Raw genomic sequence first — 72089 nt, 5'->3', positions numbered from 1 at the left:
CATAAGACTCCCTGAGCTCCGGCCAGTGTTTGCATAAGTGACTCACACAAGGAAACAAAGCTGAAAGAGGAAGGGATGAGGCTCACACCTAATCTCTGATTACAAATTTAGTCCCTTTCCCAGTCTAATATATTGACCTGTTGGTATGTCAGGAAGGACTACAATAGGGGAAGGAATTACATAACAGAGATTAAATGACTATAGTTTCTTCAATATAATATGTTAATCATACTGGAAAAATACACCTTATAAAAACAATACATGTTCTCATCACTATGCTAATCTACTTAGTAATTACCAATAAGCTAAGTCTCTGTAAGTCATGACTTTATTAAAGCCCTTCTTTAAGAACACAGATATATTCAAGGCATTACAACGCTTAAGGTGTACCTGTAGGCCACTGAGTGCATTTCAAACTTCTAACTTGAGTCAATTTTTATACAGCTTGCTTAAGTTTCAGCTCCCTTTTTACTAATGTAAATTGCTGTGGGCATAGGAAGAGTCTTGTTTCTTCTTAAAACTCCCATGTTGATCTGTGCCCCTGTTCTTCTTGCTGAGAACATCCTCCACTGTGCTTTCAATCACTACCCCCTTTCCCTAGGCCCCATCATCTGTTCTTAATTTAAAGATGTTCGAATGTCATTTTAGCTGGGTAACCTTCTACATCCATGTGAACGCAATTTCCCAAACCTCAATTCTCTGATGGTATCATGTTTTTACTTCAATTAACCTCCAGCTCACTGACTGAAATTATTTTTTTACATGTTTATATTCCCTACTGGATGATAGATCTTGACACCAAGAGGCTTTTTAATTCTTGCATTCTCAGGGCCTAGTAATGTCTAAAAATGCCCAAGTTTATTAGCTAAAAATACCAGACTTGCACCCAGGAGCCACTCCTGATTTGTGATTACAGATTTTAAGAGACTGAATGTCTTCTATCTATGTTCCTCCCAAGTCTCCCACCCTTCACGCCACCTTTGGAGACGGAGGGAAGAGAGAGGTCCTATCTAATTATCAGCAGATGTGTAGAAAGTCTTCAGAGATGCTATTTACTTTTTCCTTTTCTTACTTTCTTTTTTTAAGTTTAGAGCAATATTCTATTTCTTTCTATTTTTTTATTGGATATTTCTTTATTTACATTTCAAATGTTATTCCCTTTCCCGGTATCCTGTTCATAAGCCTCCTATACCCTCCCCTGCCCTTCTTCTATAAGGGTGTTCTCCTCCCCATTCAACCCCCCTCTTTACCACGCCCCCCCTGACAATCCTCTATACTAGGAGCCTAACCTTGGCAGGACCAAGGATTTCTTTCATTGGTGCCCAGCAAGGCCATCCTCTGCTACATATGCAGCTGGAGCCATGGGTCAGTCCATGTATAGTCTTTGGGTAGTGGTTTAGTCCCTGGAAGCTCTGGTTGGTTGGCATTGTTGTTCTTATGGGGTTGTAAGCCCCTTCAGCTCTTTCAATCCTTCCTCTAATTCCTCCAACAAGGGTCCTGTTCTCAGATCAGTGGTTTGCTGCTAACATTTGCCTGTGTATTTGACATGTTCTGGCTGTGTTTCTCAGGAGAGATCTAATTTGGTTCCTGTCAATATGTACTTTTTAGCTTCATCAATCTTATCTAGTTTTTGTGGAGATATATATATATATATATATATATATATATATATATGCCACATGTGGGTCAGGCTCTGAATGGCCGTTCCTTCAGTCTCTGCACCAAACTTCGCCTGCATATTCCTTCCTATGGATATTTTTGTTTTTGTTTCCCTTTTTAAGAAGGAGTGGAAACATCCTCATTTTGGTAATCTTTGTTGAGCTTCCTGTGGTCTGTGGATTGCATCTAGGGTAATTGGAGCTTTTGGGCTAATAGCCACTTATCAATGAGTGCATATCATGTGTGTTTTTCTGTGATTGGGTTACCTCTTCAGGATGATATTTTCTAGTTCATTCCATTTGCCTGTGAATTTCATGAAGTAATTGTTTATGATAGCTGAGTAGTACTCCATTGTGTAGATATACCACATTTTCTGTATGCATTCCTCTGTTGAAGGGCATCTGGGTTCTTTCCCATTTCTAACTATTATAAATAAGGCTGTTATGAACATAGTGGAAAATGTGTCTTTGTTGTATGTTAGAGCATCTTTTGGGTATATGCACAGGAGTGGTAAAGCTGGGTCCTCAGGTAGTTCAATGTCCAATTTTCTGAGGAACCTCCAGACTGATTTCCAGAATGGTTGTACCAGTCTGCAATCCCACCAACAATGGAGGAGTATTCCTCTTTCTCCACATCCTCGCCAGCATCTGCTGTCACCTCAGTTTTTTATCTTAGCCATCCTGACTGGTGTGAGGTGGAATCTCAGGGTTGTTTTGATTTGCATTTCCGTGATGACTAAGGATTTTGAGCATTTCTTTAGGTACTTCTCAGCCATTTGATATTCCTCAGCTGCGAGTTCTTTGTTTATCTCTGTGCCCCATTTTTAATAGGGTTATTTGATTCTTTGGAGTCTAACTTCTTGAGTTCTTTGTATATTTTGGATATAAGGCCTCTATCTGTTGTAGGATTGGTAAAGATCTTTTCCCAATCTGTTGGTTGCCGTTTTGTCCTAAGGACAGTGTCCTTTGCCTTACATAAGCTTTGCAGTTTTATGAGGTTCCATTTCTTGATTCTTGATCTTAGAGCAAAAACCATTGGTGTTTTGTTCAGGAAAATTTCCCCAGTGCCCATGTGTTCAAGAATCTTCCCTACTTTTTCTTCTATTAGTTTCAATCTATCTGGTTTGATGTGGGGGTCCTTGATCCATTTGATCTTAAGCTTTGTAAGGGTGATAAGAATGGGTTGATTTGCATTGAATTGTGGAGTCTGCTGTTGGGGTAAGTGATGGAAATCACTTTCTAAAAATGCTTTGCATCTACTAAGATGCAAATCGATGGAAGAGATTCCACTGTGATCAAGGAAAGCATCCTATGTCTAGATCCCTTGTACAGACACAGTCAAATTCTGAGTAAGGAAGCAAGAAGTTGCTGGGGAGTATCAATTGCCAGCATGTAAGACTAGAAATAGTGGAAGACTGGTCCATAAAGATCAAGTACTGCCTCTGGGGAAGAGGCTGGCTGTCTTTGCTGAAAGGTACCATGAACAAGTATATGTAAACAGCAAAGAAGACCATTGCTTTTTTAATAAATGATGATGATAACGATGATGATCATGATGATGATGATGCTGGTGGTGATGGTGATGATATTTGTGGTAGTGATGGTGGTAATTGTGGCGGTGGTGGTACTGGTAGTGGTGGTGTTGGTGGTCTGTGTATAGTGGTGCATATGTGTCAGCAAATATTTATGAAGACCAAATGACAGCTTAGAGCTGGTTCTCTCCCATCTATGGTTTCTAGAGCTAGAACTCAGTTTATCAGGCCTTTACCTGCTGAGCCATCTTGTCCTCTGAAAAGCATTTTTAAATTTCAACATAATTTCTACTTAGCATCTTATTTTCTGTGTTAAGATTTGGAGTGTCTAGAAAGCTTTCCAGAGCTTTCTCCTTGTCTTAAGTAGACTATTTCAAGAGATATACAATAACCATTGACAGAGGATAAAATGACATCACTGGTAGGAAAGCCTCAAGCTCAAGGTGTGATACTATAGCTCATTCAAAACAAATGGATACTGATTCTGAGTCCTGTAAATTTGTCAAGAGATTCCTGTCTTTTCAAAGAAGCCCAGATAGATCCTAAGCATGACTTCTGAGGGGCAATCTGCAAGGATTAAAAAAGAAGACATGAGACCACAAAGTCCACGGAGGAAATGCTTCAGTTGGCACTGCACAGCTTAACCTGGCAATGCTGGCATCATGCCTTAACAAGTATAGTGCCAAGGTCTGAATACTGCCTTATTCATAGATAGACCTCAAAAAGAAATTTGTAAAGAAGGGAAAAAACATTACCTTCCTACCTTCCAATCACAATCTTCATTTTCTTATTTATAAATCAAAATTATGAACATGTATTCTGATGAGAAGTTTGGGGGTCATGGATAGAAATGGTCGATGAATAACATGGTCAAATTACAGCAGCTCAGAAGACTTAAAAGACTGAATCACCCAGGCTAATTCTCAAACGACACTCGTGATTTGTTAAATTTGAAGACTGCCTATTGGTAAATGCAAATTCGTGCTGGAACTGAGGGGCGAGTTCTGCAGAGGTGGCCTTGTTCATGACAAGAAAACAGAGGCATCCATGGGCGTGGGCTTCTCAAGACTCCACGTATGTTTCCCAAGATAATGGAAAGGGGTGAGGGGAGGGCTCTATGACGACCGACAGAGTAGCCATATCATATAAGTGCAAGTTCTTAATTTGTCTCTCTCTCCTATTGCAGAACTAAGGGGAGAAACAAAGGCGGAGTAGAGAATAGGAAGTAAAGAGAGAGCCAAGTTCAGAGCCTGCCTGAGCTTCCTTTCTCTGATGCATATACCCAAGCCTAAAGCTAGACCAAAATGTGAGCTGACAGTAAAATAGATTGATTTCTCCAAGTAAATAATAGTGCTCATAGCCTGGACTAAGGCATTCTGTTTCAGAAGAGATTGTTCACTTATATTTGAGAATGATAAGTAAAGATGTTATGTGCTTTTGAGATTTCCCTGGGGAAAGGGGGACAGATAAAAATAATTGATAATAGCATAAATCAGACAATATTAATTTATATTTTCATCTCATTAAATGCAGACCATTTGATAGAGTAGTTGCTTTGTATTTCTGCTTATTTCTTTTTTCTTACTCTCTCTAACTCACTGTAAAAGTGCATGACACATGCATACGCTTACTCACATGCTTACATACATGCACGGACACACTTCTGCTATATTTCTGTGCAAGCACACTTAGAGTTCTTTGTTTTAGCTTCTTTCTTCTTGACAAACAACATAAAATCTACATATTTTCTGTTTACTTCTGCCCTTAAATACAAAAGAACATTTTTCTTCTTATGTGTTGTCTAAATTTTGTCTTATGATCTGCTACAATGCATACTCCTCCCTCACAGACTCTGTCTTTTGTCCCTTTCTATTAAGTAGCTTACAAAAACTGTATGTATAGATATAGACACTGTATTTTCAGAAAAATTTCTTCACAGGTTTTAATATAAATTTTCATGAAACAGTGTTAAATGTTCTGTGTTATTAGTATCAGAGTATGTCTGTTTACCTGGGACTCTATAAGCAACAATAAGTTGAGTTCTCAATGTGCCACACAGACTGTACATACTCAAGGTATATTTTAATCCTTTCTCTCACACAATACACATTAAACCTCAGAGATTGTCAGAAGACTTCTAGGAAAGCATTCAGAACAAGTAGGATATTGACACTGTCTTTGTTGCACTATTGAATAGTTGTGCTGAATGCCACAGATCCTGCATCCAAAATTATGGCTCCTCAGTCCTTGAAATCTATTAGACAGATGTCATCTGCCTCTAACTCAGAGAACAATTTCTGAGCTGCTGGGAACAGAGTTACTATATTTTAAAAATGTAGTCTGTATTTCCTGCAATAGTCAACTTCCTTTCTGGCCAATTTCTTCCAATTAGTCCTCAGCAGATCTCCCAGTTAACACAGACTTCTATCTATCATTCTTACTGCGTTCTTGAACTTTACCCTTTAGAATATTTATGCCAGTGTAATTGGTTACAACGTGTATGTAGCTATTTGAGCAGGAAGTTGTTCCATTTATTAAGACAGAAGAGGGGGAGATTTATTTAAAACAAAGGCTGTAAATGGACAGGCACGAGCTAGAAGCATCTTTTGTTTCTTCCACACAGTAGTTGCATATGGTTTTCAAAATCAGCAATGTCTGAGCAATGTCTGAGGAATTTGCCTTCCTTCCACTCTTTCCAATATATGGTCTATTTTACTCACTTACATTACCTTCCCATCTTCTTCTGTAAACTGTAAACTCTAAAGTCTTCATTAGCATTATGTCTGTGATTTGGGACAGACATAATATCTCCCCAAGTTGTCCACATTCTAATCCCCGTAACTTGTAAACATGTCACCTCATCTGGTATAAAGGTCCCAACAGATGTGATTATGCAAAGGATTTTAAGACAGAACCTTATCCTGTATTACCCAAGCAGCTCAACATAATCTCTGGGTCCTTACAAGAAGGATGTGAGAGGGTCTAAGTCAGAGAAAAACAATGCAACAGCAAAGCAGAGGTTTCTGTGATTAGTTGTAAGGCTGGAGGACAGAGGCAAACATGACGGGTGGCCTGCAGGAAGTGAAAAGGATCCAGAAGCAGACCCTCTCTTAAATCCTTCAGATTCAACACATCCTGGACAGCCAGCACTGGGTTATTAGCATTTGAGTTACCTCAGAGTACTGAGTCTACTACTAGAACACCATAACATTTCATCAAGTCAATAATTTTTTGATTATATAATATCATTATATATCACATTGCCTAATAGCATTAGGCAATATAAACATTAGCCAAAAGATTTGTTACGAAGGCAAATTAACCTTTGATAACCCAGGATCTTTTCCATTTGGTCTTAGTGGCTTTATTAATGTAGGTTTAGTCAACAGATATGATTCTTAAAGGTGAGATTCAATATGGGAATTTGTATCTCTTTCATTAACAATGTATTACAATGTATTAATTAATAATATTAATTAATATATATAAATATATAATAGTTCACAAGCTAAAGCTCAGTAAACTAATAGTTTCCACGTGCTTCAGATTGTTATACATCAAGCATTCTTCCACACATACTTGCCAGGCAGAAACACACTGTATTAGTTAGGGCTTCTAATGCTGTGAATAGATACCTTGATCACAGCAGCTCTTATAAAGCAAAATGTTTCTTTTCTTACAAGGATCAGTCCATCATCATCTTGGTGAGAAGCATGGTGGCACACAGGCAAACATGGCGCTGGAGAAAGAGCTGAGAGTCCTACAGGTGGGTCATCAGGTAGCAGGAAGAGTGAGTGCCACTGGGCTTTACTTGAACCTCTGAAACCTCAGAGCCCACCCCCAGTAACGTACTTTCTGCAACAAGGCCACAGCACTCCAACAAGGCCACTAATAATGCCACTCCTGAGTACTTTTCTGGAACTAATTTTTTTTCAAACTACCACATTCATCAAGGTAAACTATTTTATTTTTTTCCCTCTGTTTAGGCTTTTGCAATTACCCCCTGGCTAGTGTCCTCTGTACCTGCCCTCTCAGACCTATAGGTACACAAGCACTTGATTGTATTTTTCTCTCTTCCTTTTCTTGTTTGTATAGCTTGCTCTCCCTTACCTCACTGTCCGCCACAAGGCTGCCCTCTTGACTGACGTGTTTCTCACTCACTGTTGCTTATAGTGAGCACACAGATCTTGGTCGTAGTGACTGAGAGGTGGGATCAGGAGCACACAGGGGATACTTGTAAAAGTTCCCCTTTGCACTTGCAGCATGGTCATCACAATAAACAAAACTGACACATCTTACTTTCCAGGTACTACAAAAGAAGGACTCTTTGCGTTAACCGTGTTTAATTCCTTTGAACTGTCATCTGTGGAACGGAACTTGATTTGACATAGGACAGTGAAGCTATGAGACAACAGAGACATATATGAGGTAGATTTTCTTCCATATTTGCAGATCAGCAGCAGTTGGCCTGGATTTCAAGAGAGAATACTAACAGATGCCATTCCTAGAGTGTCTGCAAGTCAACCAGAGGTGAAGGCTGAAAAGAAGGCATGGAGTAGGAATGTAGGATGAAGCACCTGTTGGTGTGACTCCTGGCGTTATTGGCTGCTATAGAGTTCAATTGGAAACAGTCAACAGGGAGATGAAAATTGGGTCATTGCCCACAGCCAGGTATTTAAAGCATGCAGGAAACCACCTGCATCAATTCCAATGAACATTTATCATTTTGTTTCACTGTAAGAAATTGTATCAAATTGTCTTGTATTCTTACAAAGTAAGGATCCAAACAGGTGTGCTGTTCATCTTTGTAGTACGGTCCTACATACCTAGTCTAAGCAAACACTGGAATGTTATAGAGTATCTGAATCCAATATCTCAACCAAGGTAGATTCCTATGCTTTATTTTAGCTAGCCTAGTATCTTTAGAGTTGATTGCCTTTAGATAATTTATATAAAAGATATAAAATTTCTACTCTTCCAGATAACTTTTTTTAAACCCCCGCCCCTCCTTCCAGATAACTTTTATGCTGTTTTTTTCATCTATTACATGCAGAATGTTTTTTCCAAATATTTTTCTTCTCTCTCTCCTCTTCTCTCTCTCTCTCCCTCTCTCTCTCTCTGTCATTGTGTGTACATGTGTGTCTATGTGTCTACATCAGCTTATGTGTCAAAAGAGCCTTTCCTAATGTCATAGAGTTGGCAATCTTGACATAGATTATCATAAACTATGTGGATGTGTGCATGGTAATTATGAGAGTTGTTAGAGGTGAAAGAGGTTAAAATATACTAGGTACAGTAAAATAGTGAAGGCAACGACTAAAAGAGTAAAGAGGCAAATTTACTCTTTTGAAAGCTAATATTTGAAAGCCATATTGTTGTTCTGGTCTGGTTATGAAGTGCTACCCACAAAGGACTGTGTGTTGGAGGCATAGATCCCAGTGAGTGGTCCAGCTTTATTTCAAATAGTTGATATGAAATTAATTTAGATGTCTATCAATGAATTACTAACAAAAATATGATACATAATACAATAAAATACTACAGACTCTTACAAAGGAAGAGGTGTTATTACTAACAGGAATTGAAATGCAGAACATGCTGTCATAAAAGCACTATGTCAGAAGCATTGACAGACATGTTGTGTCTTTCCACAATATCATAATTGATTTAATAACAATAAACTCACAACTCATATCAGTTTTGTTGACTTTGGATTGCCAAGTACTCCTGATTTCCCCTAATAGCATACCAAATATAGTTTTGTTATTCTGATCTTGACTATAAATATCAATTCTCAGAAAACACATTATTTATTGGAAAATAAATATATCTGTATATAGGTCATAGAATGCCTGTAAAAGAGTTCAAGAAGCCACAGAAGCATTCATAGAATTACAAAGAGGAGTAGGACCAGGCTGGTTGCTAAAAGAGACACAAAGAGAATGTCTGTGGAAGGCACTGGTTTAGAGCTCAACTGGAGGGGTAGAGCTGTGCCAAGACTGGTCAAAATAAACTCCCATGGAGCTGTGGGACTAGCAGTAACAAGGAAGTGCAGAACCAGGGTTGATAACAAAGAAAAATGGATGGATGGAATTCAACTAGGACACCCTGGCCCTAGGGATCAATGTAAAGCTGGAACCCATGGGACCATTGGGAAATCTCTGCCTGTCAGGTCCTTAATAAACTGTGAGTGGCCAAGTCCCAGATCGGTGGTGGTGGCTATTGCCATCACAGTGTTGGGTATCCTCCCCTTCATGGGGTTCAGGTGAGAATGCAGCACCCTTTCTCTTCTGGGATACTTGATACATTCTCTGGCTTGTTACTGATATAATTTTAGTGTGACCACTCATAGGTGTGCATTTTACTTTGATGGATTCATAAGGTGGTAGGCTCTCAACTTCGTATAAGTTATTTATAAATCTGGGTGGTTTCAGAAAGATGGTGCTGGTTACACGCACAGCCAGATGCAAAGTCATCTGCCTCTGTATTTTCACGAAAATGAGTAGCGCGATGCTTGTACCGTGGAGCTATGAGAACAAGGCCCAGTCTGAAAAGGCAGTTTTACACAGTACAAAGCAACTTAGAGATAGATGTGGATAGATGATCGCTGATCTTAACATATGTTAATGGGACTAACCTTAACATGGCAAGACAAATACCACATGTTTTAACACGTGGAATGGAAAACAATTGAACTCACACAAGAAAAGTGCTACCCACAAAGGACTGTGTGTTGGAGGCATAGATCCCAGTGGTTCTGAGTAGGTAGGAAGTGGAGGGAATGTGTGGATAGATGATTGTCAAAATGTACCAAATCTGGGAAAGGGGAAATGCAGTGGATTGCTGTGAGAATGTGTCTTCTAAAAGCATCAGAAGATAAACCCCTAAAGTCTCACCAACATGTTTGCTCAAATGTGAGTCTAACAAGAATGGTAACAATGGATGTGCCAAAGTGGATGGAGAAAAGCCCACAAGGCCTCAACCCTACATGACAAACTACGATCTTCTGAAGAATGCTGGGAGTGGGAGAAATAGTCTTCCTCAGGGAAGAGAACACCAACTTGTTACCCAATACTAAGTGGTCAGCCTTGAAAATGAACAAAAATGTAATAGTATCCAGACTGATCAGGAATTAACACATCTGCTGACAATTATTGAAGTAAGAGACCATAAATCTCAAAGGAAAACAGGGAGAGGATTTAGAGGGAGGAAAAAGAAGGGAAGGATAATATCTTAAAATTTCAAAAATAGAATTAATTGTTAAACTTAAAAATAAAAATATCGGGGGCTGGGGATTTAGCTCAGTGGTAGAGCGCTTACCTAGGAAGCGCAAGGCCCTGGGTTCGGTCCCCAGCTCCGAAAAAAAAGAACCAAAAAAAAAAAAAAATATCAAGTGCATGATAAATGCATATAGGTAATAATTCAATACCACATTTTCTTATACAATTCAATATATTTCAAATATTCTTATCAAAATACTAAATATTTGAGATGATAGATATGTTATCTTTGTTTATTTTTCATTTTACTAATGTCATAATATTACTTTAGATTCTATAAACTTACAGTTTAGTATATAACACTATTTTCTAAATTTATGAATAAACTGAACTAGAGAATGCTCAAAAGCAAAAACCTGAAACCAACAATTAAAATACATCGTATCCTGATTAAAATAATATGTATTATACAAGACTTCTTATTTTCAAAATTCATTGATCGATGTTCTATTATAATTGTATGATATGTTACGCCTCAATGAAACAGAATTTTATATTAAAAAAGAAAGCAGGAAGAGAGGAATAGTAAGCCCAATGCACCATTAATTTGTGAGGGATAGGTTTAAAATTCAAGTAATTAGACTACAAATTTATTTCAGGTATTCTGTCTCCACCTGAGTGAACATTAGAATACAAGGTCAAGTTCTTATGATCTGACCGATGTTAGATTGATAGATTGTCTTAGCTTTCCTGAGCCTTAGATTCCTCATTTGTTAATCAAAGTAATACTAATAAAGTATCTTAAACTTTTTAAACGAACCATATTATCTCCATTGAAAAAGATTTACATGAAACTCCAACAATAAAGAAACATTGGAAAATATTTTTAAAGGATTGCTTCCTTAGTTGACATTGCAGAAAGTGGATTTTGCTCTCTCAAGTTGAATCCCTTAGGCATCGCTTTAGACAAGGCCAGAAGGATTCACTCTAAGAAGCTTGAGTCTATATGCTTCCAATGTCTCTATAGTAACGTGAGCAGAGCATATACATGGTGTTTCGAATACTACAAATTGAAAAGATGAACACTCTAAGAAGCTTGAGTCTATATGCTTCCAATGTCTCTATAGTAACGTGAGCAGAGCATATACATGGTGTTTCAAATACTACAAATTGAAAAGATGAACACAGTTGCAATTTAAATAGTAAGGACCCGATAAGACAAATGGTATAGGACCCATTTTCTTTATTTTCTTTGTACTTCCAATGTTCACTTTCAGGAACCCAGGTAGGCTTGATACCTATTCCCAGACAATCTGCACTTCAGTGTATCTCAGAACTGAACTGGTATATGTCAGGGGCAAATCTCCAGCAGAAAGATTGTAAAAGGAGACTCCAAAACAGAATCTGATGCATGGTCAACCATGGGCCAGTTCTTACTGACGCAAGAAAATCCAGATTTCCTTAATGTCATTTTCCTTATTTAACTCAAGTTTTCTTCTTAATGTGTATAAAATCTGGACAATTGATCTACCTAAAAACTGACCAAAAATAACTCAGTGATACTAACATGGATTTGTTTGGTCTCTTGGCAGAGAAACCCAATTGAAACTGAAAGTTACTTGGGAAGCAATCACAGCCAGACTATCTGTCCTGCATCCATCCTTCCCATTTAGCCCCAACTTGTTTCTAAAGGAAATGTCACAAAGCTACCCTTGAGGAATCTAACAGAAAAGCAGAATTTAAACACCAAGTTTCCAAGGCAACTTTGGTTTCTGGAATAATGAATAGTAGTTTTAGGAATCTGTTGAAGTAAAAATAATCCTCTATGTTTTTCAAATACTTCTCACACATATTTTCATTTTATTATTCATGTATGAGTCTGAGAGATGAACTGAAAGACCCCCAGAGAGGACCTTTCCCTCAGGAGGAGTCCCAAGCGCCCAATGACCGAGCCGAGTCCACTCGGATGCAATCAGCAAGAGGGTTTATTGGAAAACACAGGTACCTGCGGGCACACAGTCTCTTCGGAGGACTTGCGCGCCCAGCAGCTCCAGCATGGGGCTTTTATAGGGATTGGGGACGCAGAAGCGGGCGTACAGAAGCAGATGCATAGTTACGGGGATTGGTGGATTCAAACGAGGCACATAGACATGTTCACATATGATTGGCTATTTCACATGATGAGGTAATAAGGTATAGCTACACACATTGGCAGGTTTGGGGCGTCCTGGATGTCGGGGGCTGGGGGCTTATCTCTTCCTGCCAGGTGGCCTGTGAGTCAGATCTGGTACTCCTGGTCTGTTCTGCATTCCTTTCCTTATCTTTATGGCTTGCCAGTCCTGCCTAGACAGTGTTTCCTGTGCTCCTTTATCTTTATGGCCTGCTAGTCCTGGCTGTAGGGCTTAGCCCTCGGTCTGTGGCCTTTTGGGGTTTATTCTTTTAATTTTGTATCTGTGGCCTTTTGGGGTTTATTCTTTTAATTTTGTATCTCCAAACCTAGAATTCGTATAATTCTCCTTTCATTCCCTTCTCCTTCTACTAAATAATTCTAATCTTAGAATTTTGATATCAAGTCTCGTATTTGGTCTCACCAGTTGTCCTAACTGACTGGTACTGTTCTCTCAGAACCATCAACCACACAGCACCCACTCAATTTTTAACAAAAGCAATTAACCTGTTTGTCACGCAGGGTCCAAAAACTAAAACCAAGAAAATTATTAGTAATGGCCCAGCCATATAGCAGAGAGTAGGGTAGTCATTCAGGGAGACCGAGTTAACCAAGACTCAAACCAACCTTGTTGAGCGTCTCTATCTTTTTGTAGGAGTCAAACCTATTAACTAGTTTCTCTAACACACATGGACGTATAATCAGAAGCAGAAGCAAAACTAAGAAGGGTCCCATAAGGGAAAATACCAGAGTAGTCATCCAAGGAGATCTACTAAACCAGCTCTCGAACCATCCCTGATGCGCTTCTCTGTCTGCCTTTTGTCTAACCTTTCTCTAAGTTTATTCATGGAGTCTTTAATTACTCCTGAATGGCAGTTCTGAATTCTCTATAAGCCTTGCATTGCAACAGCAGATGTCCTTGTGCTGCCCTTGCAGCACCTAGATAGCCTTAGCCCTAAGTAATTCTCAACTCCTTTTTTGTGTCTTACTAAGTCTTTAGCATCAGGATTCCAATCTGGACACTATCTAAACCTACACACGAAGGTCATGACTAGCTTTTAGAACTTCTAAACTTATACAGATTGTGATCCCTGAGGCACAGTCCCAAGAAGTGTTAGGAGTACTAACATATGCAATGTTATATCATTTGTAATGGAAATCAAGCCTATCCCACACCTATCTTGATAGAACCCAGGACAAACATGACTGAATCTCCCTCTGGGTCCCAGCTCTCAGCCCCAACAGCTAGTACACGGCTGGTGAGGGCTGAGAATTGACAGCTGTCAGGGTGGTCAGCAGCACCAGGTACGGTCCTTTCCAGCGAGGCTCGAATGTCTGGGCTCAGTGTAGCTGCAGTCTCCGACCTGGAACTCAGGGGTCTCCGGGGCATAGGCTGCTGTCAGCTGTGAGCAGATTTCTTTCTGTATCACCTGTAGGTCTTTTAGCCTGGCACACAAATCATTATTACTATGGCACTATGACATGTTGGTTCAGTAACATCATCTAATACAGTCAGGGGGGCTGAGACCCCATTTAAGATCTCAAAGGGGTAAGGCTGAATCTGGAAGGGGTATTTCTTGCTCTGAAGAGAGCAAGAGGGAAGGAGTGTCACCCAGTCTGCGCCAGTCTCCATGGTTAATTTGGTCAGGGTCTCTTTTAGAGTTCTATTTATTTACTCTACCTGTCCTGAACTTTGAGGTCTGTAAATACAATGTAATTTCCAATCGCCCTCTAAATACTTGGCCACACCCTGGCTTACCTTGGCAACGAAAGTAGGGCCGTTGTCTGACCAGATTACCTTGGGCATTCCAAATCGGGGGAAGATTTCTTCCAGTATCTTCTTGATGATTGCAGAGGCCGTCTCTCGTTTGGTGAGGAAAGCTTCTATCTATTCCTGAAAAAGTATCTACAAGCACTAGGAGATACTTGTGATTATATTTTTCTGGTTTTATCTCAGTGAAGTTCACTTCGACTTTTCACTAAATTCTCTAGGTCTCTTTGCCCTGTTTGCTTGGTAAGCATTCACTTATTGACATACCTTATACTTTCTACTGCCTCTCTGGCTAAAATCTTAAAGTCTATTACATACACTTAATTACTTGGACAAACTTTTTATCTCCTAAATGAGTCCATTTCTGTATTTGGCAAAGTGAGTCTTTTCTTTGTTCTCTGGGGAGTATAGCTTTCCCCTCAAGTGCGTCATTGTCTTTTTTTTTTTTTTTTTTTTTTCGTTTAAGCAATTTGGGCCTTTTCTTCTGTTTTACATTCTAAGTGAGGCCATCCCTTAGTCCGATCCTAGTTCTCAGTGGCTGTCTCTTGCAGGCCTGCAACCAGGATAGGCTCCTGCATAGCCATTTCCCGAGCCACTTTATCTGCTTTGTTACTGCCCAATGCCACTGAATCTCTTCCCTCCTGATATCCTGAGCAATGAATAGTACTCACAGTTGTTGGCTTCACCAGGGCATCCAAGAGATGGCAAAGGCATCTGCGGCACTGATGTACTGGGGGGGTTGAGGTTCAGCCATCCTAGATGACATTGTGTTGTCCACCATGGCAGCACCCACTTATCTCTGACCTTCATGAAGAGAACTGTTCCCGTCTGTGGACAAGGTAGCCTCGGCTTTCAGCAGGGGTCAGTCAGCCAGTTGCAGAGGTCTTTCCTCCACCCATGGGCTTCTGCCAGTGCTTGACACTCGTGCTGTGGTGGCTCCAGGTCAGGATTGGGCAGCAAGGTGACCAGATTGCCCCCAACAGGTGGAGAATCTAGTCCATGGCAGCTGACCAGTGGTCCCATCTTTTGGGACACTCTATTCAAAGGCAAACATCAGCCACTCTATCACAGTTTAAGTCCTGGATTGGGTGATAATTGTTAGTGCCCGGCTGGCAGGAGTGATATGTTCCAAGTAGAACAGCGCTAAGCCATTCATCTCCCAGCATCAGGTACTGGTGCACTGAGACAGGTCTTAAGCTCTGCATACACAGTCTGTAGATATGCATACACATGGCCTCACCCAGCCGTTTCAGCCCACGCAAGCCATTTTGGGGAGCAATTTTCTCATGAGCAAGGGATGGGGGCAGTCAGGGATGACTATGAACTAGTGGGTTACCCGGCCCACGCCAAGGTCCACTGTTCTTCGGGCAGTCCATAAGTATTGTTTGTTGCCAGTAGGCCCCTGTACCCAAGGTCTTTGGATACTGGCCCACTGGAGCATAGGAGCACAGAGCATTGGGTCCCTGAAACCATAAAACAACTGGGCAGGCTTCCCTCCTATCTCTGCATATAGCCAGCACTCCAGGACCGAGAGGCTCTCCAGTGTCCCTTCTTGTTCTTTCTGGGGCAGTCCCTGACCCAGTGTCTTTTTTTTCTTTGCATTAGGCACACTGATCTTTAGCCAGGAATTCTCTTCTGTTGCCAGGTACTGTCTTCCTAGGTTCCCTAACTACTGTGGCCAGTATATGTTCCTCTCTTGTCTTTTATCTCTCTTTAGCTCTCTAGCTTCCTCTTCTTTTTGTCTCTTTTCTTCCCTAGCTTTCTGCTCTTTTTACCTTCTTTTCTCTTTCTCTTTGTTTAACCTTACTTTCTCTGTAACTTATACTAACTCTCAGCAACTTAGCTTAACCCTTCAAATTTCTGTAACTTTCTCTTCATACCCTTTCCTTATCTTAGCCAGATTGGTGGGGCATTTTCCAGCCCCTAGGAGACCCACCCTTGGAGCCTGGGGGCAGACCTGGAGCACTCCCTACCTTCAGGCGTATTGAAGTCAACAGTCAGGAGCCTTCCATCCATGTCTGGAACATTCTTTCTGGCCTCTAGCAGGATTCTGTCTTTCCTCGGTGGTAAAGAAGATCTGTAACAGTTACTAACAAGCATCTCACGTGGGATGGTGAGAAAACAAGAAGGGAATCTAGAGGAGAGAGGTCCACTGAAGAGGACAAATAGCATTTAGTCACACAGCTAAACCAGGAGGCCTTTTTTTGGACAAAAAGGCCACTGTAAATATAAGAACAAGCTTTGTCTATGAAACAGAAAGGCGAGCAGAGAGGCAGCCTAGCTGTTACCAGCTGTCTCTCTGGGCTTAGATTTTCCCTTAAGGAGTACCTACCTCCCTTCAGTGTCAGCTTGGTGGCTTTGCCTCTCAAGAGAACTAGCCTCCAAATGACACTAGGCTTCTAGTAACAACTAATAACAAAAGGATGGAAAGATGGTTAGAACCTGGGTGCTAGATACTAAGCAGCTGACAAAAGAATTGTAACCAGTTCACCTGGGGCTTTCAGGACTTTAGTAACAGCCCTTTACCAAACTGTCTCACTGGGTTTAAAAGCCCATGGAAAAGAAAACATTAATCCTGACTGGCAAAACAAAGTTCTTCACAGTTGTAGATTCTTTGAAACTATTTTAGGGGCTCTTTTTGTCCCCCAACCTGGGGCATTTTAACCATAGGGGCAGGAACTGGCTGCTGTGGGGATAGGACCAAAGGCACTCTCCATGTTAATGATGATCAGTGAGAAAAGTAATTTAATGTTAGAGACTGACTCCTCCCTTGGAATAAGGACAGCAGATAAGGCAGGCTTCCTTAAAGAACTTCTCTTAATGAGCGCTCTCCTTCTGTGAGCAAATGTCAGAAATTCCTTTCTTGTTTTCCTTATAGTCCTCTCCTACCTCGCTCTCAGCCTTTTTAGATAGTTCTTCCCGTAGCATTTCTAACACCACCTGTCCCTTTTTTTATAGCCTGTTGACAGCATTTCTGATCTTTTAGGCAGCTACGCACTAAGTGCCATACCGGCTGAAACTCCGCCTTTAAGATTCCTTACTCCCAAGGAAAATTTAAATCTTTCCCAGTTCATCACAGCTGGCTGCGAACACAAGCACAGATAAAACACTATGTTTTTGTTTTGTTTTTCTTTCCTTTTTTTCAGAGCTGGGGACCGAACCCAGGGCCTTGCGCTTGCTAGGCAAGAGCTCTACCACTGAGCTAAATCCCCAACCCCCAAAACACTATGTTTTAAAAATTAACTTTGGCTATCAACCAACACACTGCCACTAGAGCGGGGTCCACAAAATTAAGTTTCTTACTCACTAAGCGTTAAGGGGACCAAGTAAAACTCTTCGACGAACAAAGCAAACAGTTTCATGATTTCAAACACAGTCATCGGTCCAAGATTTTAAACACAGTCGTCAGTCCAAATTCAAACACGAAACAAAAGTCAAAAAGACACTAACAGACACCAACACATCCAGAAAACCACAGTCAGGTCACAAAGAAGACAAACAATTCCAACAGTCAAACAAGTAACAAACAGACGCGCCATGCGGCTTCGGTACCAAACTGAAACCAAGAATTCAGACGGAGTCAGCGAGGGTCTTGGATCCTCTACTCCAATAAAATTCAGACGGAGTCATCAAGGGTGCAGATCCCTCTGAAAACGGACGGAGGTGCCACGGATCCGGATCTCCCTCTCCTCCAACCACCCTTGGAATGTCTTCCAGGGCTGCGGGGGAGAAGTCCGAGCTCGTCAGCTCCTTCTCTGGCCCGCCCAGATAGTCCCCAGATCTGAGCCTATTGATCGATCGTTCACAGGACAAGACACAACAGACAAGACAAACGCCGGCTGGCTTACCTCCCGGTGGGTGGTCGGTGATCTCTGGGCAGAGGGTCTCCAAATCCCGGGGCGAGCCCCCATAATGAAAGACCCCCAGAGAGGACCTTTCCCTCAGGAGGAGTCCCAAGCGCCCAATGACCGAGCCGAGTCCACTCGGATGCAATCAGCAAGAGGGTTTATTGGAAAACACAGGTACCTGCGGGCACACAGTCTCTTCGGAGGACTTGCGCGCCCAGCAGCTCCAGCATGGGGCTTTTATAGGGATTGGGGATGCAGAAGCGGGCGTACAGAAGCAGATGCATAGTTACGGGGATTGGTGGATTCAAACGAGGCACATAGACATGTTCACATATGATTGGCTATTTCACATGATGAGGTAATAAGGTATAGCTACACACATTGGCAGGTTTGGGGCGTCCTGGATGTCGGGGGCTGGGGGCTTATCTCTTCCTGCCAGGTGGCCTGTGAGTCAGATCTGGTACTCCTGGTCTGTTCTGCATTCCTTTCCTTATCTTCATGGCTTGCCAGTCCTGCCTAGACAGTGTTTCCTGTGCTCCTTTATCTTTATGGCCTGCTAGTCCTGGCTGTAGGGCTTAGCCCTCGGTCTGTGGCCTTTTGGGGTTTATTCTTTTAATTTTGTATCTGTGGCCTTTTGGGGTTTATTCTTTTAATTTTGTATCTCCAAACCTAGAATTCGTATAATTCTCCTTTCAGAACGATAAGAGGTCAGGATTTAGTAGAAGGAACAATTCTAATGTGTGGGCATGGGGATGTGAGTGAGTGAGTGTAAACTTTTTCCAAGATTTTGAAAATAAAGTGTTTAGGTAGGTACTTGAGAGAAGTTAAACCTGGACATGAGGTAATAAACTAGATAAAAAATGTCATGTAAGCTATGCAAAGAAGTTTATGCCATAACCTACAGCAAAATGGGGACCATAAAACAATTCTGACTGTCAACACTTGCACCGACACAGCACTGAGATCCAGGCGTAAACCTGCAGGATTAAAAAACACACATATTCGGGTCATTTGGGTTAAGAGAGAATGCCAAATCTGTAGCTTTATTCACTGAATATATACCACAAGTTCACCGAGTGGAAAATTCCAGGAAGCACAGTGGGAAAACCTGGCTTAAGGCTTTAGTAACAAAAGACCAAACACATGCCCCAAATTTACTGGGGAGAAATCCAGGAAGACCAGGAACAAAGACTGAGAACAAAAGACAGGAGGGAAAGGACCATCGCCCAGGTGTTTGCCCTGGTGTGTCAGGCGTTCCTTTGTTAGGAACAAAAGGCTTCTACAAGCAGCAGCAGGGCTCTGCAGGGGTCAAACATTTCAGGGGATCCAAGAGGGTCCCAAAAGTGACTATGGCAGTGATCAGATTTGAAGGCTAAATACACAAACAATATTCAGTATCTCATGTGGAAGGGGAATGATGAAAGAGAAGTAATGATGTAGCAGTGGTACGTGAGTCATCCCACTGAGAAATGATGATGTGGCAAGGAATTGGAAAAGGAGATAGAGACAGATTGAGTAGTAGAATTTCAATAAATCAATGGAAAAGGCATGGGAAAAGAATTTCAGGATAAGTTCTTTTGAAAACTGCATGCCCAATCAAAGAAACCAAATATCTAGATGGAGAAGGGTTTTCATTGAGGATGAATAATTCTGGTATAGATAGGCTATTTTCCTTATTATTTATTTATTTATTTATTTATTTATTTATTTATTTATTTATTTATTTTACATCCCCACTGCAGCCCAGTCCAGTCCTCCTGATGTCTCCTCATAGTTCCTTCCCCCATTATCCATCTCCTTCTCCCCTGAGAGGGTAGAGTACCCCCTGGGTATCACCCCAACCCTGGCACATCAAGTCTATAAAGGGCTAGGCATATCCTCTCCCATTGGGTCTAGACTGGAATGGTATCCACGAACAGGCAACAGCTTTAGGGACAGCCCCTGATCCAGTGTTGGGAGACTCACATGAACATAGAGCTGCCCATCTGCTACATATGTGCAGGGTGGTGGGTAGGTCCAGCCTGTGTAGGCTTTGGTAGTTCTGTCTCTGAGCGTTCATAAGGATTCAGGTTAGTTGACTATTCATCTTCTTATGGAATTCCTATCCTTCTGGGGCCTTTGATCCTTCCACCAACTCATCCATTACTCTACAAGCTCTGTACAATGTTTGTTGTGGGCCTCAGGATCTGTTTCAGTCAGCTGCTGGGTGAAGTTTTCAGAGGACAATTACGCTTGGCTCCTGTTTGCAACCATAATGGAGCATCATGAACAGTGTCAGCAATTGGTGCTCGCCCTTGGCATGGGTCTCAAGTTATTGGCTGACCATTCCCTCAGCCTCTGCTCCATCTTTGTCCCCGCTTTTCTTATAGACATGACAAATTTTGGGTAGAAAGTTTTGTGAGTTGGTTGGTGTCCTTATCCCTCCACTGGGGGTCCTACCTGGCTATAGGAGGTGGCCACTTCAGAGTCCATATCCCCACTGCTAAGAGTCTCAGCTAAAGTAGCTCTCATAGACTCCTGGGACCCTCCCCCATTCAAGGTCTCCAGCATGTCCTAAAAATGTCCCCACCCCCAACCCTGCCGGCTGCCTATTTTGTGTCATTCTCCTGACCTTCTGGCCTTCCTTCCTGTCTCTCCCCACATTTAATCCTGACCCTCCTCATTCCCTTCTCCCACCTAGTTCCCTTCCTCTATCTGCTTCCTATGACTATTTTATTCCCCCTTCTAAGTGAGATTCAAACATCTTTGCTTGGGTCTTCCTTCTTGTTTAGCTTCTTTGGATCTGAGAAGTGCAGCATGGGTATCCTGTACGCTTTGGATACTATCCACTTAGAAGCGAGTACATACCAAAAGCATGTCCTTTTGGGTCTGGGTCACCGCACTCACCATGATATTTGCTAGTTCTATGTGCCTGCAAAATTCATGATGTCCTTAAAAAAATTGCTGAGTAGTATTCCATTGTATAAATGAACAACATTTTCTGTATCCATTCTTTGGTTGAGGGGCATCTGGGCTGTTTCCAGTTTCTGGTAATTATGAATAAAGCTGCTATGAACATAGTAGAGCCTTTTTGTATAGTGGAGCCTCTTTTGGGCATATGTCTAGGTACGGTAGAGCTGGGTCTTCAGGTAGAACTATTCCCGATTTTCTGAGAAACCACCACTTTGATTTCCAGAGTGGCTGTGCAAGTTTTCACTCCCACCAGCAATGGAGGAGTGCTCTCTGTGCTTCACACTATCACCATCACGTGCTGTCACTTGAGGATTTTTTTATCTTAGTCATGCTAATGGGTATAAGATAGAATCTCAGGGTTGTTTTTGATTTGCTTTTCCCTTATGACTAAGAAGAGTGAACATTTCTGTGAGTATTTCCTGTTTATTTGAGATTCCTTTGTTGAGAATTCTCTGTTTACCTCTGCTCCATTTTTTTTTAAAATGGGTTATTTGGTTTGTTGGTATTTAATTTCTTTTATTCTTTTTTTTTTTTTTGGTTCTTTTTTTCGGAGCTGGGGACCGAACCCAGGGCCTTGTGCTTCCTAGGCAAGCGCTCTACCACTGAGCTAAATCCCCAGCCCCAATTTCTTTTATTCTTTATATATTTTGGATATTAGCCCTATGTTGGATGTAAAGTTGGTGAAGATCTTTTCCCAATCTGTTGGGTCCCATTTTGTCCTATTGACAGTGTTCTTTGCCTTTCAGAAGCTTTTCGGTTTCATGAGATCAAAATTCATTAATTGCTGATCATAGTGTTTGAGCCATTGGTATTCTAGACTGGCAAAGTTTTAGGTAGCTGCAAGATATTTAAAAAAAAAACCAAATACTCAGCTCACTAAGGCCCTAAGATTCTGGCTGCTGCTTATCATCAAGCCATCAAACAGGAGAGGGATTGAATTCACCAACACAGAGTAATTGAAGTGATAGAGCATGAATAAAATTATTTTGTTTCTGGAAGATCTTGAAATTAGTTTTAAAATTGTTTTATGCATTTGGGGTACAGAAAAAGGTATTTTTCCAGAATAATGAGAGATACTGTTGTTTTTCAATGAGTTAAGATGTTTAAAGAAAACAACTTTATCAATAACTTAGTTGATGAGCCTTTCGGGGCACCCTAAGTAATTGCTTTTTTTTGTAATTTTCTTTTATTGAAAATGGATTCTTTTCCTATACAATATATTCTGATTATAGTTTTCCCTCACTTGAATCCTCCCACTTCCTTCCCACGCCTCCTCGCCTCAAGATCCACTCCCTCCTTGTTCTCATTAGAAAAAAAAACAGGCTTCTAAGAGATAACAACCAAATATGACAAAATAAAATATAACATGATGAAGCCAAAACTATCATATTGATGTTGAATGCAACAAGTCAGCTGAAGCAAAGGAATCCCAGGAGAAGGCGCAAGAGACAGAGACCCCACTCCTTCTCACAGTCAGGAAGCTAAGAAAAATACTAAGCTAATAGTTATATCTATACAAAGAGCCTGGCATAGACCTATATAGACCCTATGCTACTATTTCAGTCGCTGTGAGCTTATATGTGCCTTGCTTAGTTGATTCAAAGGGCCATGTTCTTCTTTCTGATGTCCTTCATTCCCTCTGGCTCTTAAGATCTTTCCATCCCCTCTACCTTGGAAGTTCTTGAGCCCTGAGGGGAAGGATTTGATGGAAATACCCCATTGAGACTCTCTCTGCATAACCTTTGGCTGGCCTCTGCTTCTGTTTCTATCTACAGTCAGAGAAAGCTTCTCTGATTATGACTGGTTAAGACTCTGCTCTTTGAGTGTAGCAGAATATCATTGGGAGTCATTTTATTAATACATTTTTCAGACTAGTAATATTTAGTTTGACCCTAAGTGTCTGGGCTGTTTTGGTCTCTAGTTCTTGCTTACCCAAGCAGTATTTGGCATGGTGTGGAAACCTAGTGTGGTGAAAACTTCGTGGAATCTGTGAAAATGTTCCTAATGAGAACTAGTACTGACAGGAAAGTGTCTCAACTGGCCATCTCTTGTAGCCAGACAAGGCTTCCAGTGATGTTACTGAGTTGCACTCAATTGAGTTGTTCAAGGGGGTTCCATGAAAATCCCCAAACAATCCAGGCTGCTTCTAAGACATAGAGTTCCTCTCACAAAACTGACAATAGGGGCCCATTGCTGGGAACAGCACCCATACAACTCACTGAACATGGAGAAGTTATTTTTCATAACAAGTCAAATCTCAATCATATAAAGAAAATGTCTGAGAATTAGTCAGTGATTTCTGAAGGGAGACCAAGTGGAATTGGGCATTATACCTGATGGATGCTCGGTCAGGATTATATTAGTGTTTTTATTTAGAAGAACAAATTGTTTTACAGCTGTAAGTAATTCTACACAAGAGAGGTCTCTGAAATGCTACTGTGAAAACTATCTAGAATTTGTTTAATTAAACAAGGAAACAATATAATTGGGGATTTTCACTTCAACGAATCTATCCAATTCGTTTCCCTGTATCAGAAAAAAAATTCATTAAAAATCATTCTGAGAGTCAAACCATTTACTCTTTCGATTATTACACCTTGTATTTTCAACAAAAAGCTAATGGGAAAGGATGTGGTTAGGTTTCAAAATGTATTATTTTGAGTGAAGAGCTAGGTCATATCCCTACGAATTCAAATAATTCAGCGAACTACCTTGTAGTCTTTTCTGTTCATCGGGATTCATTCAGAGTGACCCAAGACTTAATTATTTGTATCTGTCTAGATAGTTTTGGTAAAGTAAAGGTGTAAATCCAGTGCTAGCCTCTGAGTAGGAACATCCATCCTTGATCTCTCTATAACGTCACTACCATTCTCTCAGTGATCTGGGTTGATAACTTCTTTTAAAAAGATACCTTCTTTGCTCGTTACATATATATTGTATACCAAAATTTGGTACATGTTCTATTTATAACAAGAACTAAAGTAAGGATCTGAAAAGAACTGGGGAAGGGTGAAACATGATCAAAATATATTTTCCAGTAACAAAAGGAAAAATAAATATATAAAATAATAAATAAAAATAAAATAAAACTAAAAAATAAAATAAAATCACATGTGCTTTCTAGGAATAATTACTATGGAAAGAGGGTGGAAAGAGGAATAATTTGCTTTTAATTATAGTTTATTTTTCTTGTAAAACAGTTTAATGCTGTGAACCCTTTGCATCTTTGCTTGTGCATAGCACCCTTTCTTTTAAGACTATGGCTCTCTTGTTAGTGTTAGTGTGTTTGAAGAGAGCTTGGATACTTAACAGATGAGAGGACCCAGAAGAGCAACACAGAGTTTTAGCAGATGTTAAGCCTGCATGGAGGATTGGGAGAGGGTTGCTCATGGTGACAGGAAATCCAAGCAGATATGTCAATCCCCACAGCTCTATAGTGAAGAGAGGCAGAAGCGGAGAAACACTCTCTCACCTGGAACAAGCTTCTGCGTCCCTATATCACCAATTCTCCAGTCCTTTTGTCTCAGCTCAACACTTTACCTGTCAGTAGGCGTCTTAAATGCCGAGCTCAAGCGCTCACTGCATCAGCTAATCTAGCTAGACAGCTTGGCCCAGGCTTCTGGGGATGCTCACTCTGGTCCTCACACTTGTGCAGCAAGGTGGGTAAATCACCTTGCTGTTAGCCACTCCCCAACTAGGTCCACAGTCAAGAGGCTGCTGACAGAGAGAGGGAGAGAGAGAGAGAGAGAGAGAGAGAGAGAGAGAGAGAGAGAGAGAGAGAGCAAGTCTGTTGCATTCAAGGATAAACTCCCACATAAGGTTTCTAATGGTAAGTATTCATCCCTGAACACATGTGCGCATGAGTGAAGCTAATGAACTCTCAGGCCATACATATACATGTGCATATATATATATATGTGTGTGTGTGTGTGTGTGTGTGTATACACACACATATATGTGCAAATAATAATTTTACATGAGTGATCATGAATATAGGAGGGATGAGGAATGAGGAGGAAGGAAAGAAAATATATACGCAGTGTTCATGTACAGAATTTAAAACAAAAAAAATAAAAACAAAACACCTATAAATCAGTTAAACAAATGAGAATCATTGGCAGGCACTCTTTCTGGTTAGGATGATCCTTATTTGGCATTTTCCCTTCTCTTCCTTCTCCTCCCATCCCTTTTCTTCTTTTCTTTACCTTTCTCATCCATTTTTCCCCACTCGGGCAATTTGACTATTTCTGTACAGGTTTCAAAGAAAACCCCAATTTTCCTCACTGTAGGGCACTTGCATCTTGTCTGTAGCCTGTTCTTCTTGCTTTTACTGCCTAAGTGTAGGCTCAGAGTGCTGTCTCGGAAGGGACCCTAGGGTAAGAACCAAGAACTCAAGCTTTTGTGTCTGCTCCACAGATAGGCAGCTGTAGGTGAGTCAGAGCTCTGAGCCCGCTGGTTTCTCCCTCTGTGGAAATCCATAAACATGTCTTCGTGTTCTATTAAAAGGTCTTTCTTTTTTTTCATTCATGTCTCAGCATCTGTCGAGTCTTTGCTACTATACCCTGCCTACGGAGAGCGTTTTAAAATCGCTTCAGCTAATATATTCAAGAAGTAGATGTTGCAGTTTGACATTATAAGCTTATGAAGCTGGAAGTCATCTTTGAACTAAAACACATTTTGCTCAACATTCATTATCGTCTGAACCATCGCAGTGACTCGGTGCTCGTTATTTTACATCCTAATTCTATTATCTTTAAGAAAAAAAGGATTCCAAAAAGTTTAACTACAATAAATGTTACTAAATGTGTATCAAAACACAATGATCATTTATGTGCTTTATTTTATTGCCGCCTTCATCTCCAAGCATTACAACAGTCCCTAATGTAACTAATGCAGTCCTTGGTTGATGATGGCTCATTTGGTTCCCCAAATTTGCATGCTCTTTGCCATCAATGTATTTGCATTCCCTTTGCCAAATAACACCGTGGGCTAAGTGGGGCCACATCTTTAAAGCAGTCACTGCTACTTTCCTTATTGTTGAGACAAGTAATTTACAGAGAGAAACTGAAGGGAGGGAGACAGTACTCTGTCTCACAGTTTGAGGGGACAAAGCCCATCATGATGACATCACTATACTACATTCCCAGTCAGGAACCAGAGACAGAGATGACTTCTGGGATTCAATCTGATGCTTTTCTTTATTTTATTCAGTCCCTGATTCTTGACTGTGGAGTGGTGCTGACTACATTTAGGGTAAATCTTCCCACATCAACTAACCCAGTTTAGAGATTTCCTCACAGACATGCCCAGATATTTATTTCTATGGTGACTGCAAATCCCGTAAGATTGACCATCATGACTGAGTATTACACATGGCATGTAAATAAAATGTATATGTAAATAAAATGTTAATACGGTGTTCTAAGTCCCATGCACACTTGTCAGTTGAGACATGCACGTAAAGTATGAAATTTGGAAGAAAACATGCTGTATCATCATGGTTATTTCAGTAAGTTTTTCTTTTCAACATAAATTCTCTTCTCTCCGATAAGGAAGTTGGATTCCTGGTTGTTGGTCAGAGACCCATGTGCACAATCCACCTGCTAAGGGTGAGCTTTAATGGTTTGTAGTGATAAAATCTGTTTCAGACTTCACAGGCTGAGAAAAGAGGCTCCCCATGAATTATCTAGCCAATCAATACAAGATTTAAACATTTCAGGCTTCGGAAGACAGTTTGCTGTTTATCTTCTTTTATACTTCAGGGAGGGCACAGTCAGTGAGGAAGCTGGAAGATAGCTTCTAAATCCAGAACTTCTTCTGCCACATTATCTGTGTGAGACAATGATCTAAAAACAAAAATAAGGCTTTGTGAGCAGGGGGCTTGATAGCAGAGGTCAGCAAACAATCACTCGCAGACCGGATTTGACCTGTTTTGTAAGTAGTTGGAGGCACAGCTATTTTTAACATCTATGCTTATCTCTGTGGCTGTCCTTTGGCAGTGGTAAAAAATAAAACAAATAAGCCCCTCAAAACAAAAACAAAACAAAACAAACAAAGACTCAACAACCCCTCACCCCACTGTACAGCCCACAAAGCTTGAAATATTATTCTCTATCTATTCAGAAAAAAACTTCAAACTCTGTTTAACACGTCTTTGCACTCACTATTTTATTTTTAATTTCAGAACAAACTTAGTGATGGGTGTGGAAACATGGTTACTGCTATGTTGCCTCTTACAGTGAAGTAGTTTGGTGGGGAGGAGAAGAGAAAATTCACTGAAAGATTTCAGAATAACAAGCACATGGTTCATTCTGTTCTGTTGTTTACAGCAATTGTCAACACTTTTTGTTTTCATTTTTGAGTGAGTGTGTGTGTGTGTGTGTGTGTGTGCATGTGTGTGTGTGAGTGCATGTGTGAGTGTGTGTGCACATGTGTGTGTCATGCATATGCAGGTGCCCGTGGAGACAAAACGTGCACTGGATCATCTGAAGCTTGAGCTGAAAGCAGATGTGAGCCTCCCAACATGGGTATGTCCTCTGCAGAAGCAATGTACGGTTTCTGAACTGCTGAGTCACCTCCCCTGCCCCATTTGCTGCTTTTTATTGTTCCAAAGAAGAAGGTAAACTCTAGGACTGTGAGTACATAACCTTGGTTTAAATTCTTTTATTAGCAATCTAATTTTAAAACAGTTTCCCAGTAAAAATAGCACAGAGAGGATTTATGTATCCTCCGACCTTTTTCTTTTTTCTTTCTGTTTTTAATCCTTTAATCTTTTTTTTACAGTACAGTCATTATCCTCCTCCTAATCTGCCCTGTGACTCTTCCTCATCCCACACTTCCTCCCTCTTCTCCAAGAGGTTGTCTCCATTCCCACCCACCCCCACCAGACCTCCCCACTCACTGGAGCCTCAGGTCCTTCCAGAGTAAGGTGCTTCTTCTTTCACTGGGGCCAGACCAGGCAGTCCTCTGCTCTATATGTTTTGGGGGTCTCATTTCAGCTGGTGTATGCTGCCTGGTTGGTGGCTCAGTGTGTGAGAGATCTCAGGGGGCCAGGTTAGTTGAGACAGCTGGTCTTCTCATGGGGTCGCCCTCCTCCTCAGTTTCTTCCAGCTTTTCCATAATTTAACCACAGGAGCCCTCAGCTCGTGTCCATTGGTTGACTGTAAGTATACACATCTGACTCTTTCAGCTGCTTGTTGGGTCTCTCAGAGGGCAGCCATGCTAGGCTCCTGTCAGTAAGCACACCATAGCATTAGTAACAGTGTCAAGCCTTAGAGTCTCACCTTGAAATGGATCCCAAATTGGGCCGGTCACTGGGCCTCCCTCAGTCTCTTCTCCATTTTTGTCCCTGCTGTTCTTTTAGACAGGAACAATTCTGGGTCAGTATTTCTCACTGTGGTATGACAACCCCATCCTTCCACTTGATGCCCTGTCTTTCTACTGGAGGTAGTCTGTACAAGTTCCCTTTCTCCACTCTAAGACATTTCATCTAAGGTCCCTCCTGTTGAGTCTTGAGAGTCTATCACCTACCAGGTCTATGGTATAATCTAGAGGGTACCCTGCCACTTACCTCCTGAAATTGCCTGTTTCCATTTTTCTGCTGGCCCTCAGGGCTTCACTCCTATCCTCCAATACCTGATCATGTCCACCTTCTCCACTGCCCCTTCCCCTCCCATCTCCTACCCAGTATCCTCCTGCTCAATGCCCCCTGGTTTTTTCTTCCTCCATAATGGGATTGAAGCATCTTTACTTAGGCCCTTTGGTTTGTTAACCTTCTTGAGTTTTGTGGATTGTATCCGGGATATTCTGTACTTTTTTGGCTAATGTCCATTTATTGGTAAGTACATATCATGCATGTCCTTTTGGGTCTGGGTTACCTCACTTAGGATGATATTTTCTACTTCAATCCATTTGCCTGCAAAACTCATGATGTCCTTGTTCTTCATTGATGAATAGTATTCCATTGTATAAATGAACCACATTTTCTGCATCTATTCTTTCATTGTGGGACATCTGGGTTGTTTCCAGCTTCTGGCTCTCTATGCCAGAATAAGGCCACTATGAACAATGAGAAACACGTACCCCTAGCACATGATGGGGCATCTTTTTGGAATATGCCCAAGAGTGGTATAGTTAGGTCTTCAAGTAGATCTATTTCCAATTTACCGAGGAACCTCCAGATTGATTTCCAGAGTGGTTGTACCAGTTTGCAATCTCACCAGCAATGGAGGAGTGTTCCTCTTTCTCCACGTCCTTGCCAACATGTGCTGTCACCAGAGTTTTTGATCTTAGCTATTCTGATTGGTGTAAGGTAGAATCTCAGGATTGTTTTGATTTGCATTTTCATGATCACTAAGGACTTTGAACATTTCTGTAAGTGCTACTCAGGCATTTGAGACTCCTCTGTTGTGAATTCTCTTTAATTCTATACCCTATTTTTTGATTGGGTGTTTTTGTTTTTGAGTTTAGCTTCTTGAGGCTTTTTTCTGTTTTTGTTTGTTTATTTGTTTGTTTGTCTTCTTGAATATTGGCCCTTTCAGGTGTGGGGTTAGTGAAGATTGTTTCCAATCTATAGGTTGCCGATTTGTCCTATTGATTATGTCCTTTGTCATACAGAAGCTTTTCAGTTTCTTGAGGTCCCATTTAACAATTCTTGATCTTAAAGCCTGAGAGGAATGGACCTCTGTTTAAGAGGTTTTTCCCATGCCAATGAATTCAAGGCTCTTTTCCACTTTCTTTTCTATGACGAAGTCAAGGAATTACTATTTGGAGATGATATGATATTATACATAAGCAGCCCCAAAAATTCTACCAGAGAACTTCTACAGCTGATAAAGAACTTCAGCAAAGTGTTGGCATGTAAAATTAACTCAAATAAATCAGTAGCCTTCCTCTATACAAATGATAAAATGTGCTGAGAAAAAAATTAAGGGAACAACACCATTCACAGTAGTCATGAATTATATCAAATATTTGGGATAACTCTAACCAAGCGAGTCATGATCTGTATGATAAGAACTTCAAGTCTCTTAAGAAACAAATTGAAGAAAGCCTCAGAAAATGGAGAGACCTCCCATGCTCACAGCTTGGTACCATTAACATCCTAAAATGGCCAATCTACAGATTTCATGCAATCTCCAACAATTCTTCAAAGACATGGTAAGAACAATTCTCAATTTCATCTGGAAAAACAAAAACAAACAAACAAACAAAAAACAGAATAGCAGAAACAGTTCTTAGCAATAAATGAACTTCTTGGGGAATCACCATCCCTGACTCAAGTTCTACTACAGAGCAATGGTGATAAAAATGCTATGGTATTGATACAGAGACAGACATGTTGACCAGTGGAACAGAATTGAAGACCCAGAAATAAAACCACACACTTATGGACAACTGATCTTTGACAAAAAAGCCAAAAATATACATCGGAAAAAAGAAATCATCTTTAATAAATAGTGCTGGTCTAACTGTCTGTCTGTCTGTAGAGAAATAAAAATAGATCCATATTTTTCACTTGCACAAAGCTCAAGTCCAAATGGATCAAGGACCTCAACCTAAAACCACATACACTGAATCTAATAGAAGAGAAGCAGCCCATGGCCCCAGCCCCATGTGTAGCAGAGGATGGCCTTGTCTGGCATCAATGGGAGAAGAAACCCTTGGTTCTGTGAAGGCTCGATGCCCCAGCATAAGGGAATTCCAGGACAAGGAGGCAGGAGTGGGTAGGTGGGGAGCACCAAAAAAAGGTTGTTTCAGAAACTTTAACGATATTATTTTTATCTGATTTAATTACAATTTTGAAAACAAAAGCATCATCAACCCTCAAAAAAAATAAATAAAGACAGAGAGAATGTGCTAAAGAGTCTCTTGACCATTTCCTGTAGTGGTCCCATCTCACACAGCTCTCGTGCAACATAAACCCAGGTATTTGTGCTTCAATGTTTTATGCCATTTATTTGCTGATGCAGATTCATGCTGCTACCACAACCAGGTCCTAGAACTGGGCTATCACCATTAAGTCTTCCCCTGTGCTTCCTTATAACAGTCATGACTGTCCCTCCTCCTCAACTCTCCTCTGTCAACTACTGATTTCCATGTCTGTAATTTTGTTATTTTGAGAATGTTACACAAATGAAACTTTTGCAGATTTTTTTATTCTCATTCTGTATAATGCCCCTGGGAGATTTCTCATTTGTACGTATAAATAGTTATTTCTTTCTCAGTGTGGAGAAATAGTCTACAGTATTAGTTTAACTATTGTTGAATATTCAAGGAATTAGTATTTAACTTATTAATGGGTATTTTGTGTTTTTTTGTTTTCAGATTTGTTGCTTTTCTGTGTTATAAAATCGGTTTTGTAATTTTGGAAAATAAATGCCAAGATTATAATTATTGAGTTCTTAGCGGTGTGTGGATAGGTAGATATGAGAGAGAGAGGGAGAGAGGGAGAGAGGGAGAGAGGGAGAGAGGGAGAGAGGGAGAGAGACAGACAGAGAGAGAGAGAGAGAGAGAGAGAGAGAGAGAGAGAGAGAGAGAGAGAGAGAGAGAGATGGCAGTCAGTCATCTGCTACATATGTGTCCAGGCCTTGGACCATCCCATGTATGTTCTTTTGGTTGCTTTGTCTTTAGGAGCTTCCAAGTGTCCAGGTTAGTTGACACTTGGCCTTCCTATGGGTTTCCCATCTTCTTTAGCCCCTTCAGTCCTTTCACTAACTCTTCCATAGGTGTCTCCAACCTCAGTCCAAAGTTTGTCTGTGGGTGTCTGCATCTTTCTCAGTCAGCTGCTGGTACAGCCCAGTAGATAGTCATGCTAGGTTCTTGTCTGCAAGCATGGAGGGGCATCAGTAACAGTGTCGGGGTTTGGTGCCCACCCATGGGATGGATTTTAAGTTGGACCAGTCACTGGTTAGTCTTTCCTTCAGTCTCTCCTGCATTTTTGTCCCTGCATTTCTTATAGACAGTAAGGATTCTGTGTCAAAAATTTTGAAGGTATGTTGGTTCCCCATTCCTCTACTAGGATCGCTGTCTAACTACTGGAGATGGCCTCTTCAGGTTCTATATCCCCACTGTTGGGGATTTCTTGCTAAATTCTTAGCAGCATTTGATATTATCACTTTCAAAAATCCAGTTGTATAGGTGTATGGTGATAACTCTCTGTGATATAGTTATTGTTTTTTTGCTTGGTGGTATAGTGACCACTCCCCTAGTATAACTCACCACATTGAACATTTTAAATAATTATTTTCATTCATATATTTACTTCATATCTTTAGCCCATTTTTATCTTTTCTGCATTATCCCTGTTTTTTCTACAATGATTACATGTTTTTCTACAATGAGTACTTTTAACCTGTTTTGAAATTATCTTTGTACCCTTAAATTTGAAAGACATTTGTATGCTATGAATACAAATGTAAATGTAGAGATTCTACACACACACACACACACACACACACACACACACACACATATATATATATATGAAAATTAGCTCACAATGAGTTAGTTAAATGGACAAAAAAAAAGCTTAAAATGTTTGCTGGAAAAGTCACAGATCCTAAAGAAATAAAATTGATCCCACATTTGTTTTCTGGACATGAGCTGTGATGTTTATTTTTTCCTTAGGTGTCATGCAAGAGCTATACCCTAGAAGGGTAGCTTTATCAGGAAGACATTGCATTTTAAGCATAACCAGGATGATTCTGTGTCCTTCCTCTGCCATTCCTTGTGTCTGTGTCTGGTCCTTATCGTTGAGGTCTAAGGTTCCTAGACACTAAATTCCAGTTGTCCTGTAGCCGGTGGGGAAGGGAGTAGCAGTATAGTAAACCACAAGAGTAATCTCTTCAAAATGACTTTCTAGAGGGTTCACATGAAGAAAGAGGCACAACACTTGGTACTTCCACATTACCACCTGACTAATCAAGCTAACTTCATTTCAAAGCGTGTGCAGTACATGTCATATGTTAGCTGAGTACATATTGCTGTATAACAACATTAAGTTTCGACAACTGAGCAAGGGCTGAGAATAGGCAGCGAAAGCAGCTAGCAGTCTTCTACCACTCTCCTTTGAATAAAAATTTCCATTTCTTAACTCCAATTTAAGAAATGTTCTTCTTCTAAAAAGCCTTCCTCCCTTACAAAGTACTCTTTAAGATATGGTGATTGAAATAAAACTACAGCACTTTCCCCTCTGCCTGCTGAGCCCCTCCCAGATACTGTCCTACCAACCCATCCCATGTTGATAGCCTCTTTTCCTTTTTATTATTGTTACATGTTGTTATATATACATAAGTATATAAGAGCAGACTGATGAATCATGTTTTGTTGCTTATGTGTACCTATAAATGATAGCATTTCAGAATAGCATGCTTAGGTTTTCGGTTCTTACTTAAGCTTTGTGGGATCAAGAGAAAGCATGGAGTTTTCAGAGCCTTCCTGTTATAGCAAATGTAGACTTCAAACCTCAATGGAGTACCATCTATACCCACAGAAGGGCGTAGGGAAGATACTGAGACAGAATAACATAAAATTTAAAAGGAATGAAACTCCTGTTCCCCGAAAGCTGGAGAAATTATACATTTATGTTTTTTCAACTAACTATGACTAAAGACTGTGAGGCCTTCAATACTTAAGTAATACCATTGCCCTGATTTAGTGTTACATAAATCTATTGTCATTTTTAACAGATAGTCTCCCACCTCTCTCTCTTTCTCTCTCTCTCTCTCTCCCTCTCTAAGGGAGGGAGAGACAGAGAGAAAGAGAGAGAGGGGGGAGAAAGAGAGAGAGAAAGAGAGAGAAAGAGAGAGAGAGAGACAGAGAGAGAGAGTGAGACAGAGAAAGAGAGAGACAGAGAAGAGGGCCAGTGCAGTACAGTGTGTCAGATTATTCAGAGCTGGAGTAACAGGTATTCATGAGATTCCCAGATTCTGACATGGGTAGTGAGATCCAAACTCAGATCTTTATGATCAAGCAGGAAACAAGCTGAACCATTAAGTCACCTCTCCTTCCCTTAACAGATAGGACTTTCTGATATCAACCATGTTTGCTTCAAGTTTTTCACTTGGTCTTATGTTCAAGATAAACTCATTTGGTAACTTAAACAATTTTCTATTTTGGCCATACTTGTAGGTAAAGTAGTTTTGTGATGTGAGCCAGGACTGCCAATTCAGTATTAAATTTGTACTCTTTGCATGTGTTCTAAAATTTCTCACTTTTTACCAAAAGTACTATAACATCTTTTTTTTCAAATGGTGTCATTTCTTTGTAAGCCAAATATTCTAACTAATATTTTAACAGCATAGGTATAGCCTTTAAATGCACATTTTTATCTTATGGGAAACAGCATTACTTTGTCTATTAAATAGTCCTGTGCTTTCTCAGGAACATTGAACAGTGAAAAATAATGGACATGTAATGCAATGCCAATGGCAACTCTTATTTGAATTAAACTTCCAGGGTGACAACCCAGATTATGTAAATGTGGCATAATCTGAGGACTTTTAGGAGGGTGACCCCCTCTTGTGTGGATTGGAATGTCTCAGAGAGAAAAGATTTGGCACAGTCGTACAAGTACCACATGCTAACTGATTGTAAAGCCCTTCTACTTTATGTCTTTGTATGTGAACCAATGAGTTTTATTGTGGCTGATATAGAAGCACTGTTTAGAGCCTTTCTTTTTTAACAAGAGCATGGGTAGCTTACTAAAGGCTACACACTGAAGAAAATGTCTCTAATTCCCACTTAGCTATAAACCTTCACAGAGTGGTATGGCTTATTGAATTTAACCCCATGATAGAATGTTCACATCTTCTGTCTTATGCAGGTCACAGATGGGCTCAAACAACTCCTGTGTTACTTCTGTTCTTTAGGGATATTATTGGGTTCAAGGCAGAAACCATCCTCTGCCACACATGCACAAACTCACTTTTGGCATTCACAGCTTGTTGCTATGTATGATAATATTGGGGAACCTTTCCTTTCACACATTACTTTCATCCAAAGTCACTGGAGTTTGCTCTTAATGATGTGGATATTGCAGTCTTGACAAGTAAATCTGACAGGTATCCATCATTACTCTCCTGTATGGAATAATTTCTCCATCTTAAATGTCACCTGTGCTCTGCCTGTCTTCCCTCTCTCCTGGAAGCCAATACCTTTTGTACTTTTTATATTTTTATCTTTTCTAGAACATTTAGTTTTATCTTTTCTAGAATCATAGTAGGTAGTCCTTTAAGTCATACTTTCCCATCAAAATATAACTCACATATGTTTCCTCTATGCTTTTGAATCTTATTTCTTTATATTGCTAAGCAATAGTTCATTGTTTGGGTATATTACTTATTTATTTACCTGTTAATAATGTCTTGAATTGATTCCAGTTTTTTCAGTTATGAATACAGACACCTTAGTACAGATATATGTAGAATTTGTGTGAACATGTGGTTGGTAAACTTTGCAGAAATATATATCTGATGCCTATTGTGCTAACAGTATATGAAGTAGTCCAAGAAAATGTTAAACCACCCTTTAAAATAAATCTACAACTTTTAATTCCAAATAGCACCTATGAAATTAAATTTATTCATCAACTTGGCTGGACCTGGGCTCAAAAAAGGCTAATAGGCACTTTCAAATAAAACAACAATAACAACAACAAGAATAATAAAAATATTGAGAAGAAGAAAGGAAAGAAAAGAACATTTGACAAGCTGCCATTCTTTATTTATTATGCTGATTCATTTATTGAATGTTCTGTTTCCTTTCTTGGAAAGACATTCATGTGAGAGATTTGGGTAAATAGATTTTTGGTGCTGGCTGGGTAAGTAGTTAGCCAAGCATATAGGATAAACAGCAATGATTTTCTCAGAATAGTGGAAAACCCGGAAAATAGTTGATGGGCTACTTCTCACATGGAAATCAAAGCCTAAATTATTTGTGGCCAGTTTTATATTGAGGAAGGATAAAAACTGAGAAACAAGGGGAAATTCAAGGGTGCTAAGAGTATGTCTTAGTTAATTTTATATTGCTATAAAAAGATATTTAATGTTTGGCAGTGTATGAAACAAAGGCTTTTATTTAGCTCATAGTTCTTGAGGTACTAGAGGATGGTATCATCCTGGGTGTCTAATGAGGGACCATGCTGAATAAAATGAAATGGAAAAACGGATAATGGTTGGGATAGCAGTTACCTGGCAACAGGGGACGAAGGAAACCAGGGAGGAAGCAGACGTGCCATTTTATAATAACCTAATGCTTCTGGAACCAGTGTAGACATTTAAATAAAGCGTTAGTTCTTCTTTATGGCCCCACCAACGGAACCACCTCCCCGCAGCTCCATGGTGAGACCAAGCCTCTGTTTGAATTTTAGAGGTGGATGATATTCAAACAGGAGCAGGGATAAAGTTTTATATTTCATTGGGTGCAACTTTATGATTAAATCTAACTTAAATGTCCAGGTCTAAATACTCTATGACCTTTTCCAAATATAATGATATGAATCTGTTGGTGTATGAATGTGTAAATATGTGTGGCAAGGAAAACTAAAGAACAGCTAAATCTATAGACAGTGTAGAAAATAATACCAAGGGGAGTTGATTCAAGTGTATAGGATTCTTAAAATTTGGAGATTCTGAAATGGCTGTTTATTATCTAAATTTAGGGAAAGGGTCATAATTAAAGGCTTACTTAAATCTGAAGTGATACAATAACTGAGTTGACACAGATAACATGGATTAAAATCTATTACATTATAATTCGATGCATAACATATGCGAAAATTTACTAATCAACCTTGCAAAAAAAATGAATCCCAATATCTGATTAAAACTGGAAATGAAACAAGCCCGAAGACAAAGATTTAATATTTATGTAGAAATTATGAGTGATTGCTTACATCCTAGTCATTTCAAACCAATTTATCTAACAACACTTCCAAAATTACACGGTGAATGATAGGAAGCACAGAGGCTAAATAAGGGTCCTTTGTACTGATTGAAGCAGTAAAGAAATTCTTATTTTTAGAACTTAACAATGCAGAGAATTGAGCAGTTGCTAATATTAGAACTATCTGCAGTACGTCTCAGGCATCTAAGTGTCGCTGGACTTGTAAGGAGGACTGTGTTCACCAAACCAGTGAGTCTGTGGTTGAGCATCTTAACAATGGAAAGCGCAAGCTCTGTAAGTTTGAGCACTGTGGATTCGAAGTGCGATTATTGAGACCAACTGCAGCAGGCAGCAGTCGAGGTTAGGTGCCTGGTTCTTTCCTTCCCCACTGCCTTCCTATGCAACCTTTAACTATTTTATGTTCCCTTCCTCCTGGATGAACTTGACACAAAAATCTATAGCCAGCTCATTTTTTCCCCCAGAGATTCAGGAAAAAATGTGAAAAATACCTTGGAAATCACCCAATGTTAAACATACAGAAAATATATGTTATTATGAGAGATGGCTATAAAACGGTTCTAGAAACTCTTTCCATTCATAATGTATCTTACTATTATCAAGCCAAGGACTACAAAATAATGTTTTTAAGACCCATACATCATTTAAGACAAAAGCAATTCCATGACTCTGTTTTGGTTCAAACGTAAGTCAACTAAAATTTGTAATTTTACAAATTTTGCCTTTTTTGCTTAAAAATGTGTTTTTGCTAATTATATCTATCTATCTATCTATCTATCTATCTATCTATCTATCATCTATCTATCTATCTATCTATCTATCTATCTATCACTGAAAATACTTTTATTTTTTGTTCTTGTTGAAGCATTGGCAATGGATTTACCACCATGTCTACTATCTGGGATGTTTGATTTTGTTAAATAAATTAAGCAAGCCATCATCTTTTGGGCTTCAAAGCCTACTTGAAATCTTAAGTCCAGTTATGTAGAAAAATACAGGTCAGGATGCAAGACCTTCAAACAACTTTGAACAGCACTTTTCTGTCTGGAAATTATTAAACCACAATAGAAGTCAGCCAGGGACTGTGTCGATCTCCCTTTTTTGTCATTTCTCTAAACTCCTAGTGGGAAAGCAGAGTTTAGGAAGAGTTTTAATTTAAAATAGATTTCACAGTCATTTAACTAAAATCTTTATTACTCAGAGATATATACTTACCACTAAGGTCAACAGGCCAGAAATGGCACCTGATGAGTGTATACTTCAGTGTGGATGTTTCTTTCACTTACTATTTTTTTAATTAGGTGTTTTATTTATTCACATTTGAATTACCCAGGATGATATTTTCTCTCTTTTTTGTCATTTATAAACACTCATTTATTGAGACATCACATACATTCAGAAGTGCAAACAATACCTAGGTGAAATACTTGGTAAATTGCTAGAAGTGGTAGAGTATATTTACACAATATACCCATAGCCCTCACAGGCCTCTAGTCACTCTTCCTGCAAATCATGTCAAATCAGTGTCCTGAGGACTAACACCATAAATATGTTTTGTCTAGTTTTGAACTTTATTTCATCTTTTCTATGTGTCTTTGAACTTCATAGAAATTAGCTTTGTGATTTATAGTCTTATTTTTTAATGGTTATTTACTTACATTTCAAATGTTATCCCCTTTCCCGACTTCCCCTCTGGAATCCCTCTATAACTTCCCCTTCCCCTGTCTCTATGAAAGTGTTCACCTACCCACCCATCCACCCACTCCCTCCCATCTTCCTGCCCTGGCATTCCCTACACGGAGGCATTGAGCCTTCACGGGGCCAAGAGGAATCATGATAAAAAAAACCTGTATGGTATTGGTACAGAGCCAGGCAGGTAGATCAATGGAATAGAATTGAAGACCCAGAAATGAACCCACACTCCTATGGTCACTTGATCTTTAACAAAGGAGCTAAACCTATCCAATGGAAAAAATATAGCATTTTCAACAAATGGTGCTTGTTCAACTGGAGGTCAGAATGTAGAAGAATGCAAAATGATCCATTTTTATCAGCTTGCACACAGCTCAAGTCCAAGTAGATCAAGGACCTCCACATAATACCAGATACAGTGAAACTAATAGAAAAGAAGGTGGGGGAGAGCCTTGAACACATAGGTACAGGGGAAATTTTCCTGAATAGAACACCAATGGCTTATGATTTAAGATTAAGAATTGACAAATGGGACCTCATAAAATTGCAAAGCTTCTGTAAGGCAAAGGGCATTGCCAATAGGAGAAAACGGCAACCAACAGATTGGGAAAAGATCTTTACAACTCCTACATCTGATAGAGGACTAATACCCAATATATATAAAGAACTCAAGAAGTTAGACTCCAGAGAATCAAATAATCCTATTACAAAATGAGGTACAGATTTAAGGAATTCTCAGCTGAAGAATACCGAATGTCTACGAAGCACCTAAAGAAATGTTCAACATTCTTAGTCTTCGGGGAATTGAAAATCAAAACCCTGAGATTACACCTCACACCAGTCAGAATGGCTAAGATCAAACACTCAGGTGACAACAGATGCTAGCAAGGATGTGGAGAAAGAGGAACACTCCTCCTTTGTTCGTGGGATTGCAAGCTGGTACAACCACTCTGGAAATTAGTCTGGCAGTCCCACAGAAAATTGGCCATAGTACTACCTGAGGACCCAGCTATACCATTCCTGGGCATATACCCAAAAGATGCTCTAGCATATAACAGGGACACATGCTCTTTATGTTCATAGTATTCTTATTTATAATAGCCAGAAGCTAGAAAGAAACCAGATGTCTTTTGATGGAGGAATAGATACAGAAAATGTGGTACATCTACACAGTTGTCTTAGTATCTCATTCCTGTTAAGTTATCATCCAGGGCAGGGAGTCATGGGTAGTGTCAGCCCCACACAAACAGAACCAAATAGTCTATCTCATGGTGACCTTTACTGATTATCTTGAAGGGCATTAATTATGGTTATGCCTTGATGGGTGAGACATTTTACACTTATTGGATCTTTTTAAATTATAAATAACTATTGGTATTATAACACATAGTTTCTTAATGAACAGACACAAAAATTAGAAGACTATAACCAATCAAGGGAGGGGTAGATTTTTTAAAAATTCTATTCAAATTTTTATTGTAGCATTATTTTTTATTTTTAACTACATTGTGTGTGTGTGTGTGTGTGTGTGTGTGTGTGTGTGTGTGTATAGACAGAATAAATTTTACTTTTTTGTTCATCATTTTTTCTTACTCTTCCTAAACTCCATCCTCACATTTCAATGTTTCTTCAAGGGTGTTGTGAAGTATAGAGGGAAAACTACTACAATGTCTGGTTCTCTTCATTTGTCACTGCCTCAGGCCTTTATATTCATTAAAGAGCACAAGGTTCTAGAAAGTGTCTAAAAACACAGGATAATAGTAGAGAAGAGAGCATCCACAGACCAAGAAGAAACTCCCATCTGGAGAATTATAACATTTCACTTGACAACCAGCCACAGATATCTCTTTATAAGTAATTATAAAAAAATTCTTAATTTTCTAAATAATTTTATGGATGGCAGTTCTTTTTTGAAATGTCTCAAATACACACACCTTGGAAAACTATTGAAATGTTTTTAACAAGTTATCTGGGTCCCCTCAGCATTGGAGGTGCTGAGAGACTGGCATCTATGGTAAAGAGACATTCTTGGAACGTCATAGCAAGGTCATTCAGGCTCATTTCTGTCTCTACTACCAACTGACCTTGGGCAAGCAGAGTTTCTTGGAGTATGCAATGTCCTCCTTATGTAATATACAACCAGTAACAGCAACAAAGAAAAACAAGTCAAATTGCTGAGGACTTCCTGGGTCATTTGTCAGATGTTGATTGTAGATATGGAAGAGACACAAAACAACATCTCTGCCTCCAGACAATATAGAAGTATAAACAGGGAAATAATTATAAAACCCATGACATCTGCTCACAATGATCGCAATTGTTCCTTCAACAACTAATGTGAAAACTTAACTGTCCTCTATAGCAGTATTAAAGGACCAACTCTGTAAAGGGCAACAAGGCCATGAATGCTCCATGCCTATTGAGAATGTATCTGTCTCCTTTCCTCTAACCCCTCTGCTATAACAAGAGACTGCCCCTAGATCCTAGCACCTTGCTATTTGGTCTCCAAAACTTTGGGCCAATAAATTTCCTTTTTATAAATCACCCAGTCGCAGTTACTCTGTTGTATTAGAACAAATTGGAGCAAGATTGTAGTCTCTATTTTAAATGCTTTTACATAAAATATTTAATATTATGTGGCAGCAATGTTATCAGTGATCTAAGTTATAAAAAAATGTACTGTCAAGGGGCAAAAAAGAACTACTTTTTATAAATCATAAAAAAAGTATTTTCCTGGAATGTAACTGATTAGTACTATGAGAGCTCATGTAAAACAACTGATTTTTTTCTTTATGATTTAATGCAGACCAAATTTATGCCTAGGGAATCATCAAACGAAGATAGCCACAAAGTGAATAAATGTATCATGTGTTATCTGATGATAAATGTCTCAAGTGAGGGGATATAATCAGAAGGATAAAATGATAATTTCACCGATTTCATCTCACTTAATCCTATAATTTAGAATGCTTATACTTTGAAAAAAAATCACCCAATGATTTTTGTCCAGCTGAGCTTATGAGAACTAACGTGGTTTAATTGCAACCCAGATATTAAAGAATTGGTTCTTTGAGTTGTGGATCAGTGGATCTGACTATGAGAGGATCAACCGTGGGCAGAGGGTGAGGATCTGAAGGAGCCTGGAACATGCTGACAGGAGTTTTGTGTTAGAACACCCCACTCGATGAGGTTTTCCCTTGTTTCTTCTCCTTTTCTATTCATGCAGGTTGTTGAGAATTGGCCTAACACCTACAGCTTCCTTGGGAACTTTTATCCTGTTAAGATGCTGCCATCCTCTCTGGGCGGTGTTCTTTCAGAACAAGCATAGAAACGACTGAAAGAGTTTCAGAAGACTCACTCTTTTGGAAGGTTTGTAAATACATTGTTGGAAAGGTTGAAGTCCACGAGCTTGATGACTTTACATGAATCTGAAAATCCATTTAAAAAGGAATGGTCCTGTCAGCCACGGGAGCTGCAGATGAGTTGAAATCCATTCAATTTCTTTTTCTATTCAAAATGGGTCTCTAGTGGTTTTGCACTGTAGCTAAAAGCTTTTAAACTTAGGATAAAGCCCTCTGAGTGGCAAGGTAAAATGCATATGCATTTTATTCTGATTGCAAGTCTTCAAGGAAGACTTTCCATGTGGGAAAAGAAGCTCAGAAAAACAAAAACAAACAAACAGACAAACAAACAGAAAATCCCAGAGAAAGTGTGGGATACACGTAGCGAAACCTGCATCTTACTCAGTGAATATTCTCTGAGGTGAACATGCAGAGAAATTTATATTACCTCTTATTTTCCTACAATACATCTACCTCTTATTAATCTGCAATAGCCTCTTATTTTCAGTATCTAAAGAGATTTGATGACTAATATTAGCTTGAATGTTCTTTTCTGCAGATATGTGGAATTACAAGAGATCTAGATGTATGGAATTACAAGAGATCTAGAGAACAGGGTATTTTAAATATTTCTGCCTATTGCTCCCAATTTTCAAGGCGGTGTATAAGCTGGTGATGTTTTTTGTTGTTATTCATTCGTTTGTTTGTTTGTTTGTTTGTTTAATACAAAGAGAAGATGGGCAGGCTTCGATCAAAGCTACGGCCCTGTGTCATTAGAGGAGCAGAGCTGGAGTGGGAGGGGTGGAGGAGAGGCGATAGCTGCTGGGAGCAAGTTCACACAGCATCTTGTACACATTGCATGTCTTGTTCTATTTAATAATTGCAACATCCTTAGAAATGTCAGTGTTTTAATCCCTGTTTCATGAACAGGAAGGCTAAGGCTTAGACAATGTAAGAACCTCTCTAAAAGGCCATGTTCCAAAATCATAGCCGTGGAAGCATTTCCAGGTCGAGCCTTGAAGCCCATGTGCTCCATGCTGTGTCCCTGCATTTCCCTTAACCAGAGGCTCAGAAAAATGAAAATGCTCACTCTCCCTGCTGTGCTCACACAGGATGACCCTGTAATGATTCTGATGAATGGAAAGTATGCCTGATTTAGGCTCAAAAGAGCTTGGTCCAGGAGCCGCACCTTCATCACTGTCTCACCATGAGGCCCTGGCAGGTAACCTACCCTGATGCATCCCTGAGAGACACAGAACCTTCCCTCATGCACCAAGTAGTGAAGCTTGTTGCTAGGCTTAAGCCAGAGCGTTTGCATTTATCTACCTGAATTTGACTCAGGATCAGGAGGGACGTGCTCTGTGAACTACTCACTGCTGCATGAGGATAGAAGTTTTTGTTCAAACTAAAATCCCCATAATGGTATTAGAAGCTGCTTAAGTCATTTATTTAAAATAAAATGCTGAATGTCACTAGGGAGCATACTGAGTGAACTAATGACGTTAACGGCTGAGCAAAGCTCATTGCTGTATTAGCTTTCTGGATACCTAAATAAAGTTAAAGGAGAAGTATCGGGCCTAGCCTATGTTTTAGTTACTCCTTTAGATTATTTTTTCATTAAGAAAAACAAATTATCATTGAGAGTACAAATGAAGATGCCGAGAACATAAATTATTATAAAATAACCTACCAATGTAGGGTTACTGGTTTATATATTTCATAAATTCTCTCTGTCTCTCGCTGCTTCTCTCTATCTGTTTATGTCTCTCTGTCTCTCTGTCCCTCTCTTTCTGTCTCTCTGTCTCTCTGTCTCTCTGTCTCTCTATCTCTCTCTGTCTCTCTGTGTGTGTATATGTGTGTGGTGTGTGGTGTGTGGTGTGTGGTGTGTGGTGTGTGTGTGTGTGTGTGTGGTATGTGGTGTGTGTGTGTGTGTGGTGTGTGGTGTGTGTGTGTGGTGTGTGGTGTGTGGTGTGTGTGGTGTCTGTGGTGTATGTGTGGTGTGTGTGGTGTGTGTGTGTGTGTGTGTGTGGTGTGTGTGTGTGTGTGTTTGTGTGTGTATGTGTGTACTTCATGACTCTTGAAGGCTCACTTGCTTTCATGGCGGGATGTACAATAGACGACAAGAGTCTTTACATAGAGTTTTAGATTGTACTAATTTTCCTTCATGTTAGGCTGAGATTTCCATGTCATTATTAATTTGTTAGATACTCTCTAATAGCTACATAGCTATAATTTTAACTTTGCATTACTTCCAAGTTTCTTTACCATGAAATAGTATTTTTAAAGAACATTACTTAATGGCCATGTTTTCCTGAGGTTCCTATTTCTCTGGTGTGTGTTTCTGGTGGTGTTCTCAGAGTGCTTCGAGGGATAGAAGTTTGCTGAAGGCTCCTAATGCACTCAACTTAGTTCAATCAGTTCATAGCTTCATCATCAGCTTTTCATTTTTTTCTTTTTATTAGTGGGTAATGATGTTTCTTACATTTGTGAGGTCCAAAAGATCAAAAGACGTAATTCATAATTGCATGCATATAAATTGATACAAAGAAACAAAGTAATATAATCATTATGCAAAAATAAATGGAACATTTAAGAAGTTTGCCTGAAGAGTAATCAGACCTCTTAATTAACCATATAAGTTTCAAACTGTGTTAAATTATCATAAAAATATATATATAATGTATATACATATACATGTATATAATTGATAGGTAGACAAAAGATGATAGATGATAGGAGAGTACAATATATAATTCCCAAATTTTTAATGGATATTGATAAAAAGTTTATACTCATTATTATAAACATATGCAATTGTTGCTAAAATGTTATGATTTTGAGAGACCATGGAGAAAGAGAAACACTCCTCCATTGCTGGTGGGTACAACCACTCTGGAAATCAATTTGGAAGTTCCTCAGAAAATTGGAAATAGACCCACCTAAAGACCCAGAAATACCACTCTTGGGAATATACCTAAAAGATGCCACCACCCTGCCGTTGCACAGGGGTACATGTTCCACTATGTCCATAGCGGCCTTATTTGTGATAGCCAGAAACTAGAAGCTGCTCAGATGCCCCACAACAGAAGAATGGATACAGAAAATGTGGTTCATTTATACAACGGAGTGCTACTCAGTTATTAAGAACAAGGACATCCTGAGTTCGTGTGCAAATGGATGGAACTAGAAAATATCATCATGAGTGAGGTAACTCAGACCCAAAAGGACATGCATGGTATGTATTCACTAATAAGTGGATATTATCCAAAAAAGTACAGAGTACCCGAGATAAAATCCACAGAAGGGTTAACAAGCCAAAGGGCCTAGTGTGGATGTTTCAATCCCACTAGGGAGGGAGAAGAAACCTGAGGGCAAAGGGAGGGAGGGAACTGGGTAGGAGAAGGGAGGGGAGGGGTAGGGGTACAGGGGGACATGATCAGGTATTTGGCCAGCACAATGAATGGAAACAGGCAACCTCAGGAGGTGGAGGGACATCTAAAATATATCAGAGATTTGGGAGATGAGAGATTCTCATGACTTAAAGGAAGGGACCTTAGATGAAATACCCAACAGTGGAAAGAGGGAACTTAGAGAGTCCATCTCCAGTAAAAAGACATGATGTCAAGTGGAGGGATGGGGTTGCCACCCCATTGTCAAAAGCTCTCTGACCAAGAGCTGTTCCTGTCTAAAAGAACTACAGGGACAAAAATGGAGAAGAGACTGAGGGTAAGGAGGTCTAGTGACAGGCCCATATTGGGATCCAACTCAAGGGGAAGCCCCAAGGCCTGACACTATTACTGTTGCCAAGATATGGACAGGAGTCTAGCACGGCTGACCTCTGAGAGACCCAAGAAGCAGCTGACTGAGACAGGAGCCAATAATTAACACCCAACCAGTGCACTGAAGTCAGGGATCCCTGTGCTTGAATTAGGAAAAGGCTGGGAAAAGTTGTGGAGGAGTGTGATCCCATAGGAAGACCAACAGTCTCAACAAACCTAGGCTCCCGAGATCTCTCAGACGCTGAACTACCAACAAGGCAGCATACACCAGCTGGTATGATGCACTCGACACACACACACACACGGCAGAGGAATGCCTTCTCTGGCCTCAGTCAGAGAAGAAGCACCTAACCCTGAAGAGACTTGAGGCTCCAGAGAGTGGGGAGATCTGGAAGGGGATGTGTGTGGTAGGGGTTGGGTGGGGACAACAATCAGCGTTTTTTTAAACCATCACTTTTACTTTCTTATAAAAATCCATGCTGACTAGCCTAGTAAGAGCACCAGTGGAAGGGGAAGCCCTTGGTCCTGCCAAGACTGAACCCCCAGTGAACGTGATTGTTGAGGGGAGGGCGGTAATGGGGGGAGGATGGGCAGGGGAAGCCCATATAGTAGGGGAGGGGGAGGGACTAGGGGGATGTTGGCCCAGAAACCGGGAAAAGGAATAACAATTGAAATGTAAATAAGAAATACCCAAGTTAATAAAGATGGAAAAAAGAATACAAAAAAAAATCCATGCTGACCTTTTTGTTATGAGTTCTGTTTTGGGGTTTAAACAGATACAAAATTATTTTTCAGTAATTAGTGAAGATCACACAGGATAGGAGTAAACATTTAAAACCTGATCATTATTCAGTGAAATTTTACTGATAGGTGATGTTTAGTTAACAGCATTACCTTACCAATATAAATTTCTGCCACTTAACAGTAATAACTAACAAAAGCTGTACTGTATTGGAAAATAGCAATTTTCTATATTAAACACCGTGTAAATTATTTACACTAACTGAATGAAAATATAGTAAACTTGGAGAATGACAATTTGATGTTTTATTTGGTTTATAATTCTAAAACTTCCAGTGGTAAAAGGCATCTCCATGATGTACTGAGTCTTTCGTTCATTCTTTGCAGTAGCCATGGTTTCAATGCAGCTTTCGGCATGTCATATATGTTTGGCCTAAAAACTAATAACTTAAATATTTTATGTTTTTGTTACTTTATGCAAAAATTTAAAGTCATATTACTGTACCTATCTCATGAAAGTATAAAATTAATTTATGTATGAACTCATATAAATAGAATGCTTGGCATATGGTCATTCATAATGAACTTGATTTCATACATTAATTAATTTGTTCATTATATGTTTGTTGATGTCTTTGCATAATTCATTAATTTCCAAGTCTTTATTAGCCAATCAGCAACTACACTGGTTTTTGGGATCCAAATACAGTGTTCCAAGGCTTGTTAGATTCGACATTTAATCACAAAAGCAACTTCCAAGGCTTTCAATTAGAAAGGACAGAGAGCCAGACATGTCACTGCAAAGCCAAAACGCAATGTTAGTTCGTGTAGGAACTTTCCCAGAACTATGGTCTTAGATGGACAAAGTCTCTGTTCTTGTTTCAGCAGGGGTTGCTGCCTCCCTGCTGGATTCCAAGGTCTGAGAGGTACTGAGATCTGGGGGTTAGTAGAACACTATGGCCTTTATCATTGTTTTTGTACTGTGCTTTTGAGACTCACTATGTATACCATACAAAAATCCACCCACTTCTACCACTAGGTCTAGGATGACAGGTCCGAGCCACCAGGTGAAATACCCATAGCCATCTTATGAGAAACTGCATCATTTCAGGTCATTTAGCCTCTCCGATCAACAATTATTTCACATGAAATATTTTTAGGGTGTTCTGTGAAGACAGTCATTGGCCCTAGATGCCAAGATTTTGGTTTAGGAAGAGCCCTGTAGAGAGATCAAGTGAGTTTAATAAAGCATTACTTTCTCACACGGGTTAATTTTAAAATGTTAATAAGCTATCAACCTTACAGTTCACTGCTCTGAATTTATTTGTGATAATTGAGAATCTAGATAAGAGTCAAGCTGCATAAATCATGAATATTCTTCTGATCTTCATGTTTGCCCAACCCGGGCATGCCTACTTCATTTATATACTAGCTGATTTAATGAGAAGAGCCTAAGACAGAAGAAGCAAACTGATATATATATATATATATATACATATATATATATATACATATATATATATATGTATAATATATACATATATATATATGTATAATATATACATATACACACACAGTGAATCCCCCGTTTTATTGAGATCAAAGACAACACTGTACCCCCAATCAGCTTTGTTCTTTTAACAGACTGAAGAGAATGATGCTTATTCCCAGTTTTGAGCTAATCCAAGTTGAACTACAAGCCTTATGGCTTCAGCCTGTCTGTCCACCCCTTGAGAGCAGGATCGAACATGTCATCATATTATGCAACTCCCATATAGAGTGGTTGCTGGGCAACCAGGCTTTGATTTGTGAGAAATATCAGTTCTTTGAATCATGTCGCATTTAAAGACCATTTTTGCTAGCATATTTATAGTTCAAAATTTGGATTGCTTACAATCTAATGTCTGTGTTATTCAGCAGAAAAAAAAAAGTATTTCCAGGCTTAATAAGATTTCAATTTTTTCATTTGTTCATGATCACCAGCAAAACAACCAATGAGTTGCCTGCCAAGGGTGTTTTGCCATTGATCTTATAACCGCAGTTGATGTTAGAAACTCATTGTGTCCAGGAGCTGACAGTTCTCTGGCTATAACTCTCTGGACATTCATTCCAGGGTTTCTGCAAAATGTTTTTGGGGTGCTGGTGGTCTAAACATTGGTGTAATGAAGTGCTGGAAAAATCAAAAATCCAATGATAAATATAATGTAAGCAGTGTCTTCTTTCAATTGGCTACCCAGTTTCCAAGTCTGCACGCCTCACATGGTTCCAAGGTCTTAGAATCAACTGTAAATACATTAAATCCCCTGTTCTCAATTGGCTTGTTATCAAGTAGGACAGACATGTCATGCAGGGAAGCAAATACTGAACAAGAACAATAGGGAAGCTTAGTTATGTGTAGGATGTCAGAAGAATTGTTCCAGGGTAGGGACAAATGATTTGTGGGAGGAAATATCGGTTAACCAGAAAAAGAGAGAGTAGGAAAAAGAATAAAGGGGCAAGGTAAACAGATTGAAAAGGAATCTATAACAGGATCAAAGAACTACAAGTGGTGAAATAAAAACAGAAAATGATTGGAGGATGTAAAAAGTTTAGATTGAGTCTGTCTATATTGGGAGACAAGGTATGAAGCTACTTTATTAAATTACACTGATTGACCTTAGCTTTTTATTCCATACAATAGAAAATGATTTTCTTTTCCATTTTGACTGCTCTAAAAACCTTAAACATTATATTCCATACAGGATATAATATCATGTCATATGATTCAGAGTGTTCACTCCTAGTTTTCATATTTGAGATACAAAAATTAGGCTTAACATCTCTGTGTCTCACCAAATAACTACATAAATACTTTATTTGTATTTAAAATTAGATACTACTCCAATTGTCTGGTGAATACACTGGATATTGTATTAATTGTTTTTCTCATTGCTATAAAGCAAATACTGAAAAGAAATAGTTTAATAGAGGAGGGTTTGTTTCCCTGACAGTTTAAGAGTCCACCATGTCAGGGCAGGGGTGTTTGCACAATAACCAGAGAACTAATCATCTGCAGGTAGGAATCAGGGAGGTGTTAGGAAAGGTGTTGAGCTGTCGGATTTCAAAGCCTGTCCACCGTGACTCGCTTGCTCCAGTGAAACCCATTCTTAAGCTCTGCTTCCTGTTGGAGACCCACACTCCGATTTTTCAACCTATGAGGTCCATTCAAGCCACAGCAAGTATATGCTTGTTCTCAACACTTTCCTTTCATCTCATTTCAATTAGCCAAAGAGTCCCCAGCTCCGAAAAAAAAAAAAAGAAAAAAAAAAAGAACCAATTAGCCAAAGAAAGCTAGTTTGTTTTCAGCGAAACAAAACTACTGATGATGTTCGAGCTAAGCAATGACCATTTAGACCAATGGTTCTTAACCTGTGGATCAAAACCCCTGTTGGGAATCAAACAACCCTTTCACAGGTGTCACATATCAGATACTTACCTCACCATTCATGACAATGGCAAAAGGACAGATATGACGTCTCAGTGAAATAATTTTACGGTTGGGGTCTTCCCAACATGAGGAGCTGTATTGTTTGAATTAAAGGGTCACAGCTTTAGGAAGGCTGAGGACCACTGCTTTAGACTATTTTTCTGCTCTAAAGCGAGTGGAAATTCACTAGGTCCTTTAACAAGCCTCACTTTTTTGACTTAGGAGGAAACACTAGGTATTCTAATGAGTACAGCCTCAGTGCAAGGCAGAAAAGCCATGCTTATTCAGAATCGAGCTACACACACTGATCACCCGCCCAGAGCTACTTGTGCAGTGCGAGCATGCGGAGGAACATTTACCTGCCTTCTTTTCCAGTGTTCAATCCACGAGTTCAGGTGAAATTCTCTAGTTTTGGAGCAGCCCATTAACTAGGGCAATTCTTTCGCCTTCATTTGGCACCAAAGCCTCCTCCCGTACCCTAGAGTTAAAGAGCAAAAGCCGACGCGGAGGGGGAAGCAGATGCTATTAAGTGACTCATTCAGGATAGCGCAGTTTAGGATTAGAGCCAGAAATAGAGCAAACTCACCAGGAATGCTGCCTGGATGAGAGTTATTTGACTAGTATTCGGTGCCATGCAGGCTGGTGTGTTAGCTGCAAAATCCCACAGAATATGACGAACATTTCTGTTTCCCTCGAAGCAGACGGTGGTCTCAAAAACTTAAATTCCCACAATGACAGTGAGTCATACAAATGCATGATTTGGAATTCGTTAGGTTCTGTTTATTTTCCCGGTTATTATATCTTAATTTCCACCATGTAATACCTAGGAAGTAGAGCCATTCTTAATTTTGAGAGAATGGATGGCCGCATACATTGGCTAAGCAACTGTGTAACATCACAAAGCTACTGAATAGATATTAGAGACTGGCTTGTGGAGACGCTCCCATCTTCTTTGTAACTTGTCCTTTATTGCTTGTCACACGGGTCCTAGGTGTGGCTCACATGGAATGAACAGCCAGGATCTATTGAACCGGAAGAGGGCATGGGTGAAATGATTAAGTAGTGTCATTTCCCTAGCTTCCTTCCTGCAGCCTGTCCAGAACCAACATGATCTAATGCTTCCCATGGGAGCACACGAAGGAGTCTTAGTCAATATTCTGATGACCAAGTTCACGGTCACTTTGCCTACTTTGGAGACGCCTACAGAAATGTTTCCATACTAGGTGCACAAGTCTGTCCTTTTGTATCACATTGCTCCCCCCGTCTGACTCTTTTGATCCTTTGCTTTTCCCTCTCTGAGGTCATGTTTTATACCCCTTAATCAGTTTCTCTCTTAGACTCTGGAGCTTGAAAAGTAGATGACCCTAGGCTTCAACCTAATCTGTTTTATTCTATGAAACTTTGACCATGATGTTCATTTCATTTTAATTAATTTACTTAATAAACTCTTACAATTTGTGCTTCATAAAGTACAAACACCAAAATAAACACTCCTAAAAAATCACTCTTATGGGCTGCTTTGTCTGTTTACAAATATCTGGGAGGATTATATGCAGTTAAAATCTAACATAAAGCTACTTCCGATAAGTTGCTTTTGAAATCTCTCTGTATTCTGATTCAAACGATTAACTAAAAGTAATATTTCATAGTCTGAGATGGTGCCTCAGTTGGAAAAGTGCACAAGCTTAAAGGGCTGACTTTGAATTCCCAGTGCTGATGAGATGTGTAGAAATAGAGGAAAGTGCCTAAAGTTGATCTCTGGTTTCCACATGCATGTGTACACTTACACATAGCAACCAAACTGTATACATACAACACATGTGCACACACACACACACACACACACACACACACACACACAGAGAGAGAGAGAGAGAGAGAGAGAGAGAGAGAGAGAGAGAGAGAGAGAGAGAGAGAGGGATTTGCCCTGGAGTTATCTGTATTTTGATGCTAATTCCACTGCCCCAAGGACGACTGCTTAGTCACATACTCCGGACTCAGGTGACTTCGACAGAACCCTGTCCCCATTTAATTTGTAAAATACAGGGGAAGGTAGGAACAGGATAGAAGGAGGCCTGTCATTGGATGAGAAGGAAGGATGGGCGGGAGAAGAGTTAACACCCTAACTCATAATGTAATTCGTTTAGAGATGATGCCTTTGGGAAAGTTTTTAAATGATGAGGAAGGGTATCATGATGGAAATAATGTCCAGGAATGGACATGGGAAAACTAGATCACCCTGTCTTTGACAGTCCATGGGTAGAGGTAATCACACAGACCAGGTAAAGGTTCTTACCAGAAAGTGGTTGTGTTAGTATTTTTATCTTATAACATTCAGAATTGTAATAAAATAGTTTTTTTTCTTTTTTAATGCATCCAGTGCATGATATTTTGTTATAGTAGTCAAATAGATAAAAGATAAGATTCAAACCTGGTACCATATGGAATTTTAAAAACATATTTGTTTGTTGAATGATTAACTTTCTTTGTATATGTGGGTGGGTGTGCCAGCATGAGTTTATGTGCACCATAAGAATGCAAGTATCCCAAAAGTGAGTGTCAGATGATGTGGGATTGAAATTGTATTTGGAAACCACTTTATGAGTAATAGGAACTGAACCAGGTCCTCCTTAGATTCATAAATGCTTTTGACATCCAAGCCATCTTTCTAGCACCTTCACATATAAAATTTAACTGGTTCACATGGAACCTAAAACCAGGTCTATTAAACTGTCTTATTTAAAACATTTTTTAGAAGTTGAATAAATGCAAGCAATCGATTTTCTGCAAAGAAAAAAACAGTGACAAAATGCTACATCAAGGCAGTCCTGCACACCTTTGGACACCCAGTGACTTGACATATTTTCTCTAAAGACGTCATGAATGGATGATGGCATATTGACATGAGCATAAATTTGTGTGCAAATACTCTTGAAGAGCTGGAAAACAGTGATAAATTCCATAGGCATAGAATGACAGATAAACCTTCATATTTATGCATCATTTGAATTGTAGCCTGCCCTCTGGGAAGCCTAATCTATTGAGAGAAGTGTGGAGTTTTCCTTGTCCTAAAACCAATCTTATAGTCTCTGTTCGAGCTTTCACTAGCATTACAGTGTGTTAATCTAGCTTATATCTAGAATCTGACAAAGATTTAATTTAGGGAAAGGGTTCTGTTAGTGGAAAGGAAGACTACCCATGATTCAGTGTGCCACCTTCTTTCTCTAGTCCAGGTAAGGTGTGCAAAGTTCCTTTCACCTCCTCTGAAAACCAACCTTCATCTTGCTGTACATTACTGCCATGCTGTGGTTTTCCTTCGTTTCCCAAGCCTATTTTCTTGCAAACAAGCTTAACCCATTCCCACTGTAAGCATAATCAATAACCTAAGCCAGAGATCAGCTACTACAGGCTGTCTCTGAGTGTCCCGATGAAAGTAAAGTTTCATTATAGCATAGCAGTCCTCATTTCTTCATTGGCGCTTTAGTCCTATTGTGCTAAAATGGAGCTGTTTCCACAGAGACCACTAGACCCACTCAAAGTCTTACACACTTTTCATCTGTTCCTTTACTAAAGAAATTTTCTTGGTTGGGAGACTTTTAATGACTATTTCTCTCTCCTTAGACGTTATGGGACTGTTGAGTTTACCTGATCTTGATAAAATTTTGGGACATGTTATCTATCTTGAAAATCACCCATTTCATCTAGATTTTCCAGTTTGGTTGAATATAGGCTTTCCTGGTAAAAACTGAGGATTTTTTAAATTCCCTATTTTGTTCTTGTCTCCGTTTTTTTTTTTTTCTGATTTTGTTAATTTTTATACTGTCTCTGTCCAACAGTGGGGAGAGGGAACCTTAAGAGACTACCTCCAGTGGATACATAGGGCCACGAGTGGAAGGATGGGGTTACCGACTCACCATCAATATTTCTGCACAAGAATTGGTCCTGTCTAAGAGAAATGCAGGGACAACATTGGAGTGGAGACTGAAGGAAAGGCTGACCTATGACTGGCCCAACTTGGATCCATCTTATGGGTGGGCTCCAAAACCTGACACTACTATCATTGCTCTGTTATGCTTAGAGACAGGAGCCTAGCATGGCTGTCCTCTGAGAGGCTCTACTAGCAGCTGAGTGAGACAGATGCAGACACATACAGTCAACCATTAGACTGAGGTCACAGATCTGTACAGAGGAGTTAGGGAAGGATTGAAAGAGCTGAAGGGGAGTAACTCCATAAGATCAACATTCTCAACTAACCTGGATCCCTGGGAGCTCCCAGAGACTAATCCACCAACCAAAGAGTGTACATGGGCTGGCCCTAGGACCCCAGCACATGTAACGGAGGACAGCCTTGTCTAGCCTCAATTGGAGAGGATGTGCCTAATCCTGCAGAGACTTGAGGTCCCAGGGAAAGGGAATGGCTGGGGGCGAGAGGGAGAGCATTTTCTCAGAAGCAAAGGGGAGGGAGAATGGAAAGAACTGTGTAAGAGTGGACTGTGGCGGTGTGAGGCAATACCTGGAATGTAAATAAATAAAATAATTAATTTAAAAAAAGAAATTTTCTCATTGGTGGTCAACGCTCTACAGGAGAGTACCAGTTTATTGATTTCCTAAAATAGAAAGCTCAAATTTGTATAGAAATGTAATACATTTCCATCTTTCTCTATCAAATTATTTGTGGTCTAACAGGCTCTTGACCAGTAGAAATGCCTCAATGCAACATTAGAACCATTAGGAGGACACCAAGCATGTCATAATTTGTTATCATCTGTGTTCTTGCTTATACACAACTAAAGTTTTAGACAATTAGTTTTTATGACTAAGTATCTTTACTTTCTGAAGACGTTCAGTTTTATAGGGAATCTAAAGGAATATTGATCTTTTTAATGATTATTTTGTGAATTACTTTTGCCAGCCTATAGTATGCTAAGTAGTTTTGTTTTTATAGTCTTTAAATCCTATAACTCTCTGTACTTCAGAGGAAAAGGGTTATATCCATTTTCCTTTATTCTAACTAGCTAGATGTTTACAATTTAAACCAAAAGAACATGTAATACAAAAAGAGGAGCAGGGAAATGTGATGATTTGCATGGGGGCTTTAGACTTAAGCAGTCAGAATGGGAATTCCAAAGATAACATTCACTAGTTTTATAGTTTAGGAAAAGTTATTTTGCCTTCCATAGCCTCAGCTCTCCCACAACCTCTCCATTGGCATAAAACTAGAAGTGCAACTCCACATCTTGGCAGTACCATAAGGACCAAGTGGAAGCCTGTGTGTTAAGTTCTTTCTCTAATATTTGACAGAGGAGATGCTCACATTTATCTTTCTCTTTCTCCTTTGACAAGGATAATTTAATTAACCTACATATATATATGTCATATTTATCATTAGTTATATTGTTTGAAGTAGCTGGTATAGTATTTTCTAGTTTTGGAAAGCGAACTCTCACATATCCGTAAAGTTCTTTTATTAACCTTGACAAAAATGAATATTTGCTTCAGTTCATATGTGGGTAATTTAAATTCATTTCAACAAAGAGTATGGAAAAAACAACCTTCTAGGTACTCTGTATTATTTTATATATGTAAATTGATATAGAGAACTGTGACTGTAGCAATTTTTGAAATGACCAAGTTGTCATTTGTTTATTTTGTTGTTTACATTGGGGTTGGTTGTGGGCTTTTTAAAATGTTGTTTGTTTGTTTGCTTGCCTTTTGATTGCTTTGGTTTTGCCTCAATAGAATTTTGAGGCTCCTCTCTTTGTATTACATGTTCTTCTGATTTAAATTTTAATGTCCTCTGGTGAAGGACATTATTTCCCTGACTTGATTTCTTTCTTGGTGTGTTCATGATTAAAGTGTAGGAAGGTTACCCATTTTGAGTGTTAGTTTTGTATGCTGCTACTTTTCTGAAGGTGTTTATAAGCTGTAGAATTTTCCTGGTAGAGTCATTAGGATCTTTTATATATAAAATTATATCATGTGCCAATGCAAATACTTTGACTTTTTTCAATATCTGTATCCCTCTTCTTTGGTTGTCCTATTGCTCTAAGACTTTGAGTGTTATATTAAGCATGCATTAAGAAAGTAGTTCTTGTATTGTCCCTGATTTTAGTAGCTATGTTTGAGTGTCTCTTAGTTGAGGCTGATATATACTGTGGGCTTACTCTTAATTGTCTTTTTCATGTTGAGATATATTCACAGTCTCTCTAAGACTTTTGTCGTGAGGGGATGCTGGATTTTGTCAAAGGGTCTTTCCAGATACAATGTGATAATCATGTGTTTCTTGTATTTTATTCTATTTATTTGGTGGATTATGTTTATTCATTTATGTATATTAAATCATTACCACATCTCTGGAATGAAGCCAACTTGATAATAGTAGATAATATCTTCAATATCTTCATGTGTTCTTGAGTTGGATCTACAAGTGTTTTATTAATAATTTTTGCATCTATGTTCATAAGGAGTATTGGTTTATAAATTTTTTGATGTTGAGTCTTTGTATAGTTTTGATATCAAGCCAAAGGTGACATCAAGTGAGTGTTTGGGCTTTTGTCTTGTTTTGTTTTTCTTTTTATACTTTATTATTTATTAACTCATTATTTTTACCAGGATGTGTGTGTGTGCCTGCATGGTTTTACGTGTACTACTTGGGAGCAGAAGCCTGTAGGGCCTGAAAGGTAGTGGTGGATCCTCCAGAAATGGAGTTATCGGAGGCTTTAATCTTCTGTGTAGACTCTGGGAATGGAAGCAAGGTTCTTCTCAAGAGCTGTAAGTTCGTTCAATCATGAACTGTTTCTCCATCCCTAGTAGGTCTGTTTTTAATATAAATGTCCTGTCACTGAAACAACACACAATCCTCATAATTTGGTTGATTTAAAATATTTTGTTTCCCAATTCTGCTGTTTCTTCCCACACTCTCTCCTTCTGTCCATCTCCCCACCACCTGATCCTTTCTGCTCACACTCCCAATCCATCTACAAAATTTATTACATTATAATTTTTAATTAGGTATAATTTGAACTTAACTACATTACTTCTTTGTGACGACATTAACCTCACGGTTTTATTATCTATGTCAAAGTTAATACTTTCTTCATTCATAGAGATCTCATCCATCATGACCCACTCCAGGAAGAGGGGAGGGATAGTAGAAAATAAGCCTGATCAACCCTGGCTCAATTATAATTGAGGCTTTCCCTTCTTTGCAGTTCCAATGTAAGATGTGTGCTTCTATAGTGATTTACCAGTCTCTTATGATTTAGTTATGCTATGGTGACCTGGGCCTTACAAGTAATCAAAACACTAAGTAGTAAAGAAAGAAGCTGCGGTAGTTTGAACTTGCTTGGTCCAGGGAGTGGCACTATTAGGAGTAGGTTTGACCTTTTTGGAGCAGGTATTTCACTGTAGGTGTGGGCTTTATGACCCTCATTCTAGCTGCCCAGAAGCCAGTCTTCTGTTTGCCTTTGAAACAAGAGGTTGAACTCTCAGCTCCTCCTGGGCCATACCTGCCTGGGTGCTGCCATGCTCCCATCATGCCTTGATGATAATAGACTGAATCTCTGAACCTGTAAGTCAGCATCAATTAAAGGTTGCCCTTATAAGAGTTGCCTTGGTCATGGTGTATGTTCCCAGCAGTAAAACCCTAAGACAAGGCAGTGACCATCTATCTAAAGATAAGCATATCTTACATTCTATGACTCAAACCTATATCAAGAAATAACAATAGAAAGTTGATTTATTTCTCTAAACTCATATAAAATTAAATGCTGATTAATTATTTTATTTAACATGGTAGCATATTAAGAAAGTTGAGGGGCAGATAAATCAATTTTCCCACACATTTTACTGTATAAGAGAGTCCACAACGGAATATCCTTTACCTCCTTGGTGTTACTCAATTTTAGAAAGGCTTTCTTCTTGTGTGACTAGGAGAAATTTCTATTCTATCAAATTTGGCAGCACGGCTGCCGAATATTCTGAAGGAGCTGTGTCTCCGTAGCCCTGCGGTGAGCTGCTGGGTGTGGAAACTGCAGGGGAGTCAATCAATGTTGCATAGGGAGAGTACAGATCGTAATCACCCTCTGTCCAAGAAAAGCTTGAACCTATCAGGCTTCATTAGCTGTGCAATATAATTGTTTGTGGACTTAGCTATATGGCAGAAAGTCAGCAAATGCTTGTCTCTGCCTGCATGGCCCAGGTTCTTCAGAGTGCACAACAAAAGCTTCTGGCTTTCAATCGTTAATGTGAGCTTCCTATTTCTACCTTTGTTAGCTGCCTTTGTTTCTGCCGTTGCTTAGCTATTCAAGTATGTCTTGCATTAGTTCATGCCACAGTTACTTTAACTGTATCAATTAAATGGCACCCCCTCAAAACTCCTTTAAAGAAGCGGGCTTTTTCTTTTTTCTTTTTTTATGTTTTTTATGTTTTTGATTTGATTGGTGTACCAGACAATGAAATTTAAGGAACCAGAGAGACCAAAGACTGTTACTGTAAGGATAGAATCCCCTCATGACTTTTTGGTGTTGATTTCTAGAGATGTTGAATTTTTTGGTGTTTGAGTAGTTACCAGTAGCTTCTCTGGTAATTAGAAATAGTTGAAAACATGCTCAAATTTTCTGTGCACCTGATAGAAATTAGCTGAAATTATAAGCAAAGATATTAAAAGACTAAACTGAAAAAAAGGTGGTTAATTCTTTTCTATCATTATTTTAAAGCTCATACCTCCTGTGATAGGTATTGGAACAAGTCAGGTAGAGAAAATATACCATTTTTTTCTTGTGTGGGATTAACTTTCTGCTAAACTATTATTATAGCAGTTGCAGAGTTTTGACAAGGAATAAAATGCTATCATGGTCCTATATTACACTGTGTCCCAAATGGCTTCTTTATAATCTACACAATACACACACACACACACACACACACACACACACACACACACACGTTCTGCAAGTAAAAGTAAATATACAACTTCTACTTTTGCTTTTTAAAATAGTTTTTCAAATGTTATTTTGCCCTGGGTAAATTTTTATGTTTTTATAACCCAATGTGAAGTAAGGCATTTAGACTGTAAAAATACATATAAACTCATCTTGAAAAATGACTAACCTGTTGATAGTTATTTGTGAGCTATGAAATTGTAAGTACATTTTAGTATATATTCCTAGGTTTTTACCAACTTTCTACGTAATTACTATTGGGTTTGTTTCTGGTAGAAACAAATAATAGAATTTGTAAAAAGAAATGTAATTACTGACCCAGTACTTTGCTGGTACTCTTAAAAGACCTGACATTTTCCAGAATTAAGTGGTCCATTTTTAAGGGAAGCTAAACACACAAGTCCATTAAAACAATAGATTCAAGACAAGCTATCATTTTAGATGTTTAATTATTTACTATATCCAGCTTTCTGGCCTTCAGTTCGAATTTTTTAGCTTGCCAAATAATTTTCTGAGCGGAATGAGGGAGTTCCATGTTATGAGTTCTACCTGACTAATAGTATGGTAAATTATCCATACTCAACTTTTACTGTGCTTGTTGTATCATCCCACCCACATGATGAAGATTAAATCTGCTGGCATACTGTTAGTAAATAAAATATGGGAAAAGGATGGAATGTTGATTCTAAGATTAGGTAACAATCCCACTCATTTCTCCTTTTCATTTATTGGTTCTAGAAAATTTTAAGAACAATATTAAGTTCCCATATAGAAGGGACCTCATGTCTTTGACCAATATCAAATGAAAGCCTGGCTGACTATCATAGGGATAAGCTTAAGAATAGACCCCAGTCCAGCTGCTCCTGGACTAGAGAGAGACATAGAGACAAACTATGCCTGTATTTTTGGTCCACAGTTGTAACATAATAAAATTTTAGAGCAATTTGTACTGCCACAATAAATAATGCAAAAAGATATAAAATATTTGTTTTTCTATAACAGATATTGAGGTTTTGTCTTCTTAAGAAAGTGTAGTCTACCAGTTATAGGTGTCTGTGAATGTCATAAGATAAAAGGATGCCTGTTCTACATTCATGCTATAGTGGGTTTCACTGTGGTGAAGGGAATCGTAGGTGATAGAATAGGCTTATGTGGAGGCTCTGAGAAGCACTCAGTGTTCGACTGACCTATTATCCCATTGTTGCTTATCGACATCATGACTCCTTACTTGATCGCATTGATTTTGGTGGGTCCTGGATTTGGGCTAGCTCTTGAGGAATGCTAATTATATGACCTTGAAGAATAGAGGTAGAATCAAGGAAAGACTGTGAAGCACAAATCTACCCCTGTTTTTCATGGAGTAAGTCTTAGGACATTAATGTAGACAATGAAAAACAGTGGAGAGAATAAATAATGATTTCCAATGAGAGCACTAACTTCTTTGTGTACAAAGAGTTCCTGAGAACAGAGTAAGTGAGCAGGGCATCCGGTAGAACTCTTCTGTTTTCAGGAGGGCTGGCTCAGAGGTACAACTGCTTCTTACATACTAGTGCCTGAGTATTCCCTAGAGTCTTACCAATCCCATGCTCCTCAACCAAGGTCCTGGGACACCTGGCAAGAGCATGCTCTCTTCTTATAAGAAGAATCCCAAATCTGTAATACACATTAGCTTGTAAACATGGAGAAAGTCATTACAAACAAATGGGAAAAATACAAAGCAGAGATTGAAACCTACTTTCACCAAAAAGACTTTATTTTTGGGAAACAATTCGTTGGCCAGGCCTGCTCCTTTTAATGAATTAGTGGCGATAGTTTTTGAATGTCTCAAACTTTTGTTTCTATTATTAAGACTTAAAGCAAGAACGGATCTCCCAGTCAGAAACCCGAGCCTATACTTACATAGTTGAAGCACAAAGAATGTCAGACCAACATTTTGTAACCGTAGTATGTTACTCTGGTTTTAGTGTCAGTCTATTTCCAAGATGGTTGAACCCCTCTGCTCCTTCAGAAAATGAAGGTTTAGCACCTTGGTGACCTTCTCTCTCTATGACAGAAACTATGACTGACATCAATCAATAGTGTAACGTGAAGACTATATAAGAATTAAAAAGACTTTAACAAGAGACTTGTTTTGTGGATATTGTAAACAGTAAACCATGTGTGTGTGTGTGTGTGTATGTGTGTGTGTGTGTTTGTGTGTGTGTGTGTGTGTGTGTGTGTGTGTGTGTGTGTGTGTGTTAACCCAAGTAAGGGATTAGGATCTAGACATTCTCTCTGGTAGGTGGATAGGGAGAGAGGGTGTGGCTAGGTAATAAAAGAGAGTGAAATTCCATGATGGCTGGTTAGTTCCTTACCCTCTGGACCTGAGAAAAAGGCCTGGAGACTTAAAATAAAGGGTTTTTTATTTTATTTTTATTCTTTTAACTTCTTTATTCTGCCTCTAGGCCCCTGAGACTGGATTTCTTGGATGCCATTGTCTTTTTCATGGTCTTTTGCTTTGAGTGTCTGCTACATGTGTGTATTTCTTCGCCCCCAATAAAAACCTTACTTGAATTATAGTCTGTTGGTTGCTGATTGTGGTGTTTGAGATTTCTTCACTGCTATCTGTAGTTCTCAAGATTTTTCCTCCATTTTAATTCTTTAACTGACAGAGAGAATGAACCATTCAAATCCTCTAGTCTGTAGTTTACCTATTAAGCTAGTCACACAGATAGTTGATATTATACATGAGAGAGTATTGGTTAGTCATGGTACTGAAGATCTTAATGTGACAAGAACTTGCATGATCTCATTTTCCTTCCTTCCTTCCTACTTTTTTTTCTTTTGTAAATTGAGGAAATGTATGAGAATTTTGAGATACAGTAATGCTTTGTTCTGCCTTCTTACCTAATGAAAGTACAGACATGTATGCAAGACATAGGACATCTACTTGAGACATTTTCCCTATCACTGAAACAGTCCTTTGTTTCTTCTTGGTATTTTGTTCCCATTTGTTCACAACAGAATCTCTTCTATATAAGGGAAAGTTTTCTCCTTCCATTTTCTCATGACCCTTCTGGCAGATTCTAGAAAACTTTTGGTCATGAGTGTTCATTGCATATACACACATTCTCTCTCTCTCTCTCTCTCTCTCTCTCTCTCTCTCTCTCTCTCTCTCTCTCTCCCTCTTTCTCTCTTTCCCCCCTCTCTCTCCCTCTCTCTCTTTCCTTCTCCTTCTCCTCCTCCTCTTCCTCCTCCTCCTCCTTTCTTTCTCTCACAGACACAAACAGGCCAAGAGGAAAATAGTCTATAGACAAAAATTGAGAAAACATCAATAATTTCTTTATCTTTACCAGGAATGTGCAATTAAAAATGACAAGTTTCAAGTGGACAAATGACTGAACATGAATAGCTATAGCAGAACGAGGCCATGCTGAGCTTGAATCTGAATGTCTAACTTAGTTCTGATGCATTAACATATCCCCCAGGAAACCAACAGTTTCTACTTTTTGCTAACAGATGAAGAAAAAGAGTTGTGTTCCCCAGAAGGTTCCGAAGTCAGTTGATTTTTTTTTTTGAGTCCATGGAAAAAATAAGTAGTGACTTGGATGATCTTTGTGGCTGGTTTGGAACCAAAACCAGTATTTGTTCATCCTGTGTCATGCCTGGTCCAATTTGTGCAGTTTCTCTCTCTCTCTCTCTCTCTCTCTCTCTCTCTCTCTCTCTCTCTCTCTTGTTAATAGAATTGAATAAAACCCAAGTCTTTTGCTTTTTTAGGACTATAAAATTATAATTACTCTGGTTAAAAAGCCTAAGTTTTCCTTCTGTTCTTAGGACCAATGTTGTATATCCAAAGCATTGTGGCTACTGAATAATGTATTTTAGCTAATAACAGTTGAAGATTTAAGGATATAGCATAATTTCTTTAAATCCATGAGTAGATAAGCGTGGCAAGCCCTGCAAAAGAATGTTCTTGCTCTGAACTACATCAAATTTTGCCCTAATACCTTCAAAGTAATTATAACAACAAATCGCTATTTTTCAAAATGTACCATTTCCAGGGTAGGGAAACACATTGTGCGACACTTAAGCCTTATTAGGTACACAGTGGTCAGTAGAACGACAGTGTTGGTGGCTCGTCAATCAACAATCTATGTAAATGGTTTCTGGCAAGAGTAAGGAAGCATGATACTTTTCATCTTTTTGCTCCCCAGCTGCCTTTCTTTATTTCTTCCCTTCACTACTCTCACTGATTCTTAAACTCTATCCATGCAGAGTTTATATGATATGTTACTATTTCCTGTCCCTTAAGAAAAATGTATGGCTTTCTCTTTATGTAAATAGATAACATGTTTACCTTCTATTTTTGGAGAACTCTTATTCATGTCTCCTCTTCCCCATCCTTGCAATATGATTATATCAGAACTCGTAGTGAAATCCACAATAATTGCTGTGTCAATGTAATTAAAGAAAGACAGTTTTCAACCAAACTGCTTTTATCATCTTTGTGAGCTTATGTGTGCCTTGCTTAGTTGATTCAGAGGTGCTTGTTCTCCTGGTGACCTCCACTCTCTCTGGTTCTTATAATCTGTTTCCTCATCTGGAGGATTTTCTGAGCTCTGAAGGGAGGAATTTGATGGAGTCCTTTAATGTAGACCCCCTGTCTCTGCATGATGTCTGAATGTGGGTCTCTATTTGCTACTAGAGGAAACTTCTCTAGTGAAGGCTGGAAGGCTGGGTAAGACACTGATCTATCAGTATAGAAGAATAAGAATAGGAATCATTTTATTGATTTTTTTAGATCAGTATTGTTTTTATGCTAGTCCTTTTTTGTTGGATAATTTTTTATTTACATTTCAAATGTTATCCCCTTTCCTGGTTTTCCCTCTGGAAAAATCCTGTCCCCTGCTTCTATGAAGGTGCTCCCCACCGACTCAAGCAGTGTCAGATATGGGTTCAGTCTCCTGGAGTGGGCCTTAAGTCAAATCAGACATTGATTGCTATCCCCATAAGTTCCATACCACTGTTGCCCTAGCATATTTTTCCAGCAGACAGATTGTAGATCAAAGATTTTGCGACTAGGTTGGTGTCTCTGTTTCTTTTGAAAGCCTATAGAGTACCTTTCCACACCAAAGACACTAGACCACAAGAGCAAGGCATCCATATAGGCACCAGTTCAGCTTCTTCATGTTCAATGAATTGTGTGGGTGTTGTCCTCAGCATTGGGGTCTCACTGCCTGTTTGTGGAGGGCAACTCTTTGTCTAGTCTAAAGCCTGTCTTGTTTGGGAAATTTTCATGGATCCCCATTGGCCAACGACTCAACTGCATGCAACTTCATGCCACAAATAGATGATTGATTGGCCTGGCTAAAAGAGATGGTGAGTTGGGACTCCATATCCCCATTACTAGGAATTCTCATTAGGATCAACTTTATGGATCCCAGGAAGTTTCCTCTGCACTAGGATTTCACTCCTCACCAATGCCTTCCCCAATAACAGCCATCTCTCCCCCTCTTTCTTCCTCCACCTTATCCTTCCTGACTTGATCCTCTTGTTCCTGTCACCACCTGCCATCATTCTGCCTGTAAAATCAAAGTCTATTCTATTTCCCCTCTCAAGGAGATTCTTGATCCTCCTTTCATCTCCTTCTCCTTACCTAACCTCTCTGAGTCTACAGATTGTAGCTAAGTTACCATTTACTTAATGGCTAATACCCCCTTATAAGGGAATACATACCATATTTACCTTTTTGGGTCTGAGTTAATTCACTCAGCATTATTTTTTTTAGTCTCACCCATTTGCCTGAAAATTTCACACTCATTTTTTATAGCTGGGTTAATTTACCACAATTTCTTTATCAATTCTTCTGTTGCAGGACATCTAGTAATTTTTCTAGTTTCTATTATGAATAAAGCTTCTATGAGCATGGTTGAGAAAGTGTTCTTATGGTAGGATAGAGCATCCTTTTGGTATGTGCCTACCATATTGATTTTCACAGAAGTTTGTACTCTCAGAAGCAATTGAAGAGTAGTTCCCTTGGTCCACATTCTTGCCAGCATTAGCTTTCATCTCTGTTATCAATTTATGACATGTATAAGACTAAATCTCAAAGTAGCTTTGATTTACATTTCCCCCAGTAGCTAAGGATGTTGAGTATTTCTGTAAATGTTTCCTATCAATTTGAGATTTCTCTGTTATACTAGCCCTTGGCCCCCTTGGAGGTAGCGGGTAAGAAGGCGCAGAATCAATGACCCAGATTCTGAGAGCCAGGTGAGAAGCAGAAGCAGACTTTTTTACTGTTAGAGTGGAGAGTGCCTTTGTATCCTCCAGCCATGTCCCCTTAGTTTGGTGGAACCCAGCCAATTGGCTGCCCCAGTCACACACTCTGTCTTTGTTCTTCTTTAGGTTTCAGGCAGCTTCCAAGGTTAGGGAATGCAGAAGTACCTGCCCTGCTGAATATGTGAGGGGGCAGGAATGAGGTGGGATGGAGGGGTGGGGGTAGGTGGTGTGGGGGTGGAGGTGGGTGGGGAGGGGTGTGTATTGTGGGTCACTAGTCAGAACATGTTGACTCACTCCTCCTATATTCCTCTATTGGGAATTCTGATCCCTATTCTAAAAATGTATTATTTTAATATCTAGTTTTATGAGTTCTTTATATATTTTGGATATTAATCCTCTATCTAATGCAGAGTTAGTAAACATTTTTTCCCATTCTCTAGGCTGTCATTTGTCTGCTTAATGGTGCCCCTTGGCTTACAGACAATTTCAGTTTCATGAGTTTCTATTTATCAATTGTTGCTCTTAGTGCCTATGCAATGTCCTGTTCAAAAGTTATCTCCCGTGACAATGTGCTTTTATTCCCCACTTTTTTCTTCTATAATGTCGAGTGTATTTGGTTTTATGTTGAAGTCTTTGATCCATTTGGAATTGAGATTTTGCAGGGTGATAAATATGGATCTATTTGCATTTGTCTAAACATGGACATCCAATATGACCGGCAAACTTTATTGAAGATACTGTTTTACTCTAGTGTGTATTTATGGCATTTTTAAAAATCAAAATTCAGGTGTCTCTACTGTTTGATTCCATTGATCATTATTTCTGTTTTTATTAATTTATTTTAGGTTAAGTCAGGGGTTCACGATGTAGCCCTGGCTATCCTGGCACTTGCTATGTGGACCAACCTGGCATCAAACTCAGAGATGTACCTGTCTGGACTTCCTGAGTGCTAAAATTAAAGGCATGTGCTATACCACTGTGTGGCAAAATGTCTGTTTCTGTGCTAATATTATGTGGTTTTCATTACTTTAGCTCTGGTATAACTTAAAATTGGGAATAGTTGAACGTCCAGCAGTTCTTTTATTGTTCAAGATTGTTTTGGCTGTCTTAGGGTTTTTGCTTATCTATATGAAGTTAAGAATTGGCCTTTAAAGTTCTGTAAAGAGTTGTGCTGGGATTTTGGTGGGGGATTGCACTGAATCTTTAGATTGCTTTTGGTAATGTCACCATTTTTACTGTGTTCATCCTACTGATCCATCAGCATGGGAGATCTTTCAATCCTCTAATAAATCCTTGAAGTTTTTTTTTTTTAATTTTAATACAAGTCTTTTCCTTGCTTGGTTAGAGTTACCTCAATATATTTTATTACTTGAGGTGAATAGCTTAGGTCTTGTTTCCATGATTTCTTTCTCAGTCTGTGTCATATACATATAGGTCTACTTGGATTTCTTTTTTAATCAGATACTGATTTAACTTTGGCAAGTAGCCCCTATGCGGTAAGTTATTCATTTCTTTTAGATTTTGAGTTCGATCAAGTACAAGTTTTTAAATTATGTTCTTGTCATTCATTTGATTTCTTCTATGTCTACCGTTGTGTTCTCTTTTCCATTTCTGATTTAATTATTTTGGATATTTTTACCCTGTCTTAAAAGTTTGAATCAGGGTTTGTCTATCTTGTTAAATTTCTTGAAGAACCTACTCTTGATTTCATTGATTATTTGCAATATTTTCTTTATTTTTATTGATTTCAGCCCCGAGTTTCATTTTTCTTGAGCTCTACTCCTCTTATATGTGATTGCTTCTTTTGTTCTAGAGCTTTCATGTATGCTGTTAAATTGCTAGTATGAGATTTCTCCAATGTTTTATATGTAAGTAGTTAATGCTATCAACTTTCCTCTTAACACCACTTTGAGTCCCATAAGATTGAGTGTGCTGTGTATTCATTTTCATTGAATTCTCAAAAGTCTTTGATTTCTTTATTTTTGTCTTGAACCATTTTTCATTTAATAGAGAGTTATTCAGACTCTTTAAGCTTTCTGATATTTCAGTTGTTTTTTTTATTTTTTATCTTTTAATACTTTTTTAGGTTTATTTTATTTTGTGTGTATGACTGCTTGACTGTTCTGTTTATGTGTGCCGTGAGCATGCCTAGTACCCAAGCAGGCCAGGAGAAGGCACGGGATTCCATGAAACTGGAGTTACTGATGGTCGTGAGCCATATTGTGAGGCTGGGAACTGAACCTGGTTCTTCTGAAAGAACAACAAATGCTGTTAACCACAGAACTGTTCCCAAGCTCCCGATATTTCAGTTGTTGTTGAAGTCCAGCTTTAATCTGTGGTGGTCTAATAGATGCAGCGAGTTATTTCAATATTCTTTTATTTCTTCATACTTGCTTTGTGTCAGAGTATGTGCTCAATTTTTAAAGAAAATTCCACGAGGTTCAGAGTAGAAGCTATTTTCTTTCGTGTTGGATGAAATGTTATATAAATATCTGTTAGGTCCATTTGGTTAATAACATTCATTAGTTCTAGCATTTCTCTGCTTGGTTTTTGTCTGCATTACCTTTCTATTGGTAAGAATGGGCTATTGAAGTCTCCCACTCCCAGTGTATGAAGGTCTGTCTGTGACTTATACGATGTAGTAGTGTTTCATTAAAACACGTGTGGACCCTCGTGTTTAGGGAATAGATGGTAGGAATTGCAATGTCCTCGACGTATTTTTGCTGTGGTGAGTATGGCGTCTTCTTCCGTATCTCTTTTGACTAGTTTATTTGAAGTCTATTTTGTTACAGATTAAACTGGCTTCACCAGCTTGCCTCTTAGGTCCATTTGCTTAAAATATCTTTATCTAACTCTACCCTGAGGTAGTGTCTATCACTGATAGTCAGCTATGTTTCTTGAATGCAGCAGAATGATGGATGCTGTTTTGAGATGTATTCTGCAAGTCTGTGTCCTTTTATTACCGCAGATGAGACTCTTGATATTGAGAGATATCAATGACCAATAACTGTTGATTTCTGTTCTTTTGTTGTTGTTGTTGTTGTTGTTAGTAGTAGTAGTAGTAGTTATAGTGGTGGCTGTGTGTGTGTGTGTGTGTGTGTGTGTGTGTGTGTGTGTGTGTGTGTGTGTATTTTCCTTCTTATGGTTTTACTTGTGTGAGATTATTTATTTCCTGTGTTTTCCTGGGGATAGTTAAGATGATTATGTTGCAGTTTTTCTTCTAGCACATTCTGTGAAGTTGAATGAAGATATATATTATTTAATTTTCACTTTATCATTTAATGTCTTGTTTTCTCCATCTATTGTTTTTGAAAGTTTTTCTGGGTAGAGTAGTCTGGGCTGCCATCTATGGTCTCTTAGAGTCTGCAGTATATCTGTCCAGGCCCTTCTGGCTCTTAGTGGCTTCACTGAGAAGTCAGGCATAATTCTAACAAGTCTGACTTTAAGTTTACGCCTTTATATGTTACTTGGTATTTTTTCCCTTTCAGGTTTTAATATTCTTTTTTGTTCTCTATGTTCAATATTTTGATTATTATGTTGCCAGGGGGTCTTTCTTTTATTTACTCTACTTGGTGTTCTGTATGCTTCTTGTACCATTTTAGGCACTCTTTCTCTTTTTAAAATTGGTTTATTTATTTACATTTCAAATGCTGCCCTATCTCATCTCCTTTGCATTCCCATTTCCTGGGGCATCAAGTCTCTACAAGATTAGGGATATCCTCTCCCACTGAGGAGTCTCCTGGTACATATGTGCTAGGAGCCCACAGACCAGCCTATGCTCTTTGATTTGTTTAGTCTCTGGAATCTCTGAGATGTCTGAGTTAGTTGACACTGTTGTTCTTCCTGTGTGGTTGCAATCCCCTTTAGCTCCTTCAATCCTTCTAACTCTTCCATAGGGGTTCCTGACCTCAGTCCAATGGTTGGCTGTAAGTATCTGCATCTGACACAGTCAGATGCTGGTAGAGTTTCTCAGAGGACAGCCATGCTATGGAGATACAGTCTTATGTAGCTCAGGCTACCCTTGACCTCATCGGCCTTGAATATCTGATCCTTTAGTTTCTACCTTTTAAGTGCTAGGATTGTAGACATGTTTCCCCCAAATTTCCTTGTCATTATAAAACTTATATGCACCATTCCTGTCATTTTGTCCCACTTTCCAAGATCCTTTCCACTGAATCTCCCACTGTGTGCATGAGTTCCTGTTCTCATATTGTTTTAATTTTGAAGACTTGAAAAGCTTTTCATAAAAAATTCTATGATTGTTACTTTATATAGCATCTTTGTTTCCCTTTGGAGAAATTAATTATAGTCCTGGAGCTATTTCCCAGTTCTATCTGCTTTGATAGTTTTTGAATTCCCTTTCTCTTTGTTAAAAGCCTTTGAAAAATATTAAATCTGTGCATACGGGCATATTTAAGAGTGAGGCATATTAACACAGGAGCAGATGTGGTGTTTACTGCTAAACATCTGCAGGCATTTGAAACTGTTAAGTGTCGCTATGGAAGTATTAGTGAGGCGCTAGCCATGGTGAGACTTAACTTTCCCTGTTCAACAACTAACGTGTTTCTGCTCTCTAATAATTTGCCCCTTCTTTTAAAAAAATTAGATATATTTATTTACTTATTTCATATATGTGAGTTCACTGTCACTGTCTTCAGATATACCAGAAGAGGGCATCAGATCCCATTACAGATGGTTGTGAGCCACCATGTGGTTTCTGGGAATTGAACTCATGACCTCTGGAACAGCAGTCAGTGCTCTTAACCTCTGAGCCATCTCTCCAGCCCCAATTTGTCATTTGTTATCAGTTGTCGTCTTCTCTATCTCCTTTTTGGCACTATCCATAGAAAACTTTTATATTTGCTTACTTCAACATAGAAGTTATGTCTTGAAAGGTATACGTTCTGTAACAGTCTATGCAAAGTGTAATACTTAAAGTTTATACAGCGTGGAAAGGGCCATTTTACAGAGAGCTTTGAGTTCTTGAAGAGAAGCACCTAGGATTACTACCATGAACATGTTGGTAAAGACATTGACATTTATCTAAATTGTAAAAGATGCACAAGGATTATATTAGGGGATGAGAGACTAGAAGTCTGCACAAAATAAGGTAGAAGAAGAATGAAGGCCATATGGGGACCATATGAATACAGGTTTCCACACAGTACTTCATGTTGTACAGCTAGTACATGGCTCATGAGTGAACATGAAGAAAGGATTTAGGTTTGTCAGGAAACATCCCAGAACTTCTCTCACTCTTTTCTGAGGCTCTGTGAAAAAGAAGCATGTTAAGTTCCAGGAAAAGGAGCCAGGCTTTATTTTTCTCTAGATGGAAAACGTGTGTGTGTGTGTGTGTGTGTGTGTGTGTGTGTGTGTGTGTGTTTTCCAAGCAGTAGAACATTCCATTTGTTTGAAACTTGAAGGAAGAAGCAGGTCAAAGACTTCAAATTTATATACAATATAATTAGGATCATACTGAAATGAAAGAGAATAGAATTAATATTTGAGGATAATAGAGACACAAAAGCTAATTTAAGAAGTACAGGCCATCCTGTGTGGCTGGAACGAAGAGGCCACATACATGTTGCATAAAGTCTGTGCAGTCAAGCGTATGGCATTGGATGCTACACTGAGAATTCTACACCGGCTTCTGGGTCCAAAACGTAGCATGAAGTTAATTCTTCTTAACAGATGCCCCCATGTAAACCAATGTTTATATGTTACACACACATACTTGTTTCAGAATAATGACCTCCTTTAATCTTTCACCATGAAACCTCTTTAAATGTGGGAGTCTCTCAACTTGCTTTTCTGTTTGTGTTCATAATCCTATATCACTCTCTTGGTGAACTTGAAGAATGAAAAGTAAATCTAATTCCTCATTTTAGTAGCCAAATAATCCACACAGTGTAAGATTCTTATTTGATGTTCTCGTTTTTAATAGCTGAATAGTATTCCATTGTGTAAATGATCTGCATTTTCAGTATCCATTCTTTAGTTGAGGGACATCTGGGTTATTTCCAGTTTCTATCCGTTACAAATAAGGCTGCTATGATCATAGTAGAAAATGGGTCTTTGTGGCATGGCGGGGCACCATTTGGGTATATTCCCAGGAGAGGTATGTCTGGGTCTTCAGCTAGAACTATTTCCAATATTTTGAGGAACTGCCAGATTGATTTCTATAGTGGTTGTAGCAGTTTGTAATACCACCAGCAACAGAGGAGTATTCCTCTTTCTCTACAACTTTGCCATAATGTGCTGTCACTTGAGTTTTTGGTCTTAGCCATCTGATTGGTGTGCGGTGGCATCTCAGGATTGTATTGATCTGCATTTCCCAGATGATTAAGGATGTTGAACATTTCTTTAAGTGCTTCTCAGCCATTCGAGATTCTTCAGTTGAGAATTATCTGTTTAGCCCTTTACCCATTTTTTTTAGTCAAATTACACAAGCTTTATTTTCTGTCAGACAGAGCTATCTCCCTAAAATGGGATTGGAAAAAATCAATCAAACATAGATTATTTAATTAGGTTATTTGATCTTGTAGAAGTTAACTTCTTTAGTTCGAGATATAGATAGATAGATAGATAGATAGAGATAGATATACTAGATATTAGATATTAGCTCTCTATCTGATGTAGGGTTAGTGAAGATCTTTTCCATTTGCCTTACAGAAACTTTTCAGTTTCATGAGGTTCCATTTATCAGTTGTTTATCTTAGAGCCTGAGCTATTGGTGTTCTGTTCAGGAAATTTCTCCATGTGCCAGTGTGTTTGAGGCTCTTTCCCACTTTCTCTTATATTAAATTACAGTGTATCTGG

General features: G+C 39.1%; 1 long non-coding RNA gene across 1 annotated transcript; it reads right to left on the bottom strand.

Moving 5' to 3' along the window:
* Positions 1 to 24362: 24362 nt before the first annotated feature.
* Positions 24363 to 50692, bottom strand: LOC134484921 (uncharacterized). The gene is made up of 3 exons (XR_015655446.1): positions 50430 to 50692; positions 28050 to 28377; positions 24363 to 26994 (listed from the first exon to the last, which is right to left on the bottom strand). It is a non-coding gene; the product is annotated as an uncharacterized LOC134484921 (long non-coding RNA).
* Between the last annotated feature and the right edge of the window lie 21397 nt (positions 50693 to 72089).

The sequence above is a fragment of the Rattus norvegicus genome, chromosome 1, assembly GCF_021556685.1.
Source record: "Rattus norvegicus strain SHRSP/BbbUtx chromosome 1, alternate assembly SHRSP_T2T, whole genome shotgun sequence".
Classification (NCBI taxonomy): Eukaryota; Metazoa; Chordata; class Mammalia; order Rodentia; family Muridae; genus Rattus; species Rattus norvegicus.
The sequence above is the reverse complement of the archived record's forward strand: the minus strand, read 5'-3'. Positions and strand labels throughout refer to the sequence as shown.